At 32.7% G+C, this 72,089-nt stretch overlaps 1 protein-coding gene, 1 long non-coding RNA gene and 1 pseudogene across 4 annotated transcripts; 2 read left to right on the forward strand and 1 right to left on the reverse strand.

Annotated features, from left to right (window-relative positions):
- Window positions 1–22,165: 22,165 nt before the first annotated feature.
- Window positions 22,166–32,019, forward strand: LOC107914988 (uncharacterized). Of its 2 annotated transcripts, XR_001689132.2 has the most exons (5): window positions 22,195–22,334; window positions 23,834–23,881; window positions 30,789–30,859; window positions 30,940–31,275; window positions 31,428–32,019. It is a non-coding gene; the product is annotated as an uncharacterized lncRNA (long non-coding RNA). The 2 variants fall into 2 exon arrangements; XR_001689131.2 differs by having other exon boundaries at window positions 22,166–22,334; window positions 30,940–32,019.
- Window positions 32,020–41,432: 9,413 nt separating this feature from the next.
- Window positions 41,433–44,806, forward strand: LOC107914989 (guanine nucleotide-binding protein subunit gamma 2). 2 transcript variants are annotated; one of them, XM_016844072.2, is made up of 4 exons: window positions 41,452–42,164; window positions 44,241–44,293; window positions 44,391–44,435; window positions 44,549–44,806. In XM_016844072.2, exons 1-4 carry the CDS (start codon window positions 42,027–42,029, stop codon window positions 44,631–44,633), a joined length of 321 nt encoding a protein of 106 aa, XP_016699561.1. In that variant the 5' UTR covers window positions 41,452–42,026; the 3' UTR covers window positions 44,634–44,806. The 2 variants fall into 2 exon arrangements, with proteins under 2 accessions (XP_016699560.1, XP_016699561.1); XM_016844071.2 differs by having other exon boundaries at window positions 41,433–42,164; window positions 44,391–44,806.
- Window positions 44,807–44,839: 33 nt separating this feature from the next.
- On the reverse strand, window positions 44,840–51,834 carry LOC107914991 (ADP-ribosylation factor-like protein 5; annotated as a pseudogene).
- Window positions 51,835–72,089: the final 20,255 nt, after the last annotated feature.

A 72,089-nucleotide genomic window follows, 5' to 3' on the forward strand; every position in this document is an offset into this window, starting at 1 on the left:
TCTCGAATATCCACTTCAGAAAAATTCGAAAGTGGCCAATAGATTCTGGCTACCAGAAAAAATGACCTAATTTCCTTAATCGATCCATTATCACCCAGACAACATTTCTTTTGTTCAGCGAAGTCGACAGGCCAACTACAAAATCCATCACGATTCATTCTCAATTTCACTCAGGAATCAAGATTGGTTGAAGCAAACTAGTGGGAAACTGAGGCTCAGCTTTTATCACTGGTAAGTTAAGAATTAGCAACATACTCGACGATTTCTCTTTTTCATCCCAGGTCACCAATACGATTCTCGTATGTCACGACACACTTTTGCACCACCAAAATGCATAGAAAAAGAGCTGTGAGCTTCATGCAAAATGAATTTCTTTAGTTTAGCATTGTAAAGAACACAAATCTGATTGTGGAATTGAAGACAATTATTCACATCAATGCTAAAATCCTATATGTAATTGTATTTTTTAAATATTGGTTTAATAAAATATCCATCAGTTACAATAAAATCATTTGTATATTATTCTCAACGGTTTTTTCATGCAAAGCAAAATGAAAGAAAATATTGGCTCAAATATTATCTAATCCTTAATTAATACTAAGCGGTATTACGTGGTCGAATCATAACATAGAAAAACAGCTTGTATTAGTGGATTATCTAAACATGTACCTCGTTTAATTAGAAATGAGAAAATTGCTTGAAAGACTAATATGACGTCTATCAAGTCCAATTAGGGAGATGCCTTGTCTTAGGTATCGAAGTGGATGACTACTAGAAGATAGGGACATAGATGTGACTAACTAGATTGACAGTACATCAAAAAGGACCCAAGTAGAATAGATTCTAGATTTGTTTATGCATCTATTCACTTGTAACATTCATAGTGTGTCAGACCTTAATCTTGAGTGGATGATAGACTATGTAGATGTGACTCATATATTTTGATGTAAATGAAAGCCACATTGTAACACCCCTAACCCGTATCCGTCTTTGGATTAGGGTTATAGAGCATTACCATACAATCAAAACATTTAAACTTAATTTCATTCAATATCATAAATATAAAAGAAATCATTCATACATACATACACACATAATCCCTATATTGAGCCCTCGAGGCCCAAGAAACACCTTAGAAACAATTCGAGACTAAATCGAAATCATTTGGAAAGTCAAGGAAAAATTTACAAAAATTTCAATACAGGGGTCACACGACCGCGTGGTAAGGCCGTGTGCCTCACACGGTTGAGACACACGTCTGTGTCTCAGGCCGTGTAACCTTCAAACCAGGGACACACAACCATGTCCCAACCTGTGTCCTCTTTCGTGTAACTCTCTGAGTAAGGTCACATGAACATGTCACATGCCCGTGTGCTAGGCCATGTAACTCACTGACTTGTACCCCAAATAACTCATCAGGTGACACACGGCCGTGTGTCTCACATGTCTGAATCACACACCCGTGTCTCAGGCTGTGTGGACCCAAAATGAACCTTAAACAACAAGTTTACCATTTCAAGCTTAATTGGACTCTAAGTAATCCATTTACCTGCCAGAAGACCTATTCAAAGTAACATGAAACAAGCCAAAAACATGCCAAATCAACGTCCTAAGTGCCTAACCAATGCATCCTCATTGATACCACAAGTATATACAATTATACATCAAAATGAAACATTAGTCGCAACTTATCAATTCACCAAATCTAACACCTAACCAATGTACCTATCATAGGCACCTCAAACACAACATTGTATTAACACATATCATTCATATTTGCATTGAAACATCTTGCCTCATTCACATATATATCATATAAGTTAATTATTTGCACTTAAGGTCATACTTAACATTTTACATATCCAAAACAATAACAATGATGTAACAACCCTAACCCGTATCCATCGCAAGAATAGGGTCACAGAGCATTACCGAAGTTTACAAAATAATCGGACAGAAATTTCAAACATTTCGAAATATATCATTAAACATATTAAAATCAATTAAAAACATACAAATTGTCCTTTATATGAGCTTTCGAGGCCCAAAATATGTATTAGAAATAAGTCAGGGCTAAATCAAAAACTCGGAGAATTTTTTAGAAAACGTCGAAAATTTTCAACACACAGGGGTCACATGGCCGCATGGCCAGGCCTTGTGACTCACATGGCCAAGAAACACACTCGTGTCTCAAGCCATGTGGGCATTTGAAATAGGGACACACAGCCGTGTCCCAACCCGTGTCTGTGCCCATGTAACTCACTGACTTGGGCCACACGGCCAAGCCACAAGCCCGTGTGCCAGGCTGCGTGCTACGTCATGTAACAACCTAACTTGCAACCCTTTGAAAGCTACAAGGGACACACGACTGTGTCACCTAACCATGTGTCACACACGGCTGAGACATACGCCTATGTCTTTACCCGTGTGGACGAAAATAGGTCATTTTACAAGTCATTTTTCTTACCCAATTTGACATGTACCTACAATAAAAAATGCACATATACACAAGCCATAGTAAGGTACCAAAACCATGCATATTCTAGCCTTATATAAATGGTATGATCACATACAACCAATATGCCCTTAGGTCAAATGAAAATATATAAACATGTATAACTATGTATTCAATATGGCCAATTAGTTAACTAATTTATAGGCATGTTTACCTTAATACATAACATATAGTTACCTTACCAAAACATACCAAATGGTACCAATTAAACCACTCAATCACTAGCCTCAAAAATACATATATCTCTTCCAAAACAAAGTACCAATTCACAACAAGTTATAAGACATATATAATATGCACATTCAGCTAACATTAAGCAAATCATCAACCATATTAAGGCTAATATTTACATGCCAAAACTATACCATTTCAACAACAAGATGCCAAGATACAAGCCAAGTTAAATGGCCAAAACCACAACCAAAACACATGGACACATTAGTCATAATAACTTATACATGCGATTATAACCGAAATTAAACATCCGAAAGTACCAAAAGAGCCGATGGATAGTGTGATATAGCTCCGACAAGCTTTCAACCGGAACGAGCTTTCGACTCACTATAAAACACGAAAAAAATACATAGTAAGCATTTAAGCTTAGTAAGTTCTATAACTTAGAATCTAACTTACCATTTAATCAAGTAATAGGTAAGTAACAAAACATATCCCAACGCATTTTGGCCAAATGTCTAAGCACATATACACCAATCAATATTAGTCATGTAAATACATATATAAACTAATACTCATGGATGATCTCAATAATTAATCATGATCCATAAAAAATTATCATCCATTTCATATGTCTATATCTCATGTAACATCATTTCCATGTATTTCATGTTTATACCTATAATTGTAATAGCCCATTTTTCAGTGGTTTCGGGGCCACCAAATTCGACGAGTAAGTTTATAAATATTATCATTTAATATAAAAGTCAAAATTTTTTTAAAAAGGTTTTTTGATATAGTGATTTTTGTTATATTGACGATTAATTAAGTTCAAGTGATAAGACCTTAAGGTCAAATGGTTTTAGAAAATAAGGTATCGGGACATCATTTCTATAAATCGAGCCATAAATATTTTTATAAATATTTATGGAGTGTGATTAAGGTGGTATTAAATTTTTGTTGAAAAATTTTAACATTTCAATAGTTAATTAAGCGAAAAGGACTAAATCGTAAAACTTGAAAAAAGTCAATCGCTATTGTTTAAAGGTGTTAATTGATTAAAGAATCACAATTGGATGGCCTTAATGGGTAAATTACCCATTCTTAAGATGGTGGACTGTTTAAGTTTTAATTTCTTTTATTTTTATAAGTTTTATAAGTTTTTTTATTATTAAAATAAAGAATAAAGGTTAAAAATATAATAATAATAATAATAATAATAAGAAAAGATAAAGTTTTCTTCTTCATTTGGCTTGTTCACCACCGAAATACACCATTTTTATGTTTCAAGGTTCGGCTATGGCTATATCTTTGCATGGTAAGCCACTTTTCATCCATTTCTTTTAATTTTTATGTTTTTGAGAACGTTACAACTAGGTCCAACTAGCCTGTACCTTTGATTTTGAAACTGTTAAAGATTTTGAATGTTTCCATTGATGAACCTTGTGATTTTAGATGTTAAATGATGAATTTGAGATATTAGTTGTTATTTAAAATTATTTTGTTAAGTGATTTTTGATGAATTTTTTGATTAGGGACTAAATTGTTAAAATAGTAAAAGTTTAAGGATTGGATGTAAAATTGTTGCAAATATGGGTTGATATGGGTGCCATGAAAATTCGGCTATTATAAATTGACATTAAAAATGGTTAATTTGCAAGTTTTAGGCTTAGGGACTAAATTGAATAAAAGTAAAACTTTAGGGGCTAAATTGTATCAATGATCAAAGTATGAACATTCATGATTATAAAAAGTATGATTTAAGTGATGCTATCTTTATGTACCCTATCTTACGAAGTGATGATATAGCTAAGTTATGTGTTTAATCACTAACTTGTGACTATGGTTAATGCTATGTTTATGTCTTATGTGTTATGCAAATGAAATGGTAAGTGTTCAATATGAATTAAGATATGTATGTATGAAACTCATTGAAATGGTGATATATGGAAAACGATATGTTATGAGATGGATGGATGATAAATCCAATTAAATCATGCTCAAGTATAATTTTTATCCATGTCAAATTCATATGAATCATGTTTAAATGAACTAACATGTGTTGTTGATGTGCTTAGGCTTATGCCAAGCTTGTGGATATTATTGATGTTTATAATTACGCTCGTACTATGCATATGAAACGGGTAAGAAAAGGAAATGAAATGGTAAGTACGTAATTGGGATGTATTATGATGCTATAAAAGGTCAATGTGATAAATGATGTATTTATATGTGAACAAATTGCTTATGCTATGGATGAATATACATATATCATGGATAAATACACTAAGTTAGGAATTGATAATGTTGTTTAGGCTTATGATAAGCATTGAGAACAGGATGAAAAGAAAGTAAATAGAAAGATATATAATCTTATTGAAAGGTTGATGATTATATATTATGTCTCATGAAATCCTATCATGTTATGAATGGTTAATAATTATGTGACATTAATGAACTTATTCAATTGTGAGTTGATAATTATGGTTGGATAAATATAGAAGCATTAGTATAGGCTTGTATTTAACCTATAAATTTCATTATTGAAATGTAATATTATGCTTATGGTTTATACGAGCTTACTAAGCATTCCTTGTTTACTTAGTTATCTTTCCCTTACTTTATAGATTACCAGAAGCTCATTCGGGTTGGAAGCTAGTCGGAGATCCCTCACACTATCCATCAATTTTATCGGTAGACTTTGATACTTTGGTTGTGGTTATAATGGCATGTATAGGTGGACTATGTCTAATGTTTAATTAATGAGTTTGGTATGTATATGTCATTTTTGGTTGATGATTATGGCATGAAATGTTGCCTTAAATTTGAGGTACTTAAAGTACTATTGATATCTTGTTGGTTGTGGTTAATATGGTCAAATTTATGCATGTTCTGAAATGACCAAAATTGGAATGTGGTAATGTATCTTTAAATAGCCAAAATGGTATGTGATAAATTGATCTAAATTGGTCAGGATATAGTTTACTTTGGAAAGGTTTTGAACTAGATGTGCATGATGTAAATATGGTATATAAATGTCGGTCATTTGGTACAATTTGGAAATGGTTGGTTTATGTCATTTAGGTGGTTACGAAACAATAGAGGAATGGTCCAAATGGTAGGGTTATTTTGATATGGTATGGTTGTTATGTATCAATTGTGATATGTTTTAGCATGGAAACAAAATAGTTGATAAATTGTAAATGTCCACATGTTTAGGTTGATTGATGATTGTGTTTGAGGTGTCTTTTAGCTTATTGGTTGTATGGATAAATGACTTATTGAATTGGTCTTATTATACATATTTTAGGTATGTTTGAAAGCTTGATTGTATGTGTAAATGTCTTGTAGGTGTGAGCTTGAAATGGGTGAAAGGAACGGCTTGAAATTGGCCCATTTCTTGACCACACGGCCTAAGACACGGGCGTGTGTCTCAACTATGTGTGACACACGGCCACGTGACATGACTGTGTGTCCCTTGTAGGTTTTTTGAAGGTTGCATTTCGAGAGTTACACGACCTGGCAAACGGGCATGTGGTTTGACCGCGTGAACCAAGTCAGAAAGTTATACAGGGACAGACACGGGTTGGGACACAGTCGTGTGTCCCTACTTCGAATGCCCACACGGCCGTGTGACCCCTATAGTATGAATTTTTCAATCTTTTTCCATGAAGTTCTTAATATTTTTGATTTAGTGCTAAATTGTTTCTAAAGTGTTTCTAAGGCTTCGAGGGCTCGAAAAAGGGAAGTTATGCATGTTTTTGAATGGAATATGATGTGTTTTATAATTGATTGTAATCGAATTTCTTAAAGTGAAAAGTTTTCAGTATTGCTCCGTAACCCTATTTCGGCGACGGATATGGGTTAGGGGTGTTATAGTAATAGTTCGTATCGAACTCATATCATTTCATAACTGAACATTTCCCGTTGAATCGTTTAAAATACCGTTGGATACCCGGGATAGCTCACACATAATGTGCTTGCTCATATAACTGTAATCTGTCAATTCATGTACATGTATGCTCTTACGAGCTGTGAATCTGTATGCTCATTTGAGCTGAAGATCGGTATGCTCTCACGAGCTATAAATCGGTAACCCTAATGGCATGTCATTAGTATCTTATGGATTCCTAAGGTTCAAACGGGGCTCGATAATCGTCGTACGTCATTGGATATGTACTCGGTAATTCTATATGATAAATCATAACATTTATATATTTCAATTAAAAACATGTAACACAATTTAATTACACGAACTTACCTCGACGAGTATACGTAGATACGGAGACGATTAATCTGAGACTCTCTTTGCCCCGATATAACTCCGTATGAGGTCTAACTAGATCTGTATGGATAAATTTAATTCAATTTAACATATAATTCATTCAATTTAATCCAAAACATATTTTTGGCAAAACTACATTTTACCCTTGTACTTTTAAATTCTTTGTAATTTAGTCCCTAGCTCATAAAATGAAAATCCAGGCAATTCATGCTTAACCCACTATAGCCAAAATTTTATATAGGTCCCTAGCAAATCCTATATTTCATTTATTTCAAAAATTTACCATGTATAATCTCTATTTTTCAATTTAATCCCTATTTGACAATTTCATCAAAAATTAGTTAACAAAAGTTGTTTATCTATTAAAAACTAACCATTTCCTTCCATAAATCATAAAAAATCATACACATTCATTCATGGCAAAACTTTAATAGTTTAACAGTTTCACAAATTAGTCCCTAGGCTAGCTAGATTAAGCTACAACGATCCTGAAAACGTAAAAATTATAAAAAAAGGGGACAAAAACACATACCTAATCAAGCATGCAAGATTGCTGAATGCCAAAACTCAAAAATGGTTTCCCAAGATTTAACATTCGGTTAAAAGTGATGAAAGAAAGATGATAACCTAATTTGTTTTATTTTAATTGAACTTTAATTACTTAATTACTAATTAACCTTTAAAAACATTAAAATTTAAAAAATTGCCAAGCCATGTACATACACTAACACCATTAATTGTCTATTTACCATATAAAGACTTCCACTTTAAAGTTCTATAACTATTTAATACCTTTAGCTATTAGAACTCAACTTTTGCACATTACGCGATTTAGTCCTTTTATCAAATTGAACATGTAAACAGTAAAATTTCTTAACGAAATTTTTATAAGATATTACTATCATGCTATAGACAATATAATAATAAAATAAATTTTTTGACTTTGGATTTGTGGTCTCGAAACCACTATTCTGATTTCACTGAAAACGGGTTGTTACAAATGATACAAAAGCCTATTACATGCCATATAATCCAAAATGAACGTTCCAAAAACTACCGAAATTTATGCATAGTGTGACTTGAGTTTCGATCTGACCATCCAACCTTCATATCTACAAGATCAGAAAATAACACAAGTAAGCTTATTGAAGCTTAGTAAGTTCAACATATTAAAAAGATAAGTCTTACCAAAGTAAGCACAACAAACCAAATAATAATACAACCATATGTGTTCCCTGTCATCCACAATCTCAATCGATGAATCGTAAAATTTAATTCAAAACTAAAATATATGACAAATCCATCAAAATCACTAAACAAGTTACCTTACCAAGATTCACAATCCGATGAACGACTTACGGATAAGAGTACATTAATAATCCAACCAAAACACACCAGTTGCTCATAAGAGCTAAACCATCCGAAACACACCACTGCTCAGAAGAGCTAATACAACTGAAACACACCAATGACTCCGAAAAGCAAGTCCAATCGAAACACACCAAAATAGAGAGTATAACACGAGATTTCGTAACAAATTCTGAATCTTGATTTACTCAGGAAACATCTATATATCACTCTCAAACAATATCCACTCCAATCCACACCATACTCAATTATACTCTATACGGCGTTCAATTCAATCCAAATATTGAATTTCAACAATTTTTCTCAAATAACTTTCATCAATTAATAATCAAATATATCTATTATATGACATTATATCATTAAAAAAATTATATAGATGTTAAATTATAAACTATACGAACTTACCCAGACTGAATTGTAGTAGTTGCAGAAGTTTAGAGACTAATCCACAATTTTTCCTTTTCCAAGAGTATCAACTGGGTCTTGATATGCAAGAGTTAACAATGGCTGAACCTCCAAGTTAAGTTCCCGTGGTATTTTCGGCAAGATGAAGTGAAAATGAAGATGAATTGTTTATTCCTTCTTTAATTTTCTTTAATTTTGCTTAAACTTTCCTTAATTTACATAATTGCCATTGAAAACACATTACTTTATCATTTTCAATTTAATTTTCATCCCACCCAACTAATTAGCGCATAATTGCTACTTACGTCCTACTTCATTTATTAATTAAACCATATGATCACCTAAATGTTATAATTATCATATTTTGGACCTATTACAATTTATTTCTTTTTCTTTAATTAACTATCTAAACGTTAAGATTTCTTAACCAAATTCTTAATACTACTCTAATGACTCTATAAATATTCTAAAATAATATTTCGAGTCAACACAACAGATATTTATGGTCTCAAAACCACTATCTTGTCACCACTGAAAATCGGGTTGCTACAACTCTCCCCCTTAGGAAATTTCGTCCTCGAAATTGTTACTTGGAATAATTCAGATACTGTAGTTTCATTGATTCCTCGGTTTCCCCGGTAGCTTCTTTTGTTCCAAGATGATGCCACAAGACTTTTACTAACGGTACTCGTTTATTTTGCAGTTCTTTAACTGCCTAAACCAAAATTTTCATTGGTTCCTCGGAATACGACAAATCTAGTTGTAATTCAACCTTACTATGAGGAATAACGTGTGAAGGATTAGATATGTACTGTCTCAGCCTTGAAACATTGAACACATTATGGAATTTCTTAAGTTCAGAGGGCAAAGCTAATTTGTATGATACAGGATAGATTCTTTCAACAATCTCGTACGGTCCAATAAATTTCGGACTCAACTTCCCTTTCCTGCTAAAACGTAGCACTTTCTTCTATGGAGAAACTTTTAGAAATACTCGATCGCCAACAAAAAATTCTATATCTTTTCTTTTCAGGTCCATGTACAATTTCTGATGATCAGATGCAGCTTTCAAACAATCTCAAATAATTCAAAATTTGTCTTCAGTTTCTCAGATCAAATCAATTCCCACCATTTTGGATTAGCTCAATTCAAACCAATACAACGGTGTTTTACACTTTCTTCCGTAAAGAGCTTCAAACGGTGCTATTTTTATACTTGACTGATAACTGTTATTATAAGCGAATTTAGCTAACGATAGATACTTTTCCTGGCTACCTTCAAACTTGAGTATATAACATCGCAGCATATTTTCCAGAATCTGTATCACTCGTTCTAATTACCCGTCTGTCTGAAGATAAAATGCTATACTGAAATTGAGTTTGTGCCTAAAGCCTCGTGAAGTGTATCCCAAAATCTCGATGTAAACCTCGAATCACGATCAGAAATTATAGATATCAGAACTCCGTGCTATCTTCCAATCTCTGACACATATAATTCCGCTAGTCTCTCAAGTGAGAAATCTGTTCTGACTGGAATAAAATGTGTTGACTTAGTCAATCTTTCAACAATTACCCAAATACGAAATCCATCATGACTCGCTCTCACCTCCATTCAGGAATCATAATAGGTTGTATAAACCCAATGGTACCTGATGCTCTACTTTTACCTACTAACAAATCAAACATTTATCTACGAATTCACAAATTTCACGTTTCATACCCGGCCACCAGTACATCTATTTCAAATCACAATACATCTTCGTGCTACCGGGATGAATAGAATGCGTACTGCTGTGAGCTTCAGACAAAATATTACGTTTCAGATCTAAATCATTTAGAATAAAAATTCTATCATGATTACGCAATGTATCATCATCAACAACACTGTACTCAGTAGTCAAATTATCTTAAACAAATTTTCGTTTCAATATCAACTTTGGATCATCATTTTGTAAGTCTCGAATTCGTTATAGAAATAGGGGTTTAGTTCTCAATTCTGCTAGTACCGAACCATCTTCATTCAGAGCTAAATGAACGCTCAACGCTCGAAGTGCAAACAATGATGACTTTCGACTGAATGCATCTGCAACCACATTAGTCTTTCCCTGATGGTAATGAATAACTAGATCACAATCTTTCAGCAGCTCTAACCAACGTCTCTGTCTCAAATTAAACTCTTTCTGAGTCATCAAATACTTTAAACTTTTGTGATCAGTAAACACGTGACATTTCTTGTCGTATAAATAATGTCTCCAAATCTTCAAAGTGAATACAATTGTAGCCAATTCGAGATCATGAGTAGGATAATTTCTTTTATGTGGATTTAACTGGCGAAAAGCATAAGCTACTACTTTCCCTGCCTGCATCAGCACACAACCCAAACCGTTCAGAGACACATCGCTATAAACAACATGTGCTACCCTAGACTCAGGCTGCGTCAACAGCGGAGCTTTAGTCAACATGTTTTTCAGCTGATAAAAACTCTGTTGGCACTTATCAGACCAAACAAACTCGACATTTTTCTATAGTAATCTAGTAATTAGTGAAGCAATGATCGAAAAGTTTTTAAGAAAACGACGGTAGTAACCTGCTAAACCTAGGAAACTTCGCACTTCAGAAACATTTTTCAGAATTTTCCAATTCACCACAGTAGTCACTTTACTCGGATCAACTCGAATCCTGTCAGTTGAAACTATGTGACCCAAAAATCCAACCTTGCAAAGCCAAAATTCACATTTACTAAACTTTGCATCCAACTGTTTTTCTCTCAAAGCCTGTAACACGATTATCAACTGTTGAGCATGCTTAGATTCTGTCTTGGATAGATCAATATATCATCGATAAACACAACCACAAATCTATCCAAATGAGGCTGAAAAACTTGATTCATTAAATCCATAAAACCAGCAGGGGAATTAGTCAAACCAAATGGCATTACCAAAAAATCATAATGACCGTAATGAGTTCTGAAATTAGTCTTTGACACATCACAGTCTTTAACCCGCAACTGATAATACTCGGATCTGAGATCTATCTTCGAGAACATTGTGGCATATTTTAATTGGTCAAACCAATTGTCAATACGTGGCAAGGGGTACTTATTTTTTATCGTGACTTTGTTCAACTATCTATAGTCTATACACAATCGTAAAGATTCTTCTTTCATTTTCACAAACAACAAAGGTACACCCTACGGAGATACGCTCGGTGGAATAAACCCTTTGTTTAACAACTCTTGCAATTGTGCTTTCAAGTCTTTTAATTTAGCTGGTGCCATGCGATACAGTTATATCGATATCTGTGCAGTTCCAGGAACCAGATCAATCATAAATTCAACTTCACGGTCCGGAGGCAAACCTGGCAACTCTTCAGGAAATACATCAGTATATTCACTAATAGTCGGTAACTGATCTAGCTTTGATTCTGGATGTCTGACATCAAGAATGTACGCTAGAAATGCTTCACTACCTTTACGTATCAATCTTTAGGTAGATATAGATGAAATGATTCTGACAACGCTATTTGGCCCATCAGATTCAACTGAAATCATTTCCTCCATCTGGTATTTCAAATCAATTTGGTTTTGTCTATAGTTTACCACAACATCATGTAATGATAGCCAATCCATACCCAGAATAACATCAAATTCCTGGAAGGGTAGTAACATCAAATCAGTAGGGAATTTACTGCCTCTAAGTTTCAATGGACATTTACGTTGAGTTAACTATCACACTCTAACCTAGTGGATTAGAAACTTGAATATCATATTCAGTTGATTAAACATGCAGTTTCTTTTGCGTTACTAATGTAGTGCAAATATAAGACTGAGTAGACCCAGCATCTATCAATGCACACACAGTAACATCAAAGAGATAAAATGTACCAGGAATCACATCAGGTGCATCAGCATCCTCTCTGGCTCGGATGGCATGTGTACGAGCAGGTGTTCTATTCTCAGATCAAACAACGATGTCTTTTTCTCCCGTATGAGTAGTCCCAGCAGTACTGTTTTGGCCCGAACATCTACCTTTCTAAGATGTAGACATTTGCCTTTCTTTAACTATTTCAGAAAATTCTAAAGGAAATGATCAGTTGATCCACATTTATAACATGCTCCTAATTGAGCTTTACACTCGCCAGGATGAACTTTTCCACAATGTTTACAACTAGGCTTCGAAGCGTTTCGTACACTTCCTACACTACCAACTGGTTTTGTAGGAGTTTTGAAATAACGCTGAATCGATTTCTTTTTGTTCGGATGCTCAGACACTAAAGTAGCTTAACTTAAATCCTCTATAATCTTCTTTGTCGGTGGTACAGAAAACAACTTGGAAGAACTTCTCTTGTTAAACTCTCGAATCCGCCTGTCCCTTTGTATCTTATAATTGTACACTTCTTCCATTTTATGTACATGATCAGATAAAACAACAAATTCTTGGATTTCATTACCTCCAATCATCATTCATATTTCATCATTTAGGCCATCTTTAAACTAGATACACATCTCTTCTTCAATAGACAAAATCTCCCAAGCATATTTACTAAGATACACAAATTCTCTCGTACTCAGCCATTGACTTATTTCCTTATCGTAACTCAAGAAATTCTTTCTTTTTCTTGTCCATATATAGTTTTCTGACATACTTCTTTTTAAACTCGGTCTGAAAGAAATCCCAATAAATTTTCTCTCTTGGTACCACAGCTACCAACGTTGTCCACCAACTATATGCTTCCTCTTTTAATAATGAAATGACAAATCTAAGAAAATCACCAGGGGGCAAGCCATTTCTTTGAAAACTCGCAAGATGTTCTGAAGTCAATGCTCAAATTTAATCGAATCATCTTTCGATCTACCTCAGAATTCCTCGGCACCACACTTCCTAAGCTTTTCTATCAAAATTCATTCACTAGATTCAGTCACAAGAGGAGGTGGAGGTACAACAGGAGGTATAGCAAGGGTTGAAGGTCGTGGAACCTGAGTATTCATTTGCATAAACTCATTGAACCTCAAGTTCATAAACCCGAAGAACATGTTTTTAAGTTCATGCTCATGTACTTATGGAATCGAGATATTACTACTTGTCCCTTGATCAGAGGTCAGTAAATTACTATTCACCTCATCATTGTCAGCACGATCAGATCTGTTTGACATCTTTACAATCTAAAAGAAAAAATGTTAGATCGGATTAAACACGTCACACTATCACAGGTTATATAGCATGTAATTCTAGACATTTCATATGCTATGTTCAGTCTGATAACCGATTAAATTGTAGCTCTGATACCAATAAATGTAACACCCCTAACTCGTATCTGTTGCCAGATTAGGGCTACAGAGCATTACCGTACAATCAAAACATTTAAAATTAAATTCATTCACTATCATAAACATAACATAAATCATACATACACACATTGTCCCTATATTAAGCCCTCGAGGCCCAAGAAACACCTTAGAAACAATTCGGGACTAAATTGAAATCATTTGGAAAGTTTAGGGAAAAGTTACAAAAATTTGGATATAGGGGTCACACAACCGTGTGCCTCACATGGCTGAGACACACGCCCATGTCTCAAGCCATGTAACCTTCGAACTAGGGATACACTGTCGTGTCCCAGCCTGTGTCCTTACCTGTGTAACTCTCTGAGTAGGGTCACACGACCACGTCACTCGCCCGTGTGCCAGGCCGTGTGCTAGGTCATGTAACTCACTGACTTTCAGCCTAAAGAACTCATTAGGTGACACACGGCTGTGTCGTTAGGCCGTGTGGACCCAATATGAACCTTAAACAAAAAGATTACCATTTCAAGCTTACTTGGACTCTAAGTAATCTATTTACCAGCCAAAAGACCTATTCAAAGTGACATTAAAGAAGCTAAAAACATGCCAAATCAACATCCTAAATTCCTAACCAATGTATCCTCATTGATACCACAAGTATATACAATTATACATCAAAATGAAACATCAATCACAAGTTATCAATTCACCAAATCTAACACCTAACTAATGTACTTATCATAGGCACCTCAAACACAATATTGCATTAACACATATCATTCATATTTGCATTGAAACATCTTACCTCATTCACATATATAGCATATAAGTTAATTAGTTGCACTTAAGGTCATACTTAACATTTTACATATCCAAAACAATAGTAATGACATAAAAGCCTATTACATGCCATATAATCCAAAATGAACGTTCCAAAAACTACAAAATTTAATGGATAGTGTGACTTGAGTGCCGATCCGACCGCCCAACCTTCAAAGTATCTACAAGAATAGAAAATAGCACAAGTAAGATCATTGAAGCTTAGTAAGTTTGACATATTAAAATGATAAATCTTACCTAAGTAAGTACAACAATCAAATAATTATAATACAACCATATGTGTTCCCTGTCATCTAGAATCTCAACTGATAAATCGTAAAATTCAATTCAAAACTCAAATATATGACAAATCCATCAAAATCACTAAACAAGTTACCTTACCGAGATTCACAATCCAATGAACAATTTACAGATAAGACTACATCGATAATCCAACCAAAACACATCAAATGCTCATAAGAGCTAAACCATCTGAAACACACCAATGCTCATAATAGCTAATCCAACTGAAACAAACTAATGGCTCTGAAGAGCTAGTCCAACCGAAACACGCCAAAACAAAGAGTATAACATGAGAATTCGCAAAAAATATCAGTTTACTCAGGAAAAATATATATATTACTCTTCAACAATCTCCACTCCAATCCCTCACAACATACCATATCTCGATTATACTCTATTCGGCATTCAATTCAATCCAAATATTGAATTTCAATTATTTTTCTCAAATAAATTCCATCAATTAATAATCAAATATATCTATTATATCACATTATATCATTAAAAAATTTATATACATGTTAAATTATAAACTGTACGAACTTACCTAGACTGAATTGTAGTAGTTGCAGAAGTTCAGGGACTATTCCATAATTTTTCCTTTTCTAAGAGTATCAACTGGGTCTTGATATACAAGAGTTAACAATGGCCAAACCTCCAAGTTAAGTTCCTATGATGTTTTCAGCAAGACGAAGTGAAAATGAAGATGAATTGTTTATTCCTTCTTTATTTTTCTTTAATTTTGCTTAAACTTTCCTTAATTTACAAATTTGCCATTGAGAACACATTACTTTATCATTTTTAATTTAATTGTCGTCCCACCCAACTAATTAGGGCATAATTGCTACTTAAGTCCTTCCTTATTTAATCACTAAACCATTTGGTCACCTAAATGCTATAATGTAACACCCCTAACCCGTATCCGTCTCTAAAATAGGGTTACGGAGCGTTACAGTAAAATTGTAACATAAAAGCATACATTTCTAATCATTTTATTTTCCATAGCAATGTCCATTCATACACATGCATGGCATCCCTTAATCGAGCCTTCGAGGCCCTAGAAACACTTTAGAAACAATTCGGGACTAAATTGGAAACATTTGAAACATTGAGGAAAAAGTTAGAAAAATTTAAAATGTAGGGGTCACACGGCCGTGTTGCCAGGCTGTGTGACTCACACGGCTGAGACATACGCCTATTTCTTAGGCCGTGTAACATTCAAAATAGGGACACACAGTCGTATCCCAGCCCATGTCCGTTCCAGTGTAACTCTATGACTTGGGTCACACGACCAAGCCATACGCCCGTGTGCCAGGCCTTGTAACCTTCGAAATGGCCTCACACACTCGTGTGCCAGGTCGTGTGCTAGGTCGTGTAACTTTCGAAAAGCAACCTTTGAAACCTACAAGGGACACATGGCCGTGTCACATGGTCGTGTGTCATAGACGGCTAAGACACATGCCCGTGTATTAGGCCGTGTGGACAAGAAATTGGCTAAAATTCAAGCCATTTCTTTCACCCATTCAAGCTTGAACCTACAAACAACTTGCACATATATTTAAGACCTTAAAACATACCTAAGCAAACATAATATGACCAATTCAAATGACCAAATTCCATTAAACCAATATGCCAATTAAGGCACCTCAAAAGCAAGCATTCAACTTAACTACACATATGCATATTTGGTCACATTGCTACCATTTTGAAATATACAATACATGAATTATACCACGTCAATATAACTTACAATTTGAACCATTGTTCTCATGTATCTCAAACACATATACCTAACCTTATACATATTTGATCATAACTCTTCCATATATATATCTAGCTTACTTTCATACGAAGTTATACCATAATTGACCATATTGAACTACACCAACAAATACCCATTTGGTCATTTTTTGTACAAACACATTTAACTAAATTCGATATTCAAGCATAACTTAATTAACCATATTGCAAACATGCCAAACTTACCACTTTGGTCATAAAACCATGCATCAACTTAACCATATTAACACAAACCATCAAGATACCATAAGTATATTAACCATAATGATACTTATACATACCAAAACAACAACTATATTATTTATACACAAATCCACCTATACATGCTATTATAACCTTGATTAAAACATCAAAATCTATCGATAAAGTCTTTGGATAGTGTGATAGATCTCTGACGAGCTTCCAAATTGATTGAGCTTCTGATAATCTGTAAAGTAAGGAAAATAACTACGTAAGCAATGAATGCTTTAGATCTCTGACGAGTTTCCAAATTGATTGAGCTTCTGATAATCTGTAAAGTAAGGAAAATAACTACGTAAGCAATGGATGCTTAGTAAGCTCATATAAACTTTAAACGTAACAATCCATTTCAACAATGAAATTTATAGGTTAAATATAAACCTATATCAATGCCTCAAGATTTACCAACTACATAATCATCAACTCACAAATGAGTAAGTCTATCAACATCAATAGGATCATATAAGGCATTTTACACCATCATTAACCTTTTTATAAAACTATGAACTACTTCTTTTACTTACTTTCTATTCCATTTACTTAGCATAAACTTAAATAACAACATCAATTTATGAATTAGTATATTTATTCATGACATAAGTAAATTCATCCATAGCATATGTAAATTTCTCGCATATAAGCACATCATTCAACTCATCAATTCCTTTTTCATAATATTACATCCCAATTATAAACTTATCCTTTCATTACCTTTTCTTACCTATTTCATTTGTATAATACAAGACATAAGTATAAACATCAACCACATGATGACCCATTTCATTAGGAAACGCATATTTTGATTCATACCACCCTTTCATCAACATAAGTATATTTCCATGTGAACACTCACCAATTCAATCTATAACATTAAGATTAAGCATGATATAATCCAAACTTAAGCTTGGTACAAGCCTAAGCATCATCAACAACTCATATTAGTGCATTAATTCATAACTCACTTCAATTAACATAAGATAAGTCAGTAAACATGAATAACATCACTTGAAATCATCAATTTCTTCAACATAGACATACACTTTCATTGTACCTTTTCTTTTCATTCATTTTCATAGTTTTCATAACATAAGTCATTTGAATACTTACCGTTTCTTCCCTTTTCATGCCCGTTAATCCACTTAGAATAATATTGGATACGCAAGAAAGCTCACACAAAATGTGCTAAACATATGGTCAAAACCATTCCTTTTCATCATTGCTCACTCGAGCCATAAATAGGTCTGCTCACACAAGCTGACGGTCGAAATGTAGCTACACGATGCTACTCACACAAGTTGACGAGTATCTAAAACAAATTTCGAAACTCAACCATCGGTAGGACATTCAGGACCAGCACCCAAAACATGGTAACTTAGGTCTGCTCACACAAGCTAACGGTCGGAATATAATTACACAATGCCGCTCACACAAGCTGACAAGTATTCGCAACATATGCCAGACCTCAGTCATCAGTAGAAAATTGAAGACCAACACCCAAAACATGAAAACCTAATGACATGTCATTTGTATCCTATATATTCCTAAGGTTCAAACAGAACTCGGTAATCGTCGTTGCATTGTTGGATTTACATCGTTTCAGGACATGATAAATTACATAATAACATATATTTTTATTTATATTAGGACAACAAATTAAACATTCAATTTAATTAAATTTATAATGATTATAGTTCATACAAACTTACCTAGCTAAATTGTAGAAATGTCAAAGTACAGGGGTTATTTTGTAATTTTCCCTTTTTCTCGATTTTTCGCTCGTTCTTGATCTAAATTTATAATTTCATTAAATTCATTAATTTAGATAGAAAAATTATTTCATTTTATACAATTTATTCCTTTCTAACATTTTTACACAATTTTCCCCAACATTTTATTTTTATTCAATTTAGTCCTTGAGCCTAAAACATGCAAATTAACTATTTTTTATTGCAAAACCATGCCAACTGAATGTTCATAACTTCCAATAGCCCATATTTATAAAAAATTCACATCAAGTCCTTTCATTTTTACTATTTTATCAATTTAATCCCTAATTGTTAAATTCATCAAAATTACTTAACAAAATACTTATAAATAACAACTAATTTATCATTTAAGATCTAAAATCACAAAGATTCATCAATGGAAACATTCAAAATCTTTAACAGTTTCAAAAACAAAGGTACGGGCTAGCTGAACCTAGTTGCAACGATCTCAAAAACATAAAAATCATGAAAATCGAAGTAAAAATGCACTTACATGCTAGACTTTGGTGTTGGCCGAACCTTGGAGGTTTTTAACAATGGGTTCCCAAGCTAAGCTTTCTAATTTTAGGTGGTGGAAGAAAAATGGAAGATAATGGCCATTTTTTTTTAACTTCCTTATTTTATTAATTTACAACATTAACCTTATTAAAATCTTATAATTTAATAAATTAAAAGACCTTTAACCATCCATTTACAATTAATATGGTCAAATTTCTATATAAGTCCTCCTTCTTTTAATAATTAAACCACTTAATCATTGTAATTCAATAGTGACTATATTTTACACCTTTTACGATTTAGTCCTTTTATTTAATTAACTATCTAAACATTAAAATTTCTTAACGAAACTTTAATACAACCTTAATAACACTCTGTAAATATTTATAAAAAATATTTATGACTTATTTTATAGAAACGAGGTTCTGATACCTCATTTTTTAAAACCACTTGACTTTAAAGTCATACCACTTGAACCTAACTATTTATTCAAATAGCATAACTTGTCAATTCAAAGTTAATTTTAATACCATATATGACTCGTAAATATTAAATAATAATGTTTTCAAACTTACTCGTTAGATTTCTGGCCTTGAACCCACTATTTCCGACACCACTGAAAAACGAATTGTTACATATAATTACCATGTTTTGCATCTTTTACAATTTAGTCATTTTTCTTTAATTAACTATCTAAACGTTAAAATTTCCTAACAAAACTTTTAATACTACACTAATTACTATAAATATTCTAAAATAATATTTACGAGTCGACACGACAGAACTTTGTGGTCTCGAAACCACTATTCTGTCACCACTGAAAATCAGACTGTTACAAAAGTTCAAATAGATAAGGGATTGAAATCTGATACATTGGGTATACGACTTCTGTAGTATGTAGTATCATTCCACAATAGTGGAATTCATTGCCAAACTAAAGGGTAAATAATATCCCTTCATTGACATTACATGATGAATGAAAAATAAAACATAGTCATGGGTCATTTGTCTTTATGATAAATGATATAATTACTATTTAATAGTAATTGACTTTTCATGAAGGAAGATGTAATGGTTACCATGAGATAAAATAGAATCATATTGAGAGAATGGATTTATCCCAAAGAGATTAAGGATATCTTATGAGGGTAAAACACTTATGATAAGGTTATTGGAGAAGCACTCATTAAGTAACTTTCGTAATGGTATATATTAAGGGAGAGCTTAGTCACGATACTTTAGTGGAATGACTTCTTAACTAAATAATGTTATAATTAATAGAAAAAAGATGGAATTTAAGTATAAATAGTTTGATCTCTAATTGTACATGTTCAATTTATCTCTCCGCTAGCTCGAGATAATTGGAAACGATTTGCATGTAGAACCAATGAATAGAATTGAAAGGAAAACGATAAAGTAAGAGAAATAAATTACATGTATCACTATTCACATTGAATGCATTTTCTCGCTAAGTACAAGAAATGACTTGTAATTAGTTTAAATTTCTTTGAATTATTATTTAATTAAAATTAATCCATTATGAATTTATTGAATAAGGAAATTAAATATATTTCCTCATAGATTCTATCACGGTAAAGTTGTTATGGCTTTAACAGAATTAGAATTGAGTCGAGAAAATTATTAAATTGAGAAATTAATTTAATTAATTGATTGAATAATATTTATTGGGTGATAGAAAATAAATATTGGGTTGGATAAATTATAAGCATTTGATCAAAAGTTTAGGAAACACATATAATTGGACTTAATACATGATAGGCTCAAACTAGGCCTTATGTAACATTTGAGGGATGACAACCTTAGTATTATGCAAGGAGATGTCGCCAGCCCCTCAACTCTATTTAGTGTAGAATTGTATATTCTATTTAAATAATATTATTTATTCAGGACATATTCAAGCAAAACTCTTGGACTTTTCTCTATAAATAGGGACCACTAGTTAAGCTATTTACACATCTTTTCATATGACGTTATTCTACCAGAAAGTAGTGGTAATTTATTTCAAAGAATAAATTCTATTTTCCAGAAATATCGAATAATTATTGATTTATAGAGAGAATTTACTTTCCTATTGAAAGTAAATAAATCATTTTCATACTGTGACTTGGTTATTTACTTTCCTATTGAAAGTAAATAAATCATTTTCATACTGTGACTTGGTTTGTGTTGCTTGAGTCCATACTTGAGATAATTTGTGGTTCAAGAATAACGGAGAAGGCCATTTGGTTGAAAGTTAAGATCATTGATTCACCCCCTCTTGGTGTTTATTAATCTTGATACATATCTAAAAATAAAAGAAAAAGATAAAAAATTCTTTAATATATACTACTATTAAGAATTTGACTGAATTGGTGTCACGTAACAATCGAGTCCTAATTCAATTATGAAGTTACCAAATGAGCATTCCTTTTACAAAGCAACAAATATTATTTTGAGGGTATTTATGTCTTTTTATATTTTTTATAAATCTAGAAAAACACATATACATGTTAGGAATTAGAGGTGATCGGACTGCCCGGCCCAACGGCCCGCCCGAAAAATAGGAGGGTTTGGGTAAAAATATAGGCCCGAAATATAGGTTTGGGCAAAACATGAGGCCCGTTTAAAAAACGGGCCGGGACTTAGGCAAAAAACTTTTTGCCCTAGCCCGACCCAAATATATATTAAATATATAATATATTTTATAGTTTTTAAAATATGCTACTTTTAAGTTTTAAGTTAAATGTTTTAAATTTTGTTTCACTTCCGTCTTCTACCAATCTTCCAAAATCCCTAACCTATCGTGCCCTTCTCCCTTTTTTCCCAATTCCAAAATACCGATCCACCTCTACCGATCTACCTCCAATCCTCCACCCAATTTAAGGTAAATGGAGCTCTATTTTGAAAATAATTTTGTCAAAGTAAACCATTCACAATCGTTGTATTTTGCTTAATTTTTGCGTCTGAATCTTTTAAGAAATCATTAACAATGGATCCCTTGATGATTCCCTTCCATTTTCTGTTTGTTTGTTTCTGGTTAATTCGGGTCATTTTATGTTTGGCTGTTTGTTTCTGGTTAATCCGGGTAACTTCATTTTCTTCTTCTTCCATTTTTTGTTTGTTTATGTCTGTATTTTGCTTAATGTTTACTAATTAGTAATTACATTGATCTCTTTTACTGGAATTTGGTGCAAGTACCAGATGCGGGTATTTTGCCGAATTCTTTTTTTAAGTTTCTGTTTCTGTCTGTATTTTTGTGAGTACCATATTTCTAGTTAATGCGAGTACCATATTTCTACTTAATGTTTGTTTCTGACTTTCTGTGTGTTTCTTTTTTTAACATAGACTTCAATAATTAATGAATTTGGCAACATGTGGTAGTGTTTTTCTTATGATGTTGATTTGGTATTTCATTTCCTATATATATAAAATCATTCATTAAGTAAAGAAAATAATTGATAGAAATATGTAGGAAATTCTTATCTAATATTGTTGAAAAAGTAACTTAGTTAATTTCAGAATAAATTGAATAGTTTAATTCTTATACTATTTAAAAAATAAGCAGACAAGAGTGATTGATGATAATGTTAACTATTTGCATTATATGTTAACTATAGCACTATTTAGTTGTTAGAGACTTGTTTGAAAAGTCGTTCCTTTCACACTTTGCATTAATTAATATATAAAATGTGTTGGCCAAAACTTATATACAAAAAATTGTTCTTAATTTTTTTAAGTAAACAAACAATAAAGACTATTTTTTTTAGTGATACACTTAACACCTAGATTTATTTAAGAGTTAATTGGTATAACTTGTTAATCTGGGTAACTACATTTTCATATTCATCTTCTTCTTCTTCTTCCATTTTATGTTTGTTTCTGTCTGTATTTTGCTTAATGTTTACTAATTACATTGATCTCTTTTACTGGAATTTGGTGCGAGTACCAGATACGGATATTTTGCCGAATTCTTTTTTTAAGCTTCTGTCTGTATTTTGCTTAATGTGTTCATGTCTGTTTCTTTTTTTAACATAGACTTCAATAGTGACATTAAGCTAGATCGTTTTAGATGATCTGTTATGTATGTTACTTGTAGTTTCTAGTTATTTTTAATTGAAAAGAGTTTAGTTGAGGAGTAGGAAGTAAGCAGCACTTATTTGATAAGTGGTGTTAAAATACTTGAGTCATATTATGACAGTATACTTGTGCAAGCTCCAATATAGTGGCTGGAGTTGATATTGTCATATCACAATAAAGTTCTCAGAATTTTGAAATTGCATCGGATTCGAGTTTAATGAATTTATTATAATGTTTACTGAGATCACAAGCTTAGTTTCTTCATTTAATCTTATCTTTTTTTCTTTTTGCTTTGTTTTATTGTAGAAACAAGCGACATTGAAATCGATTTGGCGTACCTTAGCTTCCTTTCCCGTAAGCTTTCATTTACATTTTCCTTTTAGAATTTAATTTAATTTGATTTTCTTTTATGTTACTTTGTACAACATTTTGCAATTAAATGCAGCATTAGCAGATTTTCTAGATGATAATTTGTGTCCTTATCTCAAATGATTGGTATGATTATTGATTCCTCTGAAAAAGAAGTGAACTTCCAAAATATTAGAGGGAAAGAAAAATTTTGATTTAATTATGGTAATGTTATGCTAAAATTGTTTATCTACTAGTAGGAAAATAATGGGATTGAGAAAAAAAGATGGTTCTATTTATGAATTTGGATTGGATTTATGCAGTTCAGACTGGAAAATAATTGTTCTTAGCAGATAAATGATCATAGAAATATTTGTTTTTTGATTAAAATTGATTTATTTTTTATAGAGCATGTACTTTGCATTTAATTGAAGTCTAGGTGAAATTGATTTATTTTTTATGTACCACCTTTTATTAAAAAATGCCCATAATATATTTTTATATTTTTATATTTTTTATGTACCACCTTTTATTTAAAAATGGGTCGGGTCGGGCCAGGCTCGAGCTTAGTATTTTTTTCCCTAGGCAGTGCTTGGACAAGATTTTAGGCCCATATTTCGGGCCGGACCCGGGCCTAGAAAGCGGGTCGAAATTTTTTTCTGGGCTAGGCCTGGCCTCGCCCATGAGCACCTCTATTAGGAATCATGGAATTTGAACTAAAATATCATACTTTTTAAGGTAAACTACTAGGATTATCGCTTGAGTTTTAGGGTCACTCAAAATTTTTTATTTCAGTCACTCTTGTTAGATTAATTGCACTTTGTAGTCACTCCACCGTTCAAATTTATTTGACCATCAAATGGAATGGCAGTATAATAACAAATTTTGACCTCAACATTCACATATTTTGTTAATTAGTTCTAATTTATTTTTAAAAATTAACAAATTTAACTGTCAACATTTATACATGTCAAATTTATGCTGATACTAAAAATTCAAAATTTATATAAATAAAGAATTTAAAAATAAATATAAAAAATTGAAAGTTATTAAAATTTATAAAAAATAAAAAAAATATTATAAAATATTCAAATAATCACTAAAATTACATTAAAAGTTTTAAATTTTAATATATTATTTTCAAAATATATAATTCCATTAAAATTTAAGAGATATTTAAAGTATTTTTTTTCATTTTTTACTTTTATTTTTCTTTTTCAATTTTTTAGACAATGTCACTGCTCCTTTCTCATTGTCATTTCACATAATTGCTTCCAACTTGTAATAAGTCCATTAGAGGACTTGCATTTTCTAATGTAGTTTACCCACTTTATGTATATTTCATATTTATTTCTAAATTGTGTTAATTAATTTAATTCTTCATAAATTTTTAGCCGAGATTCCAAAATCACATCAATTAACAATTATTCACTTATTATTTTATCAATTCGTTTAAACATTCTCATATGTATTAATCATTCCATCACTTATAACCAGCGGTATAGCAAGGGGGTTGGTAGGGGGACTGTCCCCCTTAAAATGGAAAATTTTTCATAACCTTTAAATTGTTTAAAATTGTAAATTAGTAAAGGTAAAAATGCACTTTGGCCCCCGTAAAAATGATAAAAATTGATTTAATCCTTTAAAATTTATAAAGATATAGGCTATTAAAATGGTGAAATTGCATTTTTACTATCATAAAAATTACAATTCAATTTTGGCCCCCTAAAAATATTTTATGGCTTCGCCTCTGCTTATAACCATTTCGTAACATTTCAAATTCATCTAATATTTTTTTCTCCTCCTCTCCATTCCACATCCTTTATATATATGTGTTAGAATCATTAGTGTTAAACCAAGCTTTATTTGATAAAATGTTTTGATATAAAAAATTGAAGTGTTTTTGAATAAAAGTTAAAAATGAACAAAATTGACAAAATGATTTGTTAAAATTAAAGCCTAAGAGTTAAAACTTTGAATATCCACTTTGAACTCTTAGAAAAAAATTTAAACATCTTTAAAATCAAATTAAAATGTTTTTCATTAAGTAAAATGACTTTTAACAAATCAAATAATTTTCAAACAAATCAAAATTGCTCCAGGCCAAAAGTATAGATACCTTTTTGGACAAGTATCGATATTTTATGAATTATCGATACCCTTCTTAAAAGCGATACCAAAATGGCGTTCTATTATTCACAAACCCTATTAAGTATCGATATCTTTTAGTCAAGTATCAATATTTTTTGAAATACCGATACACCTTAAAAGCGATACTAAAATAGTATTATGTTTCTTACAAAACTTACAAAGGATTGATAGGTATCGATAGCTTTTTATAAAGTATCAATAAAACTGTTTTGGTATCGATAACAAATCTCCAATGGTCACTGAATTTAGCATTTATTGCGAAAATTATTGATACCCTTTTATATGGTATTGATACTCAATGTTACATGTGAATTAAATGCTCTAGTTTCTACATCCCAACGACTCTATTCATGACACCAACAACCTCAACGGTTGGAAATCAATTAAGGGGTATAAATACCAACTTTTAACGTTCCTACAACAAGAAGAAAGCACTTTCAAGCTAAAATCATCAATTAAACGACCTTTGAGCTTACTATTTCCATATTCTTCTTACATACACTTGTGAGCTTTAGTTCTATTCTTTTTCTCAAGCGTATTTCATTGTATTTGAGCTTGATTTGCAAACACTTTGATCTTGTAAGGGTCATTTCTTTGTTTGCTTATTTGTGCTTCCTTGAGAGGGTTTGTGTCTTAAGATTAAGGATAGAAATCTTAAAGGAGTTGTAAGGTTAAACCTTGTCCTCAAAGGTTATCAAATTAGTGAATTTGGGAAAATCCTTAGTTGTGGAAAGCTAAGGTAGTGGAGTAGGCAATTAGGGTCGAACCACTCTAAATCATGGTGTTCTTCTTTCAATTTTCCTTCTAGCTTTCACAAAATTTTTAAAAATTCAATTCACCCTCTCTTGGCAATTTTTGTTTCATTTATCGAGCTAACAATTGGTATTAGAGCTAGTCTCTAAAAACAGTCTAACAACCAAGAGAAGATCCTCGAGGTAGCTCAAATCTCATCTCTTCAAAATGCACAAGATGACATCTTCTTCCAGCTCCATTTTGGTTGGTGAGTCTCAATCTATCTCCAAACCTCCTTTCAATGGTACAAATTATTCATATTGGAAAACTAGAATGATGTTGTTCATCCAAGCCAAAGATCTTGCCGTGTGGGATGTCATCATTCCTCAAAAGTAAGAAGAAGATAAATTAGTTCCAAAGAGCAAGAATGAATGGAATGAGGAAGATAGGAGAAACGTTCAACTCAACGCAAAGGCCATGCACACTCTCTTTTGTGCACTTGGTTCGGATGAATATAGTTGAGTTACTTCATTTTCCAATGCCAAGGAAATTTAGGACAAATTGAAGGTCACTCATGAGGGTATCGATCAAGTTAAGAAATCAAATGTAGGAATTCTTACTTTCAATTATGAGAATTTCATGATGAAGCCCGTGGAGGACAACAAAGCTATGTTCGATAGATTCACCATCATCATCAATGAACTCAAATCATATGGGAAGACCTATCCCAATGAAGAAGTAATATGGAAGATGCTTAGAAGCTTACCTATGTCTTAAGATGCTAAAGTTACAACTATAGAGGAAGCTAAAAACCTGGAGACTCTTTCATTAGATGAGCTAATTGGTTTCTTGCTCACTCATGAAATTAGACTCAAGGGAATGAAAAAAGGAGAACAAAAAGTTGAAAAGAAGAAGGTTGGTGTTGCTCTCAAGTCCACAATAGTAGAGAGTAATTCTAATGAAGATGTGGATGAGGATGAAGAGATGGTCATGTTTGCAAGAAGATTCAAGAGATTTATGAGGTCCAACAAAGGAAGAATATTTCTAAAGAAGGAATGACTCAAAGTTGAATCAACCAAGGAGAAAGATCACATTATTTGTTATGAGTGCAAGAAATTGGGACACATCAAGTTTGACTGTCGTCAATGGAATAAGAAGGGGTCTAGCAAACAAAAACACAAGGCCAAGGTTGCTATTTGGAGTAATGAGGATTCATCCGATGAAGAAAATCAAGAAGTAGTCAAGCTATGTCTTATGGTCATCAATGATTATAAGGTAACTTCTAACTCATCTATTTCAATTTATTATTCTTTTGATGAGTTGCAAGATGCCTATGATGAATTGGGTTTGGAATTTGAAGTCATGAATTCAAAACATAAGAAAATTATTTCAAAATTGAAAAATGAAAATGATTTGCTTTCCAAAACCAATCATGAACTTGAAGAGAAAGTAAACAAAATGTAAGAAATTGTTAATGATTTTGATAAGAAGAATTTAGATTTATATAATTTACTTTCTAAAGTTCATAATGATGACATACCCTTGTAACCCTAGGTATAAATGTTAATTTTACACAAAATAATCGACTTTTATTCCATTTTTACTTACCCTAGCTGTTCCTCCCCTCCCCTCTCATCTCTTCCTCTCACTCTCTTTGGTTTTACTTTTTTTCCTTTTATCCATTGTTATCGTCGCCTACACCTAGTTTTACCATTTCTTTCTTTTTCTTTTTGCCTCAAGATTTGTTAACATATTCTCCACCATATTGTTGTCATTTTCTTTTTCATGGTTCTTTGCACCATCTTTCATTCAATCATACATAATCATCATAATTTTGATTACTGTTTAATTTAATCACTTATGTTTATGTGTAGATTATATATTCATTTCTTAATCTTAGTACTTTTCACAATACAAATCACATTTTCTCTTACTTACTAATTTAGTGTTTTAATTTTCTATACTTCGTCAAATACTTTTTATTCCTAGTATTTATATTAAAATACATGTTTCATACATCTCATTCACAACATATTTAACTCAATCTATTGAAATACAATTAAGGTTAGTATGGAACTTACCCCTTTTGTCAAGAATTTCTTCATTTCTTCTTCATTTCCCTTCCTTCCTCATCTTCACCACTTTCCTTCCCTTTTCTTCTCATTTTTTTTACTTTCATCTACTATTTTCTTGCTTTTAAATTGATGAACATATTCTCTAGAATTTTTACTTCATCTTTTCTTTTTGGTGTCTAAGGAAAATTTCAAGAATTATTAGTGAAAAAGTGAGTTTTCATGGTAAAGGATTAAATTGTAAGAAAAATAAAACTTTCACTTCTCTAGCTATCTCTCACGTTGGAATGTCAAAAGATGATGGATTCTCTTCATCTTTCCTCTCTTTTTATACCAATAATTTTTATAATATAATATTTATATTATAACATTTATTTAATTATTTAATTTAAAATATCATTAAGGTATCTCTCATGTCATCGCTACACTCCAAAATTCTTTCTCATGCTAATTGACCATTTGACTCTTTATAATCCTTAATTTGTTAAAATTGTGATTTAGTCCATCATAATTATCATTTTATTCAATTTAGTCATTATTCATCCATTTTCCTTATTTTCTAGACTCTTCCACCCTTAATATATTTGCACTATTGAACCTTTAAATTTTCCATATTTATACTTTAACCCCTCACATTTTAGATATTTACACTTGGACCACCTAACTTTTCATATCTTTATGATTTAGTCTCTGGCTCAAATTAATATTTCACAACATACTTATTTAATTTTTCTCTAACATCCCTTATCCTTTACTTTCTTTATATCTTATTTCACTAAGAATCTATCTCATAATATTTTCTACGAAGGGGTTTTTGAGGATGTTACATAATCTCACCACTAAAATCATCCTCTCTTCATTTTCTTTTAAACTACTACATTATATTATTCCAAAATAACCTAAAATTCCATGAAATAGAGTCTAAAGCCGCCACCTTTCCTAGACCCAATCTCCACTACCGATTGTGGGATGGGATAGTTATTGAAAATTGATGTTAATGGTTCCGTAGTGGGTGGTGTCGTAGTGGTTGGTTCTAACCCTAGTGACGGAAGATTTGGAGCATAAAAACAAAATGAAGATGACTATGAGACCTAACAATGGAGGATCTTGTAACGCCCCAAAAAAAATCCCTTGTATATCTATTTTTGTATGTTTGTGACATAAATACATGTCTGCTTCAGTGGTTAAGTGTTTTGGGAAGTGTCTGAGAGGTCCCAAGTTCTAGCCTTAGCTTGGGAAAAATTTGTTTTTAATTGAATAAACCCCTATCATTAGCCAGTAGGCTTATAAATAAATGTTAGTGAAATATGTCAGAATGGGTCTGCTGGTCTAGTGGATAAGTAGAGTGGCAAAGTGTTGGTGGTTTTAAGTTTGAGTACTGGTATGCGCAGAGAGTGTTTTATTTTGCTGCTAGTGTCGTGTGGGTGTTTTAGTCTAACTGAACTACTGAAGAGTTGGAGTGGAATTTGAATTAGGTGGTTGAGGGAGGGGTGGACAGTTTTTGGGGAGTGGATTGAGGGATTTGGGGAGAAAAGTAAGGAGTAGAGGCATTTGAGTTGGGATGTTGAGTGGTTGGAATGGATGTGGTTTAGTGGAGTAAATCAAGGAGTTTGGGGAGTTACCCTTTGATTCCGAAAATCTCTACCGAACTCTCCTCTACCATCTCTCATTTTTTATTTTTTTATTTCGAGTGCTTTCCCTCTACCTGTCGAATTTTTCCCTCTTCACCTTTTCTTTTTCTTTTGTTTTCAGCCAAAATCCCCCATTGCTGCCATTTTCCCCTTCAATTCTCTTTCTTTTTTGTTTTGTTTTGTTGCCGAAATTTCAAGTGTTTCTCCTTATCTTTCATTTCGGTCTATCTGGCTCATTGACTTTTGTTTCCATACGATAATGGTAAGTAGTGTTGTGTTATTTTAGTTTTGGTTTCGAAAGATTTTGATTCTGTTGTTTGTATATAGGGGACGATCGTGAAGTGGTTTTTCTTCCCAACAAAATGATTAGCGCGAGTAGTCGGGGGTGATTACGATAAGTGAGTGCATTTCACTCGTCTTGGTATTTATTAATTTTTGTTTTAGTTGTTAAATTCGAGATTGGGTACACTGTTTGTAGGTTACAGAAGGTTAGGAAGTGCGGTCGACGCCACACCGGCGTGCGGTCACCCGTGTGGTAGGCCGTGTGATCGAACATGGGCGTGTGATCGATGAGGTCAGCCATGCACGATACATGGGCCGAGTTGAATTGGACTCGTGGGCCCTACATGTGCATGTGGTAATATTGGGACAGGTTGTGAGATCCATACGGCCGAAGCCATTTTGGGTCGTGTGGGCCACACATGTGTCTAGGCCCACATGGGCATACAACAAGGGCCTATGGGCCCATTTTCACTGTTTGACTACTAAGGTTGCACGAGTTGCCTAAGTCGACTGTGGACCTACTATAGGGTCGGTAAGTTTACCTGGACCCCTTATTAATTGAAATGACTGAAAGACTGTTATATGCCTATATGAGATAGATATGTATGTCTGTATGTTGAGCATGTTATTCGCACTATACTGATTATACATGATACCATGACATGACTGTATGATGCATTGCAGTGGGTTGGGGATTGATATTTATTAGAGGAAGTGTACTGAAAGGCCTCGAGCCTAACTTACTAGCAACTCAGCTGTAACTACTGCCTAGTGTCGCATTCGGTACTTTTTGGAGTGTAGAGATGGGTGGGTCGATTATATCCCCACTTGGAGTGTAGGGTTGGACGGAGATGGGTGGGCTGGTTAGGTAGGACCTGTATACTGTATAATCTATTACTATACTGATTATTGTTACTGTAATGGGCCAAGGCCCAAACACATGATTGCTTTTGTGCTGAGATGGACTAAAAACCAAACTGATATTGTCTCTGACACTGAAAAGGGCCTAGGCCCAGACCATGATTGCTTTCTGTTTGTTTGCTTTATATGGGATTACATTGAGTTTTCGTAAACTCACCCTTCTGATTTGACTGTACAAGAAATTCCTAAACATAGGCGGATTGGTGCGACGGAGGACTCAGCGGTGGCCACACGACCTATTTAATTCGATTTAGTACTTAATTGTAATTTTAGTTTTATTTTGGGGGTATTTTACTGTAATAATGGTCTTTCTGGATTTTTATGTTTAATTTGGGGTTTCTATTGTTTTGACTTACAATTGCTAGTAGTAGGGATAATCGAGTTTTCAAAACGAAACAAACATTTTAACAAAATACATACAAATTGGCAAACTGTTTTAAAAAGTTTTCGCGATAAATAACGTTTTGAAAATTTATAACGTTTTGAAAGAGAATAACTTATGAATATGAATCACGTTTGAAATTGATCGACACGTCTTGGTATTAAGTAAAAGAGAGTGTAAAGAAGTGATAAAGAAAGGAGGTTTTTAACGACAACTCACTTTACGAAAAACACTTCCATGTGACACTGCCAGATTCAACCATAACGTCTGGGCTGGGTTTGGGTGTTACAAATCTAATTTCAGTATTGTGAAAGCATGTGATGAATTCTTAATAAAAAAACATCTAATTTAAATTTGAATGAGATCTAACTTGAGAAGATTGATTAATTTATTTATACCTAATTTGAATCTAAGAATTGCAAAAAATTAAACCAAAGCCTATAATGATAGAAGAAAATATTATATAAAAGTTCATATGATTCTCATGTAAATATTAATCAAAACTAGGGGTGCTTAGTCAGTTAACCGATCGGTTAACTAACCCAAAATAATATTAACCGAATTAACCGACCTTTCAAAATTTTTAACTGTTAACCGAACTGAATTTTTTTCAAAAAATTAACCGAACTGAAATTTTTTCGGTTAATTCGGTCAGTTAACCGAATTAACCGAAAATTATATTTTTTTATTTTTGGTTAAAAATTAACTAAATTAACTGAATTAACCGAATTGAATCACTACATAATTAAAAACATTACATAAGTCTTTGAATCACTAACATAAGTCTTGAAATTAACACATAATTGAAATGTAAGTCTTTAATGTTCTCCATTTGTATCATTTTCTTCTCTCCAAAAGATCTCTATTTGCATTAAACCTACAAAAAAAACATGTGCAAAAATTTAGCATATAATAGAAATATACACATTTAAAAAAAATCAAATAATATAAACAAACGAATAGATTATAAGTTAACAAGAATAAGATAGTAAGCATATCCTTCAACTCATGAAAGCTCATGAATTTAGGGTAGGCTCTGATGCATTCCAAGAAAAGTCTAAACATTGAATCAATTAAATAAGTAGGAGTGATATGGTAAAAAAATTGAAACTATTAAAATAAAACAATAAATATACCATTTTCAATCTTGTCAAGCTCTTGGATTTGTTCTTTAATCTTTTTGATGTCTTCTTGCAATGATGATTTACGAAACCAATCTTAAGTACACATAAGAGCTTGGACAATTTTAGGAGTTAAATAACTTCTATATTGATCAAGCACACGTCCCCCGGTGCTAAATGCAGACTCTAAAGCAACCGTAAAAATCGGCATAGCTAACACATCTCTGGCCATTTTTGAAAGAGTTGGAAATCTAGGGCTGTTCTGTAACACCTCGAATTTTGGGCCTAGAAGAAATAGGTTTTGACCAGGGGAATAGTTAGGAGATTGCACATAAATATTTAGTTGTGCAAGGAAGAGACATATATGAATGTCTACTTCAGTGGTTAAGTGATTTAGGAGTGTTTGGAAGTGTCTGAGAAGTCAAGAGTTCAAGCTTAGCTTATGCAAAATTTTTATTTTAAGTGAATAAAATCCTTGGATATAGATAGTAGGTTCTTAAATTATTGTGGTTAAAATATGATACAAAGGAGTTGTTGGTCTAGTGGTAAGGGGCGTGTGGAATGTACATGGGGTCTAAGGTTCGAGTGGTGGCGCATCAAAAAGGGAGTATTTATTTTGCTGCCTAATTCGTTTGGGTGGTAGAGTTGGATCGAAATATTGCTAAATAGAGTTTGAACTGGTCATAGAGAGAATTGAGGAGGGATATTTGGAGAGATTTGAGGAGAGAATATTGAGATTTGGGGAGGTTGTTGTTGTGGAAAGATATATATTACATCTCATTTGTTCCTTGTTCTAGAGGGGAGAACGGCAAGGTTTTCAAGGTTTTCGTCGCTTTCTCCAACTTGCATTGCTTCCATTCCTAACTGGTGGTGGTTGAGGTTGATTGGCACATTGCTTGGGAACCAAGGGTGCGGTGATCATTGATTTTCGGAATAAGAGTGTTCAAAACAAAAGGGAATCCGCAAATCGCATCAGGTGTGTAACCACCCTATTGTAACTGTAGAACGACAAAAGTCGAAAAGCCAAAATACGGCGTTGAGACCACATGAGTGTGAGATTGCTCGTGTGGAAAGCCAAACCTGCGAATCATGGGCGATAAACTGTAGAAGCCTCTATGAGCATTTCCATGGGCTTAGGCTGTAATGGGCCACGTTGGGCCGTGTGGGCTCAATGGTCTTGTAGGCCCCCACGAATGAATCCACAATTTGTGGCAAATTCTAGACTGGGCTATGTGGATCCCATAATCGTGGCAAAATCTGGGCTGAACGGGCCGCACGAGCATGTAGGCCCACTTGGGCCGAGTACTGAGCCTTGGGCCCATTTACACTGTTATAACCATTTAGGTTACTTGAGTCGCTCAAGGCAATTGTGGACCTTTCGAGAGGTCAATAAAATGACCGAAATACCCCCATAGGGTAAAATGACCGAAATACCCATATAAGGTAAAATGACTAAAATACCCCCATAGGCTAGAATGACCGAAATACCCTCATAGGGTAAAATGACCAAATACCCCTATTGGGTAAAATGACTATTATACCCCTAGAAGATAAAATGATTGTTATAGCTTTATATTATGTATGACTGATTTGCTCTATGATATGTATGACTATGATTGAGCATGACATTTTGCATACATGTATGATATTATACCACGATATATTACATGGGGATATGTTGTTATATTTAGAGGAAGTGTACCATACTGATAAGGTTGCACGGGTCGCCCAAGACAACTGTGGACCTACTGATGGCTATATGCCGTTTAATTTACCGGCAGCTTTGCTACAATATTGTTTAGTGCCGCAACCGGTGCTAATCTTGGTGTGTCTGGCTGGATGGGTCGATTTTATCCTAACATGGTGTGTTTGGCGGGACGGAGTGGTGTGTAGAGGCTGGATTGGGTAAGATTTCTAACTGCATATCTGCACTGATTAATGATTTTGTACTGTTACCGCATCGATTAATGATATTACATACTGTTCACTACATTACTGATATTTGTTACAGTTATGGGCCAAGGCCCCACTGATAATGTTACTGAAGTTGGGCAAAAGCCCTACTGATTACTGGCATTGTGATGGGCTCAATCTCAATCGTTTACTGTTATGAGAAAGGGCTTAGGCCCACACTGAACTGGACTGTTACTATAACGGGCTCAGGCCCAAACTGCATTTATCTACTACTTAATTGACTGTTTCCTTGTTAGGGGATTACACACTGAGTTTTTGTAAACTTACCCTTTCCTTTTAACTGTACAGGTAGTTTTTAGCCATAAGCGATTTGGTGCTGCGAGGGACTCGATGATGGTTACACAACCATATCAGTTTTTTTCTTTTAGCTTCTGATTTATAAGTAACTGAATTTGGGTATTTTTATGTAAAAAGGCCTCTTTAAAGTTATAAACTTTAAATTGGGGTTTTTATTTATTTAGTTTGATATAAACTGCTAGTTTACCAGAAGACGAATTTTCAAAATAATTATTGTTTTCAAAGACATGAAATTTAAACATTAGAGTTTTCAAAAGCTTCCGCGATTTTAGATCAACCTTTTATAACAATAACAGATAACAAGGTAAACGTTTTTGACTAGATGATTTGTTAAATAATAATAAAGGGGTTTTTAAACCTAGAAACGAATGTTTACAACGAGTTCAATTTTAGCTAAACACCTCAATATGATACCGCCAGATTCGGCCATAACTCCTAGGCCGGGTTTGGGGTGTTACATGTTCACTTTCCACCACAATAAATATCAAAATCTTCAACAAATTCCTTATTAGCCTCAGCTAGATATTTATCCAACTCAGATGTTTTATCCTCACCACAAATTTTCAACTCATGCTTTTTATACAAAGCTTGTATTCGCCTTTTCATTTTTTGTTATGGTTCACCAAGAGAAACATGTGTTGGCACACTCGATTGGCTACAAGTACTATGAAGTGGAGGCTTATACTCATCAAACAATTCATACAAAGATTCCTTCAATTTTTGCATCATTTCACAAGCTTTTTCAGAACTAGACATTTCACTAAGTGCAGATTCAAGATACTTTAGTTTTTGTCTAGGATCTAAAATACAAGCAACAAACATAAGCAAATTCATCTTATCAATATCACCCCAATACTTATCATACTTCTCTTTCATCTTGGTGACCATAATATTGAAATCAGCATTACTATTTAACTGAGCATCTCGTAAAAGAATATCAATTTCAGAAAGCTCATCAAAAAAATTATTGGATGTGATATATGAAGTGCCAGATATACGTAAAGTGACTTCATAAAAGTGTTCCAAGAAATCCCTCAAGTTTCTAACATTATCCCAATCATCCACACTTGGCCAACCCTCTCCCCTTTCAAGTTCAGCCCTAAAGTTTGTATCTTGCTCCTCAAATCTATCAAAAGCTCCCTCAAAGTCCTGAGCAGTGTCCAACATTAAGTAGGTCGAGCTCCACCTAGTACAAACATCAAGACACAACATCTTCTTGCACTCTATCTTTTCCACCACAACACACTCCTTAAACTTTTGTAATCTAGTTGGAGATTGTCTCACATATCTAACAGCCCCCTAACACGTTCAACAGATTTATTCATTCCCTTTAAGCCTTCAACAACAATCAAATTCACAATGTGTGTCATGCATATCATATGAAGATATTTACCATTTTGAACTAAACCTCCTCGAGGGTTAAATTTCTTTCTCAAATAACCAATAGCAACATCATTTGAACTTGCATTATCAACAGTAACAATAAACAACTTATTAAACCCCCAATTCAACAAGCATTTCTCAATCACCATCCCAATGGACTCATCCTTATGACTAGAAATTGGACATAAGTTTAAAATCTTTTTATTCAATTTCCAATCGTTATCAATAAAGTGAGCAGTGATATATAAATAATTAACTCCTTACAACGAAGTTCATGTGTCAGTAATTAAGTAAACTTTAGAACATGAACTTCTCAAAAGTTTTTTATCTTGACCCTTTCATCTAAATATAATTGATAAACATCCCTAGTCACAGTAGTTCGTGAAGGAATATGAAACCTAGGACATGCCACAAACATAAATTTCTTAAAACCTTCACTTTCAACAAACTTGAAAGGTAATTCATTAATCACAGTCATTTGTGCTAATCCTTTCCTACATGCTTCTTGATCAAATCTCCAAGTTGAAAGATTCCCTTCCCCCTTCAACTCCCTTTCTAGGTAAAACTAGTTATCCTTGACTAGTGTCAATAACATTACTAGGATTTTTCTTACATGAACCAATATGATATTTCAATGACCCTGTACCATTTTTTTCATATCACAACAAAATTCCTTTTGACAATAATTACATTTAGCCTTACTTGCACCCTCACAATTAATAATCTTAGTGATGTGAGACCAAATTTCTGACCTTTGAGGAGTGGCTTTTCTTTTCCTGGTAGTCCCCTTTGTTTGGCTTGAAGCTCCAACTCCCGAATTTTCAGAATCTATCAAAGTAGGAGGTGTAACACTACCCTCAATAAATGTTGGTTCGGTTGACATTCTGCAAGAAAAAAGTATATAATAAATTAAAGTACATTTATAATATTAAACATATTTTGATGTTGAGTTTTAGAAAAAAAACATAGTTGAGTTGGATTATGTTAAAAATGTGAGAGATTAATATAATCTTTTGAACCGCCACAATTTGCACACTTTAAAACACAGTTAAACATAATATTTACACATTTTAAACAACATAACATGAGCAATATATGTCATTAATTAAGGCAGTAAATATACTTAAATTTTGGAATGAAATGAAATATCCTTTACAAGTAGCATCCTTAACAATTTTTCAATAGTATAATAATGCTTACTTTGAGACACTGAAGCAACACTTTAATTTAATTTAGGATAGCATAATAATACTCAATTTGAAACATTAAATAGCAACTTAATTTAATTTAAGACAGCATGAAAATGCTCAATTTGAAACATTAAATAACAACTTAATTTAATTTAAGACAGCATGAAAATGCTCAATTTGATAAACTAAAACACCAACTTTAATTCAATTTATGACAGCATGAAAATGCTCAATTTGAAACACTAAAACAACAGCTTGATTCAATTTAAGACAGTATGAAAATGCTCAATTTGAAACACTCAAACAACAACTTTAATTCATTTTATGACAGCATGCAAACAGTAACAACACATAGCATTAAAATCAATAAACAACAACTCAAGGCTTTTTAAACAAGGGAGTATGTATGCTAATTTTCCAGCATTTGGTCAACATATAAACTTTATAAACAGTAGCCAAATTGTAAAAAAAAAAATGTCAACCAAACTTCCCTTCATTTAAAAAAGCAATTTATGGTTTTTAAATCAAGGAATTTATATGCTGAATTTTCAACATTTGGACAACGACTCCTAGCCATAACTATGAGAATCATTTATTTTTTCAATTAAAATATTCAATAAAAATCATTTATTTTTATTTTTTTGGTTTATTAATTATGTTTTTTTGGACAGTTTGTAAATCTCAACCATGCAAGAAAAGAACACTGCTATTACATGAAGCAATCAAAGGGTTATTACATAAAGATGAAACAGGTTCGGGTTCAAGTGCGGAGATGAAAATGAAGCAGTTCGTAAATACAAATACTAGTTGATATCTATTGGGATTATGAATATCGAGCTAGTTTCATTCTTAAAACAGAATTTGTAAAAATGGAGGCTTTAGTTGGTGAAAGTACTCTTGAGCTAGTAAAAGCCTACCACAACTCGCCGGTGATGGATGGTGACCTGGTAGACGCCGGAGTGCCGGACGGAAGGTGGCTAGCCTGGTAGAGATTTTGGGAGTTTTCAATTAGGGATTTGAAGTTGAAGGTTAGGTTTTTTTTTCTGTCATTTGTTCACTGTTGAGTTTAGACTTTTAGACTTTAGTTTTAGTTTTACTTTTACTTTTAGAATTTTATTTTTATTTATTAAATTATTTGTAATTTTTATGATTGGGTTGGGTAATTGAGTTTGGTTGGATACTTGGGTTTGGATTGGGTTTAGGTGAATAGTGGGCCTATTTATATATTACAATTTTATTTATTAGTTTTTTCGGTTAAACTGAAAAAATTCGATTAACCAACCGGTTTCGAACTGAATTAACCGTTAATCGAAAAATCAAAAAATAATTAATCGACCCCAGACCGAAAAAATTTGGTTAACCGACTGATTAACCGAATTCGGTCGATTAACCAAATTTTTTCGGTTTTACCCGAATTTCGCACACCCCTAATCAAAACTACGTTGACATTATATATATTTTAAATTATCTCTTGAATTTTAATGGCATTATGTATTTTAAATAATATATTAAAATTTAAAAATTATGTATTTTTTTGAATTTTTAATAAATTTTAATAACTTTTGAATTTTTATTTAGAATTAGGACCAAATTGATAGAATGTATAAATGCTCAAGGTTAAATTTGCTGAATTTTTAAAAAGGAATAATGATAAATTAGTCCTTAAAGCTTTTATCTTTTGTCAATTTCGCCCTTGTTCTTTTTTGGAGCTAAATTTGATCCTCAATCTTTTACAAAGAGCCGAATTGTTGTTTTTCTTATCATCAAAATTGATTAAAACATTTAATTTTTAAACATGGCAACTCACATGGTAATCCACGTATACTTCATATTATCTTTTTATATTTTTTTGAATTTTAATTTTTTATTCTTTAAATATTTTTATAATTTTTAAATTATTTATTGACGTGACACATATAAAATAAATAATGTCATATTAGCATGAAGTACAAGTAAATTGTCACATGGGTTGCCACATCAATATCATTAAAAATTAATATTTTAGTTAGCATTTTCAAGAAAAAAACAATTTGACTCTTTTTAAAAGGTTAATGGTCAAATTTATTTAAAAATAATAAGGGCCAAATTGAGAAAAGATGCAAACATTGAGAGTTAAAATTGTCATCATGCCTTTTAAAATCTAGACTAAATTAATAAAACTTGTAAAATAAAAGGTTAAATTTATTATAATACCAACATTCCATCCGGTGACCAAAAATCTTTTAACATTGGAGTGAGTACAAGTTGCAATGAGTGATTAAAACAACCAAAAAAATAAAATAACATTGGTGACCAAAAAAAGAATGCCCTAAAACTTCGGTGATTATTGGGTAGTTTACCTTAATCTTTATTATTTTAACTTTACCATTTCAACCAAAGCTATATTTGGATGAAAATGAAAATTTTCATCATTTTAACATTTAAAATGTGTTTCATAATCAATTTAACTTTTTTACTTAATATAAAATCTTCAACAAAAAGTGTTGAATAGGATAAGTAGGTAGCTGGCTACTTGTCACTTAATGTAAAAAATATTAAGTTGATTATATTTTATTAAAAATTTGAAATAAATTATCCTTTTTGTTAAAGAAAAATGAGATATTCAAATTACCATATTTATTTTTCATCCAAAATTATCCAAAATAATATAAAATATTATATTAATAAGAATAAAATTAAAAATAAATAATCTTTTAAAAATTAATATTTACTTTTATCAAATAACATAATTATATTCAATACTTTCTTTTTAATATAAATCCAACACTTATAAAATTTAGCAATAAAAATTTAACATTTAAAATTTCAATTTATCAAACACACCCTAAATTTATATATATATATATTCACCCATAAATAGAGAAATGATTATATGAAACAGAGATATTACTCATTTCCAAATAGTTTAAGGCCACATCAATAATTTCATTGTGAATTTTAATATTTTCATTTGGATTTGATTTTTTTTCAAGTTAAAAATAGTAATGTAACATTAAACTATTGAAAAAAAATACAGATTATGTGAGGTTGTTGTTTCATATAATCATTTCCCATCTAATTAAAATTAAAAGTTTTTAATAGACAATTCATAAATAAGGGATTATTTAATTACAAGACAAGAATAAGCATTTATATAAATATGAAATAGTTTGAGCTTTGACATTTTGACTATTATATTTCAAAATCCTTGTAAGGATGTTACTCTTTTTTAACAAATCAAATGATGAATATTAAATTAGAGCAATGATAAATGACCAAATCAAAGAGGCTGAACATCAGAGTAGATCAGAACATAAATAAATAATACAAGATAAAATCATGAAATTTATAGAGAAATGTTACAAAATTTATATTATATAATTATTTCATGCCTCATTATTTACTTCTTGAAAGAATACTCGCTGAAGAAAATATAAGTGCAAATACTAGTGAAAAGTGAAACCAGGAAACATGGGAAAAAAAAACTTAGATTTTAGAAATTAAAAAAGAAAATGAAAAACAGAAAGTGACAAAAACATACACACAGAAAATGAGAAGGAAATAAAAGAGGAGCAGCTTTTTCCTTTTTCTTTTTTCCAATTTTTCTTCATTTTAGAGCTTAAAAGCCTTCTTTCTTCTAGCTTTCTCCGAATTCCCAGAAATAAATTGCAGTTTGAGAAAAATAACCCCTTTAGCTTAAAAATCCCCTCAGAACAGATCCCTTTGTCTTTGAAAAGAAATTATTGTTTTTGTTTTGTTTTGGAAGAGAGAAGTTCTTGGTTGACTAAAGTTTAAAGCTTTTATGGGGTCCATAAAGATTTCTGGGACATCTTTATTTGCCTCTCTCCCATGTTCTTTTCTCTGATACAACAAGCTAAAAAGCTTCTAGTTTTGGCTCTTCTTTTTTTTCTTTTTTCTTTTTGTTTCTTCAAAGGTTGTATTTTGCTCAAACCCAAATCTTTTGGCGTTTTGTTGTGTTCTAGATTTTCCTTTTCCCTTGTTGCTAGCTGTTTCAATTGGTTTTATTACAAAGGAGATGCAATCGGGTCGGCCACAATCCGTGGTAAGTCCGATTCCCCAGCGGATTCACTCTTTTCAAGCAGCTGATACCAGAGGGAAGCATAGGATACAAGCTGAACTCAAAAGGCTAGAGCAAGAAGCTAGATTCTTAGAGGTTTGTAAAACATCATCGTTTTTAGTTCTTTTAGCTTCTAAAATGTGTCCTTTTCTTGTTTGGAGTGTTGATTTTCATTTGTTTTCAAGGATTGGGTTTGGATTATCTGATTGTCTCTTTGAATTTCAAATTATAAGTCTCCTGAATTTTGGCCCTTGATTTGATGAAGCACCTTGAATTATTTCCACTTTATTTGTTCTAGACAGGCAGGGATACCCTGGATTTAGTTATTAGTTTATTAATGAAGGGTGTTAAATAAATCTGGAAAAACTGGAAGTACTTAGTATTGATTTACATCACCTTCACTGGATAAGGGCTAGTTTTTCCTTTTTTTTTTCTTTTCTTTTCTTTTTGTTCAATGGGACTAAGGTTAGTTTACCGTTGAAGATGAAAAGTGTGCTGTGAAAAAGAGTTTTTAAAAAGTGCTTTTCAAAAGTTTAGACATGATATTGTACTTAAACATGATTATGTAAAGTAGAAGATTTAACGGAGATAAAACGTTTAACTTCATTGAAAAACACTTTTTCAAAAGTTCAAAGCTAAAAATTTGACATTTTAGCTTGGGTTAAAATTGAAAGTATAAAATCAAGGTTTGAGTTGAAAAGTGCTTTTCAACCCCAATTATTAACAAAGCCTAAGTAGGTTGGCATTGTGCTATCAAAAGAATGTCTGTTAACTGCAGTAGCTCTTTTCTTCATTTGCTTCTATTCAACTTGGTCCATTGGCTCTGTATCGACTAATCTGGTCTTGCTATCTTTGGTATTGTCCTCAGCGGCAAAGTCATATGTGTCCTGATGTCTAAAGCATCTTTGTGATGACACCTAATTTGGACTTAAAGAACTTGCTGTTCATCTTTTTTATGCTCACTTTCAATTATTTATTTATACCTCATCCCCTTTCAGATTTTGTTTGTTCTATTCGGATACATGCTGACTGTATCTCATAAATTGTTACATTTGATTTGTCAAAATCTCTTCCATTACAGTGTTTACTTCTTAAGAATTCTTTTTGGACCAAACAATGGTACTGCACGTGTAATCTAATAGGATAAATTATTCATTCAGCTGCAAGCTTACCTCATTGTCGATATTGTAATATGAATGTTATTGTTTCATCTGTGAAGCTTAATAATATATATGCTATTCACCAAAATGGTGGAGAGGCTATTTCCAAAAGTTGTTATCTGTTCACTTGTTAGTTTCTGTCCATTTGCAGGAGGGAGAGAATTTATTTATACTGGGTTAGAATTGGGAATCAAATAGACTACACATCCCATTAAGTGCACATCTTATGATTACTGAAAGATAGAGTGTGTGTTAATGTTGTAATCACAAGTTTAAGTTTAAGTTTGCTTACCAGAAGATTTTGCCATTATAAAGCAGCTCCTGAAAATTGCAGTAGACATTGTTTGGTTGGTTCAAATCCATGGAAACTTGTGTGGTAAAATATTTTCCAAGGAAGCTGCTTCTAAAATATAAAGTTGCTCTCGATTCCTGTCTTTTATATTCCCTATATACAAGTTCTTTGTTTGCCTACTCCTAGCGTGTTGGGAATGAAGTGCAATTGTACTAGTTGTTTTTCATGTTTTGTGTGAACTTAATTAGTTGTAATTTTCCTAGTTTATCGCAAATGTAATCACTCCCACTTCTTTCTATGACTTGTGTTCCTTTAGCTGTACCTCGCATCTCTCCTTCTGCTGTCTATGTGCCTCCTTTTACTTCTGTTGGAAATTGTATGTTCTGTAAGTTGGAGCGAGGACAGAATGATTTTGACTGCAACAAGTGAAACCATCTCTTTCAGTTAGTTTTAACTACTAAATTCTCTGTTTTCATGCTTTATGCGGAGAACCAGTTCCAAAAGCTGCAACTTTATGCAGTCTTGTATGTTGAATACGAAGGTGGGAAATGGTGATGCAGCCATCAATTTGAGAAGGTCCTTCAGTTGATGTCTGATAGATGCTTAAGATTCTAACACAAAATGTTTATTTTTGCCAATGAGCATTTCGTCATTTAATTGAATCTTACTACAGAACTTTGAGTAATTATATTGACCTCTCATAATGTTCCTTTTATGCAGGAAGAACTGGAGCTGATAGAAAGGATGGAGAAGGCATCAGCTGCATGCAAAGAGTAAGTACGAAAAATACATGGTATTCATTTGCTATTTTAGCATGAACATTAAGGGCAAAGCTGATGATTTAGATTTTACTTTTCTTATGCATGGCAGGATGTTTATTAATGTCGAAAGTAGACCCGATCCACTACTTCCCATGTACGTCAGTACACACATTCATGAATACGTACGTGCATGTGTACATGCACACATTCTTTCTTTCAGAATTTTTCTTACAATTCCAAAAAATTGTTTTCATCAATTTTTGACAGCACAAATGGCCCTATAAATCCCATGTGGGATCAATGGTTTGAAGGTCCCCAGGAAGCTCAAGGTTGCAAATGTTGGATACTGTGACAGTTTTTGCTGATTTGAAGATTTAACTGTTATACATCTTTAGTTTGGAGAGGCTTTGATTTACGGAGTTGTTACAAAATATTAGAGCTGTTTTACAGCATTTTTTTCTCACATACTATTTATACCAACACTTTCTTCATTGTCAAATGTTATAAGAAAAGCTTCATTGTGCAGAAAATGTTAATTTCTTAATGCAAATTGAAATGTTAAAACAACCTACAGAATTTAATAGCAGCTGCAGATGGTACAAAAAGAGTAGACTTTGCTTCGGTCATCTGAATCCATAAATACGAAAAAATGACCGATCTTCCTGTCATACCCTTTTCAACTTGTTGTTGGGCAGTCCACCCTAGACCATCGTACAATGTGTATCCGGTAAGTGCACAGCAGGCTTGGATGTGCCAATCATGGGTTTTTATGCAGCGAAGTGAAAGGGCATCAGTGATCTTGGCTGTCTTTGCATCTTTTATGTCTTGTTTATTTGCAAAGACAAGTATAACAAAATGTTGTCGATCCTCGCGTCGAAGCAACCTGAAGAGCTCATCCTTTATAAGGGTAACCCTGGCTCTGTCTGTGCAGTCCATCACCACAATAACAGCATGAGTTCCATGATAGTATGTCTTTCTTGGCCACCAAGATTCCAAACCTAAGGCAATAACAAATATTGACTTAATATCCATACAATGCTGCTTTGACTCTTAATTTTTCTTCTAAGTACTAGTGTTCAGCAGTTATGTTTGGCACATTTTTTGGACACGGGTATTTGGAATATGATAATTTAATCAACACTCACATCCAAATTCAAGTAATAGTCTAATTAAAATTCAGCCAATCAACAGAGTGAACAAAAGCAACGATCTAGTTTATCGTATTTAACATGTCAATATCCCTTTAATATTACACATGACAACATATTCATGTGCCATTTCAATACAATCTGCTTACAACCAAAATGTCAGTTAAAAGAGGCATGCAAAAGGGATAAAATGAGGATTCAACACCTAATTGGTTCATTTCACAAGGTTGGTAAAAATTAATACATAGAAACATAACCAAAAAGTTGCATGCTTTAACCTAATTGATTCAACACCTCACAACTTTTCTTGTAACACCCTAACCCACGTCCGTCACCAGAATAGGTTTCGAAGCATTGCCGAAGCTTATCTGTAACACCCCAAACTCGGCCTAGAAGTTAGGCCCGAATCTGGCGTGCCACATTGAAGTGTCTTTCGAAAACCATGTTTTCATTGAAAACCCTTCTTAATTAAAAACTTGAGTAAAATCCCAATTACATTAGTTTATTCCCAAAATTTCTTTTCAGTTGCAGAAGCTAAGCTTAAAAGTAACTAGTTTACGAAAATGTGATGTTTCAAGATTAAGTTGTCAAAACGTAGTGTTTTGAAAACAGTTATTAACTTGGAAAACCACGATATACTTTTAAGACAGATAGAAAACGAAATAAAATGACAATCCCAATTCAAAATCCAGAAATTAATGGAGGCCTTATTATAACCCAAATCAAAATATAAGTACTTATAAGTAGGCAACTTAAAAAAAAATCGGAATCAATAGCAGTTGTGTGCCCATCTCTGACTCCCTCGCAGCACCGATCCTCCTAATACTGGGGATTACCTGCACAGTTAATAAACGGGGTGAGTTTATGGAAACTTAGTGTGTAATCCCCTTACTAAAGTAACAGTCAATATACAGAAACAGAAACAGTCAGGGCCAGGGCCCTTTTACAGTAACGGTACAGTCTAATTCAGAGCATACGTGGACCAAAACCCACTACAATATCATTTAGGTCATAGCCCATAACAGAATCAATTGGGCCTAGCCCATTCTCAATATCAGTATTAGTTAGGCCTAGCCCAAATCAGTAACAGAACAGAACAATGTGGGCTTTAATCCAATACAGAAACAAGTTGGGCCTTAGCCCAATACAGAAACAGTATGTAGTATGGTGCAAGTATGCAAACCTACCCTAATCTAGCCAGCACACCACCCGTACCAACCCAACACACCATGTGGGGACAAAGTCGACCCACCCAGCCCACACACCATTATTGCAGGATAGTTGCCAGTAATAATAATAATGCAGCAGAGCTGCTAGTACAGTATATGTGGCAAAGCCACCAGTAACAGTATATGTGGCAGAGCCACTCGTAATAGTACTTCCTCCATAACAGAATCCCATGCAATATGTCGTGTATGTCATGCTCAATCATCACACATGTATGCAAAATGGCCATGCACAGTAACAGTCATTTACACACATATTAAAAGCATACCAGTCATACGACCACAATCAAGTCAGTCAAATTCGAAGACCAAGCCAGTCATCTACCCTTAAGGGCAAAACGGTCATTTTAACCTATAAGGGTATTTCGATAATTTCACAAACTAGGGGTATTTCGGTAATTTCACAAATCAGGGGTATTTCAATAATTTTACACACAGAGGGTATTTTAATAAAACTGGGGGTATTTCGATAATTTCACAAATTAGGGGCGTTTCGGTAATTTTACAAATTAGAGGTATTTCAGTAATTTTACACACCGGGAGTATTTCAGTAATTTCACAAATTGGGGGTCTCGATGACCCAACAGAAGGCCTATCGTCGCCTCAAGTAACTTAAGTAACCTAAACAATCACAACGGTGTAAATGGGCCTAAGGTCCATTATTCGGCCTAAGTGGATTAGCCCAGAAATAGCCACAGCTATGCGAATGTCATAATTCAAACAATACTTACCACATCACATACATTTTATCCGTGTGGGCCCTTAAGCCCATTGGGCCCACACGACCCATTTTGGCCCAATGAGGCCCAGAACAGCCAAAGACCACGAGAGCGCTCGTGATGGCCTTTACAGACTAACTCCCATGTTTGTGGGCTCGGTTCACCACACGTACGATCGCACACTCATGTGGCATCATATGCCATATTTCTGGCTTTTCGACATTTTGCTGATCTACAGTCATAGCAGTGTAAACGACACATACTTTTCGGCTTTTCAGTCGATTATCCAACATAGCATACGGTTACACACCTGTTCGCGAAACTAGCTAAGATCCACGCTCTCTGAATCCTATAATCAACCAAAATATCGTATCAGATTTACAACCAATAAGGTTAATAACTGTCCAAGCCCAAAACAACAATCCATACTTACCTTGACTGATCGCTGATCGGTTTATTTCCCTTAGATCACAGGCTAGAGTTGATCACACTCCTCTTTGACGATTAATTGCATTACAAATACAGCCTATCAACTATGATTGTCTAAAGCCATGGCTTAGCACACATTAGTCTAGAGGAATTACACGCAACCCTTTCCCCCAAAATTCGACCAACCACTTGAGAAATTACAAGCCTTCAACTTTACCTTTAATCGCGAGATGGGCAAACGATTTGCACTCATTGTGGAATTCTATAAACCGAAAGCACTACCAAGCATAAGGGAGGAAGAAAATCAGCCAACAGAAAACATAAAAGAAAAGAGCATATGTTTAAGAAATAAGTTTGAACATATCAAAGGAATATAAAAAAAAAAACAAGAAGAAATCTAGTAACTCACCGTTTGCTAAAGCCCTTCCCAAACTAGAACTGATCAAAGAAGAAGATAGAAATCGGTAACAGAATCAAGACACTGGAGGGGAGGAGAGATCAAAACAACCGATCAAGAAAATCATTAACTAAAAGCCGACAAACAAAATGGCGATATGAGAGAAACAGAAAAGGTTTGGCAAGAAGGGAAGAAGAAGATCGACAGACCAAAACCGCAAAAGAAGAGGGGAGAAAGAGAATGATATATTCGGCAATAAAGGACAATTACCCAAATGATTAATTACCCCAACCCAAAATAGTGCACTAAGACCCCTAATCCCGAAATTCTGAGTAGTTCCCACTCAAATTCGGCACAATACACCCATTACACACCAAATTCCTTCTTTTTCTCCCCAAAATCCCCAACTAGCAACCCCCTTATCCAAATCCCCCAAAACCCTCCTAAAAGCACTCCATAAATCCCTTTGCACCCCATGTGATTCGAACTCAAGATCCCCTTGCCACTAATATGACGCCACTACCACTGGATCATCAACCTTTCTTGTGTCATGATTTCCCTAACAATATTCTTAAAGCCCACTTACTTACATCCAAGGTTTTATCCACCTAGAACCAAAATTTTTGCTAAAGCCTAGGTTTGAACCCAAGACTTCTCCAACACTCCCAAACACTCCTAAATCACTTAACCACTGACGCAGACATTCATTTATGCACAGTTTCCTAACTGTTCCCTTACTCAAGGTCCAATACTTCTAGGCCCAAATTTCGAGGCGTTACATTATCGATCAAACAAACATAAATTTAAATATTGATAACATATAATATTCAGATCAAAAACTAATTAAATTCATACATAATGTCCCTTATTTTAGCCCTCTAGCCTAAAAGACGTGTTAGAAACAAATCGGGACTAATTCAAAAACTCAGAGAATTTTTCAAAAAATAATAAAAATTTTCAAAGCTGCAGGGCTCACACGGCCATGTGGCCAAAATATACCTTAAATAACAAGTTTACCATTCCCTGCAAGCTTGGACATTAAACAATTCAAAAATCATTCATTTAACTTATTCAAAACACGATTAAACACATCCAAAACATGTCAAAACAACTATCCTAGGTGTCTAACCAATGTACCCTCATAGGTACCACAATTATATCATCAAAACATATAAATAAAACATCATTCAAATCCAATTTGTAAACATGCCAATTTCAATTTATTTTACCTATTTCATGTTCATTTAAACATAAACTTAAATTTTCCATAATATGACCTCAAACATAAACACATATTTATATGTATATAACCATCCAATATTAACTTATAATATTATTTACAATTAATCTGCAAAATGATTAATATTTAGACACCTTAGGTACATGTCGACACAAAAGGAAAAACATCACCACGTTTGAGGTCGGGATCGTTGTTGGATGCTGAATCGACAATCAAAATTAAGTACCTAACTTGTGCACGGAAAACAAAACTGTACGCTGAGTAAAAACTCAGTGGTATTTCTACAATCCGAATATTTAAAAATAAGAAATTACAAATATTCAATTGAAATATAAACACATATTAAAATTTAAATATTACAACAGCCATATTATATTTCATTTGTTTCATAAATATCTCAATTCTCATACTTGCTATATAAATAGCTTTTCACAATTTATTTCACATTTCATTATACAATTGCATTATCCACTCCATATACATTTCATGAGTATATAACTCATATATTCCATATATTTGCAACATATTCCACATTCTATTTTCAATTCACTATTTCACTTTCATTTCTCATACCATGCCATTTCAATATCAATTATAAAATTTTATTATTCATTTACCTCTATTAACACGAGTCGGACTCAGACGGATACACGGATCCAACCAAAACACACCAGTTTGACACCCAGTGCCTCATCGAATAATTCGAAGTAATAATTTGACACCAGTGTCTCATCGGCTAAACCGAAGTAAATTGGCACTCAGTGCCTCATCGAATTAATCCGAAGTAGTAAATTGACACCTAGTGTCTTATCGACTCGAAGTTGAAGAAATCCCTGAACTCTTCCAATAGGGTTTAATTTCACATTTCAGATATAATCAATATCCAATACTGATTTTTCATATAATCACATAATTACACATATAGTCATTTCAATTCAAAAATCAATTCAATCAACTTTAAATCAATTCAATAAATCAAAGTGCCATATCCTCACCTTAACCACTTACCATATACATTAATTTAAAATATAACAATTAACAACTAGGTTTGGATTATAGAAATACAAACTAGAAATTTCGAGCTATTCCTCGTCGACTTTATCTTTCCCCTTTTTAGTCAAGGGTTCCGGTACGACATTAGCTACGTAATTAAAACAATTAAAATTCATCAATACAATACAATTCAATCTCATATTTAATATTTTAATTTTTACTCAATATTTACATGAATTCCAATTTATTCCCTAAACCGAGACTAACTTTATTTCTTTACAATTAACCTTATATTTTTACACAAATTTCACTTTCAACTAAATTTAACTCCCTAATTTGACTTAAATCCCTAAATTTTGAATTTTTCACAATTTAGTCTCTATTACTCAAAATTTACAATTTATTCTACAATTCAATCATTTTTCATTTCTAGCTTAAAAATCTATCAATTTAATCCCTAATACTAAAATTATTCAACATAGACAATACTTAAAAACTCAATAATTTCTAAAATTTTGACATGGGTAGGGTAGTATTTAATACCGGGATTCCAAAAATATAAAAATTAGAAGAAAATGGACTAAATTGACTCACCAATTGAGCTTTGAACTTTGAAACCCTAATTTCTCCTTTCTTTCTTTCTCTTTCTCTTTTTCTTTCTTTCCCTTTCTATTTTCGTTTCTATCTCTGTTTCTTTTTCTATTTTCTTTATCTATTTATTCTTTATTTTTTATTATATATTATTATATTATTATAATATATATACTTAAATGTTAAGTAAATATATTTTATTATAATAGATATTAAATTTTACACTTGTTTTAATATTATGCCGCCTCAGCTAATGGCATAATTGCTTCTGTAGTCCATTTAATTTTTCTTTAATCCATAATTCAACTTTCACCCTTTATGCAATTTAGTTCTTTATACCTAATTACTCTTATTTCATGCAAATTCACCTAACCAAAACCTAATTAACTATAAAAATATTTACGAGTTTGTTTTTCAAAAATAGAGTCTCGAAAATACACTTTCTGACACCCGTGACTATCGGGTCGCTACATTTCCTAACTACCAAAGAGGTATCAAAAATTTTCAAACCATTGAACTAGTTTCAACACTAGAAAAGCCTGGAATAAACTAAAAGAAATAATAATAATAATAATAATAATAATAATAATAAAATGAATAGCAGAAATTAAATCATTGAGGAATTGGGAAAAAAAATAAGAAAAGTACCTCGAAGTGAATGTTTTTATAAACAAGCCCTTCAACATTACTACCAATAGGAGGATGGGTAGTAATAACATCACCAAGGTGAAGCTTGTAAAGCGACTTCGTTTTGCCTGTATTATCCAACCCCACTACCACAATCTTATATTCCTTTACCGAAAATAACATGAACTAACTTGAAATTGATAATTCTAGGTGAACACATACATACGTGAGACCGAAAGGAAACTTTATCGCGTATAGATTTGATTGTCCTTATTTATTCTAAGTGAGATTGAGAGATTAATTGGACTAAATCGTAATTGGATGATTTATTGACTAAGAGGTAAAAAATAAGCTAATTAGGTTCAATCCAATTCCTTAATCCGAGAATTAAATTTTAACATGGATGCTAATCAGCTACTATTGTCTTTGTTATCTTTATTACAAGTTTGGAATTTTTACAGTTTAGTACTTTAACTATTACTGTAGTTCAATATTCAAATTTATGATTTGTTGTACTATATCTTGTTAGACATTAGCTAGTTTGACTTTGTAGTTTGCATGCTTGTTGCTAGTAATTCATTTTTATCAACCTATCTCTTGTGTTCTATTGTACACTAAAAAAATATTATAACTAGATCTATCAAACTTGCGGAAAACCGCATGTTTTATTCTTTGTTTGCAATTTTCTCTGCTTGGTGTACGTACGTCGAGGTGCAATAATCAATCTTTCGATCGTAAGCCCATAACACCTTGATCCACTTTTTGAAGGTCTACAATCCTTGTATGTCATTCTTTTGTTAAAAATTGTTTGTGTTTAATTTTCTTTTATGCTATCGTATGAAATTTGTAGTTTTACTCGTTTATTTTGTTTATTATTTTTATTATTTTATTGTGTTCATTGGTTTTGGACGTGGTAGTTGTGGATAGCTAGGATTGCTAGTTGTGATAATTAGGACTATATGTGTGCATCGTGCTTTATTTACTTGTAGGATAACATTTTTACTTGATGCAATGTTGTTTGACCGAAACTGGTTGCGCTCCAGAATTACGATGCCACAGAGTAGTATTTCGTATTTCGTATTTCAAGCTCAACCTTTCATTGGTAACATGGATAGCTTCTAATTTATAATTTAGTGAAGCCGAAGCTAAAGACCTAGTGGGATTTATTTATCAGTTCGAGTATATATGTAATACCTTAGTCTATATGGGATTTCTAAATGAGGAAATACATTTGTTACTGATTCTATTCGCTTTAGGATGAAAAGTGAAGGAATGGTTTGTAACACCCTAAACCCGACTTAGACGTTGTGGCCAAATCTGGAGATGTCACATGGAATGGGATTTGAAGACAAGATTTTCGAGTTAAAACCGTTTCAGTTAGTTAGCTTTTATTTAATTAAAAAAATAAGTACTAGTTGATTTGCTTTAAAACTTGTCTCTTAGCGGAAGCTTTTGTAACCAATTAATTTAGGAAAAATTATTTCTATTTATGAAAACCTTAGTTTTTAGAAAAACCGTGTTTTGTGAAGTAGCAGTTTTTTAAAAAATCCATAAAAAATAGTATAAAGTCCAAAATTTAAAGCCAACTAGTCCATAGTCCAGAAGATACATCAAAAACCCCAAATAAGTAATCAATTCTAGGCATTAACAAAAAATAGTCTAAAATTTACGTGTGGCCACTGTCGAGTCCTCCGCTGCACCGACCCGTCAAGTCTGGGGATTACCTATACAGATTAAACAGAGAAAGGGTGAGTTTTTGCAAACTTAGTGTGTAATCCCCACAGAAAACATGCATAAAAATAATCAACAGAATTCAGTTAGATACAGTCTGGGGCCTGTGCCCATTACAGAATCAGTTTGGCCCTTAGCCTATTCAGATACAGTCTTAGAAATACATTAAGGCCTTGGCCCATATTAGATACAGTGTAACGACCCGATTTCGACCCTAATTGGATATAGTGGTTTCGGGACCACAAATCTGAGTCAAAAAATATTTTAATATTATTTTGTGTGTTTATTATGTGTGAATTTGATTATGTAAAATTTTTGTATTTAAATTTTATCGTTTGAATGACCGATTAAATAAAATGACTTAAACACGTAAAATGAAAATTTAGGGGTCAGATCTAAAAGCACCTAATTGTTGTTGTCTTTTAAAATGAGAGATTTAAATGTGCAATAAGACAAAAACTAAGATAGTGGGTGGCAATAGTCAACATTACCCTTATATTATATGTTTATTAAATTAATTAATAAATGTTAAATAAGTAAAACAACAAATAAATAATATATGTTAAATTAAAACATAAAAAAATGGCCATTTCATCACCTTCCTTAGTCAAAATCAACAAAGAAGAAAACCATTAAACCTTATTAGGGTTCAACACTTTACTAGCTTGATTAAGGTATGAAATTGCTTTGATTTTTGATAATTTTTACGTTTTTGAGATCGTTGCTTCGAATATTATCCGATCCATGTTTGAATTTTTGATTTTGATGAATATTTTGAGTTGTGCCATTGATGAAAATTTGTGTTATGTGATGTTTGATGATGAATAATGAAATATATGTTTTATATTAATATGTTTTGTATTGGAATTTTTGATGAAATTGAGTAAATAGGGTTAAATTGCAAAAATAATATTTTGAGGGGTTAAAATGTGAAATAAATGAAATGTGTGGACTTTTATAAAGACAAGGAACAATCTGCCCTAGCATAGTGTGTGTAAATTTTGTGTATTTTGTGTTTTATGCAATAGGGACTAAATTGCTAAAAGTGTAAAATATCAGGTACAAAATGGTAATTTTCCCATTTATGTGTTTTTGGACCAAATTGAATGGAATAATATTTAAACTAGTTTATTTTGAATATTTAGATCAAGAACAAAAGAAATCGGAGTTGGATCAAGGATAAACCAAAATCATCGATTAACCGCCCTAATCCGATTTTCACCGTCCAAGGTAAGTCTAATTGCAAATACACATCATTAAATTAGTATATATATATATGTTCTATAAGAAAAAATATAATGGTATGAGTTGTATATAAATGTTAGCCGATTATGTATATATGTGTTTTAAATTCTATAAGTTGAAATAAAATGTATGAATTGTATATATATATGTGTTAGCCAATGTATGTTTTGAGTTCTATAAATTGAAACAAATTGTATAAATTATATATATTTAGCCGAATATATGTGTTGAGTTTCATAGGTTGAATGTAATTATATGAATTATATATCTGTTAGTCGAATGTACGTTTGCTACGAATATTTGTGTATGAATTTGATTCTTTGCTGAGATACAATATTTGAGAAGCTTTATACAAATCTTAAAGAACATTTAGAAATTTCTTATAAAGAATTATGTGAGAGATCAACTTCGTATCCGAGATATTCAGGCTCTGTGCCTAGCAGGCTTAATGCCGGTGAAATATTTCAGACTTTATGTCTAGCAGGCTTCATGCCGGTGTATTGAATCAGGCTTTTGGCCTAGCAGGCTTCGTGCCAGTGTATCATTTCAAGATATGTGCTTAGTAAGATCTATGTCAATGTGATATCAAATGGGATTACGAAGTTATAATAATCAGTTATGTGATATGTCATATTTATTTGATGATTAGGTAAGAACATTGGTCGATTATTTATAACAAAAAGATACTTATGCGTGCATATGTATAAGGTAAGTATATTCGACCTTATGCTAATGATAAGTATAAGTTTGGAAGTATATAATGTTAATTAGTTATGACTAAAATGTCTTGAGATTAATGAATGTTCTGGTGATGTTGTGTAATGCATATTCGGTTTTAATAAAAAATTACCTAAGGAATTAAATGATTCAAACATATATATGTGTTTTGCTAATGACTTACTAAGCTAAGTTAGCTTACTTTGTGTTTTTACTTGTCTTTGTTTTATAGATTTTTTTAGAGGTTGTTACGTGCTCGGGGATCGTCAGCAACCCTATCACACTATCGATTGTTTTCTTAGGTATTTTACTAAGTTGAGTTTTGAGCTTATGGCATGTATAGTCTAGATGAAATAATTGATTTGGGACTTGTATATATATAGCCATGCGAAAAATGGCTTGTCTTTGATCATTAGTATTTGTTTCGGTTTTTGTTTTATGGGTTCTTGATCAAGTTTTTGATTTTATAATTTCGGCTATGGCTTATTTATATGTAGTATACGGTAGCTATGTTTTGTTGATAAGGTGGTGAATGAGTTGATATATATAATATGTGTGGAATGTATGGATTTGGTAATTAATTGAGTTGAATGATTATAGTTTTGGAAGTGTAGGTTAAGTTGATTCAGGTTGTATTGATAATATATTTGGGTGTATCTTGGTTATACAGGTTCGGTTTGGTTTAAGAATGAGTTGTCCATGATCATTTTGTTTAAGTTGAGTTTATGTGATTTTGAATGGATGTTTGATGTGCCTAATTTTTATGTTTGAATTCGATTATATTGGAGCATGAATTGATCTTGCAATCGAATGAAATATTAAAGTTACACGTATATGACATTTTTGGTTTAAGCTAGGTATTAAAATCTTGAGACATGAGTTGAATATTAAGGTGGTATTTAATTATGAGTTTCAGCAATAAGATTAATATGGATGTTAGTTGAATTTTAATTATGCTATGTAATAATTAGGTATTTAGAAATATCGTATATTCAAGTGGTGCATTTAAAATATGTTTGATTTGAAAATATAAGTGATTATATGATTCGGTTTTGGTGCTCATATTTATATTGGTAAGTATTTGAATTGATGAATGTCAATAAAGTATAAATATGTTATGGGTATTGTGTTATAATGACCGAACATGTATTACTTAGCTTGGTAATGATATTGAAATATGGTTATTTTGAAATGGCTCATTAGGAGTTCATGCGTAAGCTTGAAATAGGTAAATAAGCATGTTATGGTCTTATATAATGATGTATATTTGTCTTCTAAATGAGCATAAGGTTAGTAAGTAATGTACTTGATAAATTTAGGTAATGTTAATTAATTAGAAGATGCATGATTTAGACCTAACTTTATATACTTAAATAGGTTAGTCGAATTGAGTACATGGTAACTGGCAAGGTATGAGTATAAATTGATATGAATAGCTATGCATAAGGATTTTAATTACTCAGGGATTTTTTGATTGAATTGATGTGATAATACATAATTCTTGCTCAATATTTTTAATGTACATTTTCTTTGTATGGCTTTGTGACATGTTTGTTTAAATATAATTATGATTATATGCAAGTGAAATGTATGTATTTTTTTTATGATTAATAATGTATGTTAAATTTTAATCCGTCATTAGTTTTATTTATGCAAATATGACATATATGCATTCAGAATTGTTTGAAAGTTGTATCTTATTTGGTAATGTATCGTAACCCTAATCCGACGATGGATACGGGTTAGAGGTGTTACATACAGAATGCAGATACGGTAAATCAGAATCCTACCCACCAGCCTCTACACACCATCTCCGTCCAAACCTACACACAATGTGGGGATTAAATCAACCCACCCATCCCTACACACCATGCTATACCAAAATGCGGCACATAATCAAAAGGTTGCAGCTAAGCTGCTAGATAACAGGCTTAATAGCCTTTCAGACACCTCCTCCAAATATCATCAACCCACCCCGATGCAATGCAACATACAAAATATGTCATGCCATTATGCAATTAATAGTACATACATTCAAATATCATAAGTCATGCTTGGTTTAGAAATCAGACAGACAGATCACACATATAGGGGTCTAAGTAAAGCTTATCGACCCTACAGTAGTCCACAGTTGACTTGGGCGACCCGTGCAACCTTACAGAAATTTTTAGAAAAATGGGCTCACATGAACATGTGGCCCACCCGGCCTAAATTGGCCTTGGCCACGTGATCCATTTTAATGTAACCCATGCTAGTTAATTACTCATATATATTTTCACTATTTACTTATATGTTCCTTCAAAGCTGTCTACTTGAGTTACTATTACTAAATTATTTATACCTTGAGCTACAGAATTTTGAATTAAGATTCACTTGATGTATTTGAAACTAGGCTCAAATACCTTTCTACCATAAAATTTTTAGAATTTTTGGTTCATCCAATAAGTACAGTAAAATCTTCAAACTTACCCCTGTTCTGCTGTCTGACAGCTTCGTCCCTTCTTTGCTAAAAATAAATTATCTCTTAGTAAAAAATTTGGATGATGTTTCAATTTGTTTTTATTGAAAATAGATTCATTAATAATTTAAACATGTAAATTTTAACCCCTGATTATTTTTCTCCAATTTTTGATGATTTTCCAAAGTCAGAGCAGGGGAACTCGAATTCATTCTGACCTTGTCTCACAAAGTTTATTATTCCTTACGATTTACAATTCCATTACTTACATCATTTCTTCTATGAGAAACTAGACTCAATAAGCTTTAATTCAATATTTTATTAATCCTCTAATTTTATTTACACAATTAATGGCGATTTTTCAAAGTTAGCCTGCTGTTGCTGTCTAAACAACAAGTAATTTCGGCTTTTCGCCGAATCCTGTTTTTTTTTGTGTTACGGGCACACACCTTGTTTTGTTTGATGCTAAAACAGTCCCCGAGCACTCCAAAGCCTATAATCAAGATACTCAACATCAATTTAATGGATCTACAAGCGAATTGATAACCAAGAATGAATAGAAACCCAACTTACCACTAACGATAACCCTCCGTTTAACTATTGTTAAGACGAGAACACTGAATTCACCAGTCCGAGCCTCCCCCTATGCCCAAATTGCAAAGAAAAAAATTACCACTTCAGTTGTTAAGAGATTAATGACAGAAACAAAGAGAAACACCTACCGAAACTAAGCGAGCACTAACCGCGTGCGAAAACGAAGGAAATTAAATGGATTGGGGAAAAATCAAGAAGAAGAAAAAAAAGAGAAAGATGGAAAAACTAAGAGAATTTGGAAAGAGGAGAGGGAGAAGAATAGACGGCAGATTTTTTTTTGGAAAAGAGAGTCAAACTTTGATTATGGGAAAAAAATAAAATAAAATCCCTTAATCTTCTCCCCTAATTCCCACTACACATCCACTACTCAGAATCCCCCTATTACACAACTCTATCTCAAAATTTAAGCAAAAAAATAATACCCTTGCCTGTATAAGGATTCAAATACAAGACCTCCACCCATAATAACACACCATTTAACCACCAGACCAGCAGGTCTATTCTGATGTCATTTACCCAACAATCAAATAAAAGCCTATTAACAAGAGTAAGACCTAATTCATTCAAAATACCAAAATTTGCCGAAGTGAAGGTTTGAGTTGGGATCTCCCAAACATGGTTAGATTGTTGGAACAAATATGGTTCAAAAATAGTTTTCTTGCATAACAAAAAAATAAAATTTTGAAAATCGAGTTGGTTTATGATATTTATAGCAATAAACTTTTTCCCGGAATATACCTATGCTTTGAGCAAGATGGATCCTTGATGTTCCTGACTTTGAATTGAACAACCTTCTCCATTATTCTTGTACCACGACCTGCTTCAAGTGTGGGCTTGAAGAATTACGATTCAAACACAGAACTGGAAATAAATTTCTTACGTTCAGTAGGAAAGTAAATTTCTCTCTCACTCTCTCTTATTAAAATCGATAGAATTTTTTTTCTTGGAAAATATATTTTATACTTAAAAAATAAATTCATACTATTTTCGGGAAAAATAATAATATCTCAAAGTTGTGTAAAACTTATTGTGTTTTTAGCCCTACCGATGCCATCTATTTATAGGGAGAAGAAGTGAAACTTTTTTTGAATTAGTAGAAGTCTATTTAATAGAAAAATAACTTCCTAGTTGAACTAGGAGAGAGAAGGGGCAATAGGGTGTGCTTCTCCTCATATGTATTATGATGGGGATTCGAACCATTCTTGTATTGGGTTCAATTATATGTGTTTCTTGAACTTTTAACCCAACACTTTATACTTTAATCCAGCCTAGTACATGTTTTTCTATTTATTATTTGTTAATTTAAATAAATTAATTTTTCAATTAAATAATTTTCTAAACCCAATTCTAATTCCGTTAAAATCATGACAACTTTTGTAATGCCCCAAACCCGACCTGATTCACTGGGTCTGAATTTCAAGTGTTACTACGCAAAACTTAATCAATAAAAAAAATAATTTCCTATTTATTTAAACATGTTCTTTAGCATTCTAAATTAAAAAAAATATTACAAGAAAACAAGGGAATTATTTAAAATACATTTGGTTACATCAATCTTGATACAAATCTTTACAAGTTAAAATTTTATTCCATACAAACTCAAAAGGCGAATTCCAAGACTACACCACATATTCACTAGATGCAGAATAGCCCACTCCGCCACCGCCTTGGCATTAACAAGTCTTGTAAGTACATGGGGTACTTATTGAGCTCATTAACTAAACCTTGATGGATACTTTTCAATCTTGCTCGAATTACTATGCAACCAACGTTTTGCATCATTTAGTCCAGCGGATACCACCACAGTTTCTCATTCTCTTATACACCAGTTGTCATGCTCTTATCATACTAAATCTTCCTTATCTATCTAACTGAGGAATCCTTCCAATCATTTTATAAACCTCTTTCCTATAATAATTTCTCAACAGTACATACCCTCATAAACCACTTATAATAATCCTTGCCTTAACTCATACTCTTATCTCAAAGAGTTGTTCACTGATATTTATCATGGGTGGTACATATATATATTTGGTGAATACTTACGTAGAATATAATACTATCAATTCATTCTCAGTCATATCCTGATTTAGTAACACACATATCCATATTGAAAAATCATTGCATAGACCACTTTGACGAATTTCATGTCGGTATATATCAGAATCCCATAAATCAAGATAACAACACCCCTCACTTTTCATATTTATAGATCATCATAATGAATACCCTTCTTGAGATAAAAATACACATATCTTTTTCATGGAAAACCCTTAAGACTTAGTCCCTCATAACCCAAAACATATCAATACTTCACCTTAGACTTTGTAACAACTCGTTTTTAGTGAAATCGGAACAGTAGTTTTGGGACAACAAATCTGACTAGAAAATTTTTATTTTATTATTATTTAATGTCTATGGAATATTAGAAAGGTCTTTTAAAAATTTTGTTAAGAAATTTTGACGTTTGCATGCTTAATTAAGTAAAAAGGACTAAATCGTAAAAGGTAAAAAAGTAGATTTCTATAAGTTAAAGGTATCAATTAGCTATGAAATTTTAAAGTAAGGGGACTTAGATGGTGATTCGACCATTTATCATGTTAGTGGACTTTTATGGACACAAATTAAGTTAATTGTAAGTTAAAATGAAAGGTTAATAAAGTAAATTAATAAATAAGTTAAAGAAAAAAAAAGAAACAAAAGGTATCATCTTCCAAAAACATTTCTCCCCACCGAAAATTAGAGAGAAAGGACCCTGCTATTGCACCTTGAACATTCGGCTAGCTCCCTCCTTGCTTGTAAGTGTTATTGTGTCCCATTTTTTATAATTTTTTTTGTTTTCGGGATCATTGTAGCTTAGTCTAAGTAGCCCAAGGATTAAATTTCAAAAATTTGAAAGATTTACAATTTTTCCATGAATATAATTGTATGGTTTTTAATGTTTGATGGAATATTATGAGTCTTTGTTGTTAAATAAACAAGTTTTGTAAAGGGATTTTTGAGGAAATTGTCATTTGGGGACTTATTTATAAAACGAGTAAAATTCTATGGTAAAATTGTAAAATTATAATTTTTATGGGTTAGTGTAGGTCCCTAGTGAATTCGGCAAGCATGAAATGCAGATGAAATTGCTCAAATTTCAATTTACGAGCCTAAGGACTGAATTGTAAAGAAGTTAAATATTAGAGGTAAAATTGTAATTTTGCAAAAAGATGAATTTTGGACTAAATTGAACAGTTTAAGTATTAAATGGATTGAATTTGCCTATTTAGATCAAGATAGAGCTTGTACGAATCTAGATCAAGGAAAAGCTAAAGCCTCAAATTAGTTGATCTCGTTTCTACGTCTTTGTCATCGAGGTAAGTTCATATGATTAAATAACGTTTTAATTTTATATTGATCTATATATTCATGTATTATTGCAATGAAATTAAATGGCGGAAATCCAATGATGTTACGATGATTATCGAGTTCCGTTTGAACCGAATACGTAGGATACAAATAACATGTCATTAGAGCTACCATGTTTTGGGTGCTAGTCTTGAATGTCCTACCGATGGCTGAGGTCCTACATTTGTTGCGGATACTCCTTAGCTTGTGTGAGTAGTATTGTGTAGCTTACATTCTGACTGATAGCTCGTGTGAGCGGACCCATTTCACAGCTCGTGTGAGCAACGAGGTAAAAGAAAAGGAAATGTTACGATTATATGTTTAGCGCACTTCGTGTGAGCTTTCTCGCGTAACCGGTGTTATTCTAAATGGTTCAATGGGCATGAAAAAGAAAGGAACGGTAATTGTTCAAATGAATTTTGACATGAATCTATGAAAAGGAAATGTTCAATGAAAGTATATTGATGTTTATGAAAATGATGATATTAAATGAAGTTGGTCATGTATAATGACTTACCTTATTTTAATTCAAGTGAATTATGAGTTGATGCACTAACATGTGTTGTTGTTAATGATGCTTAGGCTTTTGCCAAGCTTATGATTGGACTGTATCATGCTTAATTTTAATGTTATGCATTGAAATGGTAAGTTATGTTCATGTTTTACAAACTTACTAAGCATTATATGCTTACGTAGTTTTCTTTCCTATGTTTTATAGATAATCGGGAGCTCGATCGGTTTGGAAGTTCATTGGAGATCTATCACACTATCCATCGATTACATCGATAGTTTTTGATGTTATGGCCAAGGTTATAATGGCATGTATAGGTGGACTTATGTTTAATGTTTAGTTGAATGCTTACATGTTGATTTTGGTATGTATATATGTTGGCTGTTTGGTACCATTTTGATAATGGTTAAATTCTGTCATTTAAGTGCTTGTGATGCATGAGAGAAATGGTTCAAATGGTAAGTTTATGTTGATATGGTATAGGTCAAGTTATGGTATATTTTGAGATGGTAAAAATGTGATCAAGTATATGCATGTTTGGTAAGTTTATATGTTTGCTTTTGAGGTGCCTTACATGGCATATTGGTTGAATAATTATAGACTATTGAATTGGTCATGTTATGTTGGTTTTGATCATGTTATAATGCCTCGATCATATGTACTAAAATGCTTGTAGGTACATATTTGGGCTGGTGATTGAAATGGCTTGATTTTGGCCTCTTTCATGTCCACACGACCTAAGACATAGGTGTGTGTCTCAGCTGTGTGTGACACACAGCCATGCGATACGACTGTGTGTCCCCTATAGGTTTCAATGTTTACAAGTTAGGTAGTTACACGGCCTAGCACACTGTCTGGCACAAGGGTGTGTGAGGCCATTTCGAGAGTTACACGGCTTGGCACACGGGCGTGTGGCTTGGCTGTGTGACCCAACTTAAAAAGTTACACGGGCTGCAACATGGCTATGTGTCTCTATTTCGAATGTTACACAGCCCGAGACACGGGTGTGTGTCTCATCCGTGTGACCTCTGCAGTTCAAAGTTTCTAAATTTTTCCTTAACTTTTCGAATGATTCCCATTTAGTCCCGAATTATTTCTAAAGTATTTCTAGGGCTCCGAAGGCTCAGTTAAGGGACAATATGCATGTGTATGAACTGATTATGCAATGTTTATATTGAGGTATGAAATGCATGTTTTTATGTTACGTTTATACGGTAATGTTCCGTAACCTTATTCTGGCGACGGATACGGGTTAGGGGTATTACAGAATCAGTTAGTATAAAACTAATAGAACTTACTCATATCTTACCATAATGACAAACTTTCAGTTTCAACTATTATCATACATTTCTAATAGTTCATGCCATAAAGGTCTAACAGAACACACTATACAAGTAGTCATACAGAGTCTCGCTTTTTACTATCTCGGTGAACTTCACCTGTAACACCCTTGACCGGACCCAATCTACTAGATTCGAATCTCAGGTGTTACGTCCTTCTTACATATGTAACTTCAAACTTTTTCTTTCTCATTCATTGATGTAAACGTCTATCTATGATTATAACAGAATCTTTTATGGCGTACTATACTTAACATCTCTTTACTTTATATATCCTTTCTTAAATCTTATCTTATTATCAGACTTAATATCTTTTTCCATACTTACTAGTCTTATCATTTTCTTCGAGCGAGGTAGACTACCCCAATACTTAACTCAAAATTCGCTCAGATCTTACTTACTTCAGTGCACTCTCTATACATACTTTCAACACATAGCTTTGCCCTGTCACGTACTCTGGCGCACACTAGTCTAGTCCCTTGTAACTATACTGGGTTCGTTGATCACCTCCAGACGTACCAACATACATAGTAGAAATCTTTCACAAAAGATGTGAAAAAGTAGTATCTGCAAGTATACGGGCCAGGTTGTAATATAGTTACAACGGAGTAGATGAGTACTTCGAGGATTATACCCAAGGGAGACGAACACTAAATTAATTCTAATTTAAGCATAAATAGATCTAACTTGTACTTTAATCGAATTATAGTATGAAGAATTAAAAGAAAGGTTTTTGATAAATTATAAAAAATAATAAGAAAGGAAATAAATGAAAATTAAATAAATGCAAAATAAGAAATAAAATAATTGAATATGTATCAAATCTGGGCATGGGTGATTAGCTTTCTTTGGTATTCATAATCAACTGTCACTTCGGGTTTTATTATTCAATCAACTTGTCAATACTCTAGCACGATCTTCTGATACGTCCATTGAAAAACTAAGTTGGCAAGAACTACTTATCTTTCGACCTTACAGTCCATACCAGTTCAAGGTTAAGGTGTTCATGGATAGACAATACCAAATTTGGGTTAATTCTCACCTGGATTACTTTTTAGGGTTGTCATACATTCACTCGCTAATCCCCCACAAGAGGATTAGTTCCTCATGGATCTAATAAACAATATAAAATTGAATGAAAGAATGAACATCAAGAACAATTCAAGAGGAGAGTTTAGAAGAAGGCTGATTTGAATTAAGCGTAGAATCCTTACAGAGTTTGGCAGTAATTCTAGAATATGATTTCTTCTCAAAAGTAAATAACAACAAAATAAATCTAAAACCTAAGAAAAGAGAAAATCTAAAGAGCAAAATGTACATTATCAGAAAGTGTTTGTTGTTGGAAAAATGGTTTGGAAAATGCAATGGAAATTAAATTTAGGGAAAAACCAAAATTTTAAAAACAATTTCAAAATAAGATCTTGGTTGTGATATCTAAAGTAATAAACACTTAATCAAAATTGTACCTTTTCGATTCGTCTAGGATGAATGCTTCGACCGAGTAGCCTTCTTCTCTATCCTCAAGCTCACGTCTGCCGAGTGTGGCCTCGCTTCGAATCAGAAAATTTTTCACAAAAATTACCAGTGGGGTAGTTTTACAATTTCTCTAAACTTTTGAGTCAAGTTGTAAATCAGAAAAATATCTTTAGAAATTTTCTGGAATGATCTCTTTAGGGAATTTTCTCTCTACAACTTTGTCTTGAATTCAAGTGTGTGTAAATAATGACTTAAGGCTCTCTTTATATAGGAAGAGTTTAGAGAGTTCAACTATGATTAAACTTAATCACTTTAATTGTAACACCCCTAACCCGTATCCGTCGACAAAACAAGGTTACAGAGCATTATCAAAATTTACAGATAAAAAATAGAGATTCCAAACATTTCATATCATATCAATATTCATATCAAAATTAAAAAAAATTATACATACTATACCTTATACAAGCCCTCGAGGCCCTAAATACATGTTAGAAACAAGTCGGAACTAAATCAGAAACTCAGAATTTTTTAAAAAACATTGAAAATTTTCAAAGTTGCAGGGGTCACACGACCGTGTGACTCACACGGCCAAGAGACATGCCCGTGTCTTAGGCCATGTGGGCATTCAAAATAGGGACACACAGTTGTGTCCCAGCCAGTGTCCATGCCCGTGTAACTCATTGACTTGGGCCACATGATCAAGCCATATGCCCATGTGCTAGGCCATGTAACAGGCTGACTTGTAACCCTTTAAAACTACAGGGGACACACGGTCATGTCACCTGGCCGTGTGTCACACATGGCTAAGACACACGCCCGTGTCTCTACCCGTGTGGACGAAAATAGGCAATTTTACAAGCCATATTTCTCACCCAAATTGGCATCCACCTACACCCAAAAATGCACACATACATAAGCTATAATCAAGCATCCAAAACAAGCATGAACAAGCTTTAAACATGTGGTATAATCACATACAACCAATATGCCCTTAGGTACCTCAAATGACAAGTATAAATATGTGCAACCATGTGATCCATGTAACCAAGTAATCAACCAACTTTTATGTATAATTGCATCAATATACAACATGTAAATCATTTACCAAAACTTACCAATTGTACCACTTATTCAATAGCATCAAATACATATATGCTTACCATAGCATAGCACCAAATCACACCAAGTTATAAAACATACCTCATATATATATATTCAACTACTATTTTACCTTTCATCATTCAAATCACAAATCCATCCACACATCAACGTTATAGGGCAAATTATGCACATACCAAAAAATAAGTGGCTAATCTAAAAAAAAAAGCACATATAGGCCAACATTTAGCCAAAATAACCTATACATGCCATTACAACCAAAATGTAACCAACTAAAAGTACCAAAAGAGTCAATGGATAGTGTGATATAGCTCCGACAAGCTTCCAACCCGAATGAGCTTCTGAACCAATATAAAACACGAAAAATAACACAGAGTAAGCATTTAAGCTTAGTAAGTTTGTATGACATAGAATTTAACTTACCATTTATTCACAATTTAGGTAAGTAAACATAGCATATCCCAACTCAATTTGGCCAAATGCCTAAGCACATATTCATCAACATGTTAGTCATGTGAAACAGATATAATAGCCAATATACATGGATGAATTCAACAAACATTCAAGTTCCATGAACATGTATCATCCATTTCATATATCAATGTATCATGTAACATCATTTCCATATACTTCATGTAAATACCAATAGTAATTTGTATCGAACTCATATAATCACATAACAGAACCATTTAGAATATCGTTGGATACTCGGGTAGCACACACGAGGTGTACTAAACTGTAATCTGTTAATTCCTTTACATGTATGCTCATACGAGCTCTAAATCGGTATGCTCTTACGACCTGTAATCGGTAAGATCATACGAGCTAAATAATAGTAAGCTCATGCTAGCTGAATAACGGTAAGCTCGTACGAGCTGAGAATCTGTAAGCTCTCACGATCTGAAGTCGGTAACCCTAATGACATGTCATTTGTATCGTACGTATTCTTAAGGTTCAAATGAGGCTCGATAGTCGTATGTAATTGGATATGCAACTGTGTATACATGTAGCAAATTTATAATTCATACATACTTCAAAATAAAATATATAATCACAATTTAATCACACGAACTTACCTCGATGAGTATATGTAGATACAGGGGAAATTATTTTGAGACTTTCTCTTTGCCCCGATCTAACTTCGTACGAGGTCTAGTTGGAACTATACTGATAAATATAACTTATTTCAATATATAATTCATTCAATTAAATCCAAAACATATTTTTGAAAAATTACCATTTTACCCCTATACTTTTATTTTTTGTGCAATTTAGTCCCTAGGCTCGGAAAATAAAATTCATGCAAATTTCCCTTACCCAAGCCTAGCTAATTTCTATACATACTAATAGCAGCCCATATATTTCACAAATTCACAAATTTACCACATAGTATTTTCTATTTTTCAACTTAGTCCCTATTTGACAATTCCAATAAAAGAATTTTTTTATCTAACCACAACCATTTATTTTATACCATTAAACTTCAAAAATCAAGCATACTCATCAATGGAAAAACCCTAATAGTTTAACAATTTTACAAATTAGTCCCCGGGCTAGCTAGGTTAAGCTACAACGATCCCGGAAATGTAGAAATCATTAAAAACGGGACAAAAATCATACCTAATTGGGAAATATAAGCTTGGCCGAATGTTTCTCAACAAAAATGGCTTCTTTACTTAAGAAAAATTGGTGGCAAAATATGATAGAAAATGATGATATATTTGTTTTGTTTTAATTTATCATTTATTACCTATTTACTAAATTAACATTAAAAACTAATCAAAATTTCAATAATAACAAACCATGATCATCCACTAACAACCTTAATGGGGTAAGTGCCATATAATGACATCCACTTTAAAGTTCTATAGCTAGTTAATACCTTTAGCTAATAAAACACAACTTTTGCACTTTACGCGATTTAGTCATTTTATCAAATTAAGCATGTAAACGGTAAAATTTCTTAACGAAATTTTTATACAGTATTTCTATCAGGTTGTAGATTATGAAATAATAATAAAATAAAATTTTCAACCTCGAATTTGTGGCCCCAAAACCATTGTTTCGATTTCACTAAAAACGAGCTGTTACATTAATATTAAATTAATATATATTTATCAAGAAAAATATTATATTAAATTTAATATTAAATATTATTAAAATAATAGAATGTTTATCTACAAGATAAACATTAAATTAAATTTAATATTAAGATAATCACTTTAATGTTAAATTAATAAAATACTATTTAAAAAATATTAAATTAAATTTAATATTAAACTATTAAAATAATATTATTTTTGGAATAATTAATCTGAAATAAAATTCTCTGGTGGAATTCCAGTAGGAATATAACTCTTCCACTACTCAACCACCAATGACCAACTGCCGGTGGCCACCAGGACGTTACCGTCGCATCTACCGGTACTATCGTGTCTAGTGATACAGGTGCGACACCCTTATGGCACCCGAGTCGGTTCTTCTGTTGCCGGTTCGATCCAGGTCAGTGACGACCTGGTTGTTCGGTCTAGCCACTAGTTGGACCATCTACTTGGTTTCACATACCAGGCCTGGTTTGACCAGTTTTTAGGTATTGGTCTCGATTTTGGTCTTCCGGGCCCAATTTACGATCTCAGGTCTAATTTTCAAGTTCATTACCCATTGGACCAATTGTCTGACTTGAAAATTAACTTTTAAAAATATCATATTAATTTTAATTGATTTGATTAATTGAATTTTGCTTGACCAGAATTTATATTTCCAAAAATCACTTAGATTTTCCAAATTATTTTTTCAAGAAATTTATTTAATCAAATTCTCTAGTTGAACAATTCTTACGACCATCTAATTTAATTCCTCATTGAATAAATCAACTCAATTAAATTATTCCCAAAGTCGTAGAATTTTCTTCTAATTCAAATGCAGTCTGATCGAGCGTTTGTTGAGCTTGCAGAGGGACTAATCTGACATATACAATTAGGCTCTAGTGATTGCAATTATGTCCAGAAGCATCGTTCCAATTATTCGCAATTACTTAATGATGGAGTCAGTCCACAAGAAGTACTATGATTGAATCTACTTATTGTATACTCTTGCGAAAGTAATTCATCCGTCCAATGACCTCGTCATGTGTGTGTTACCCTTATATGATATCCTTAATTCCTTTTAGTTAAATCCATTCACTCAATACAATTCTATTTTATCTCATTGTCACCATTTTGTCTTCGTAATGATTAATATGATCACTTTCAACAAATAACTGTGATGAATTACTCGTTCAAGAACAAGCAACCCTTGCCCACATTCCATATTTATCAATCCACTCAATGCCAATGAGAGGATATCATTAACTCTTTAATTGAGCAATGAATTCCACTGTTGCTAGTAAAGCCATGACATACACAAGTCACGTAGCCAACATACCGACTATGGGCTCGATAATCTTTAGAGCATAAGCCTCCACTTATATCAAAGTACATGAGTTGCATATGCATGGTTAATGACTAACTCAGGATTTAGGTAAATCACACCATAAATGTCACAAGTGAATTAATTCACAAACAGATTCAGAATTAATTCATCTTGGGCCCAATCCAATTGGAATTGTAGATGACATAATAATCCATTTCAGTATTTTAATAAAATGGTCACTTTGATTCTTTTATGGGATTACAAACTCATTTAGATTATCTACTAAAGTAAGTCATCTTTCTCACAATGTAAATGTTCTTTACAATGCCACTTATCTTCAGTTTAAACTTTAGACGATCAATGAACTAAAATTTGCTTGTCACAATTTCACTATGTATGCAAAATATAAAATACATAAAGATAAAATATGTAATAGTGAAATGTGAAATTAACTTTATTTATTTATTCATCATTCAAGTAAATAGAAAATAGTTACATGCTTACTACAATATGGACACATTTCCCAACAATTTCCCACTTGCGCTATGAAGTAAATGTGTCATGTTTCACATTCCCATATCCTCGATGTGTTTGTTAAAACTCCTAATTACAAGAGTCTTAGTAAATGGATCTGTAAGGTTATTTTCAGAAGCTACTTTCATCACATCTACAATTCCTTCTACTACTGCCTCTTGTATCAAGTGATACTTCTGATCAATGTGTTTCGTCCTCTTGTGACTTCTCATTTCCTTGGTATTTGCTATTGCAACACTGCTATCACAATACAGTGTTGTAGCTTTTTCCATACCAGGAATAACTTCAATTTCGGTTAAGAATTTTCAAAGCCATATTACTTCTTTCGTTGTCTCAAAAGCAGCCACATACTCGGCCTCCATAGTAGAGTCAGCAGTGCAAGTTTGTTTTCCACTACTTCATATTATAGCTCCACGGCCTAGAACGAATACATTTCTTGACATAATTTCATTGAATCTTTACAGGTTTGGAAATCTGAGTCTCTGTATCCAACAGGAGTAAGGTCCTCCCTAGAATACACAAGCATATAATCCCTAGTTCTTTTAAGATACCTTAATATATGCTTTACAGCTTGCCAATGCCTAAGACCTGGATTCGCTTGATATCGGCTAACCATTCCTACTGCAAAATAGATATCTGGACGTGTGCAAAGCACTATATACATGATGCTTCCAATTACCGAAGCATATGGAACCTTACTCATGTCCTCTCTTTCTTTCGCTGTCTTAGGACAGTCATCTAAAGAAGAAAACCTGATGTAATCGGTTGAATGCTTGGCTTTGTATCGGTCCTTGTAAAACATTCCAATACCTTATCAATGTATGGTATGACTGTAATTAGTTCCTTTGGGGATAGTGTGGTAATGAATATAGTTTATCGTAGATGCCCCCTTACGATTCAAGGGCACGTTTTCTTTATTGATCTTATGAAATTACCGTTCTATTTTTTTGATGTGATTCTTGGTATACACTAGTTGACTAAACATAGGGCTAAGGTAGATTTTGAAACGAAGCGAATTACATTGATGAATAGTGATGGGTTGGAAATTATTGTTATATGTGAAAGATTAGGATTTTTGTCTAATATGGTTTCGACCATGAAGGTTGAGAAGATGGTAGGGAAAGGTTGTGAAACTTATTTAGCTTATGTGATGAATTCAATTAGTAAGGAGTTGAAAGTTCAGGATATTCACACTATTAGGGATTTTCCTAATTGTTTCTTAAAGAGTTACCGGGTTTGTCACCGAATCATGAAGTTGAGTTTTGTATTGAGCTCTATCCTGGTACTATATCGGTGTCCATTGCACCCTATCGTATGGCACCAAAAGAGATCAAAGATTTAAAGATTTAGTTGCAAGAGTTACTTGACAGAGGGTTCATTTAACTGAGTGTATCCCCGAGGGGTGCACTAGTTTTGTTTGCAAAGAAGAAAGATTGTACATTGAGGATGTGTATTGATTATAGGCAGTTGAATAAGTTGACTACTAAGAACAAGTATCCTTTGCCTCGAATTGATGACTTGTTTGATCAGTTCCATGGTGTAATAGTGTTTTTAAAGATTGATTTAAGATTTGGGTATTATTAATTGAAGGTGAAGGAATTTGATGTGTTGAAAACTGCTTTTAGGACTCGGTATGGGCATTATGAGTTTTTGGTCATGTCGTTTGGTTTAATTAATTCCCCTGCCGCGTTCATGGATTTGATGAACTGAGTATTAAATTCGTACTTAGATCAATTTGTGGTTGTCTTTATAGATGACATTTTAGTGTATTCTCATTTTAAGGAGGATCACGATGAGCATTTAAAATTTGTTTTGCGAATTCTTTGAGATAAACAGTTGTATGCGAAGTTGAGTAAGTGTGAAATTGGACTTAAAAAAGTGGTGTTTTTAGGTCATATTGTGTGGGCAA

This window comes from Gossypium hirsutum, chromosome D10 (genome assembly GCF_007990345.1).
Source record: "Gossypium hirsutum isolate 1008001.06 chromosome D10, Gossypium_hirsutum_v2.1, whole genome shotgun sequence".
Taxonomy (NCBI): domain Eukaryota; kingdom Viridiplantae; phylum Streptophyta; class Magnoliopsida; order Malvales; family Malvaceae; genus Gossypium; species Gossypium hirsutum.

Excerpts from the sequence above, each read along its gene's own strand:
- LOC107914989 (XM_016844071.2), top strand. The coding sequence starts at position 42,027 with ATGCAATCGGGTCGGCCACAATCCGTGGTAAGTCCGATTCCCCAGCGG. Across the intron at positions 42,165-44,240 it reads AAGAAGCTAGATTCTTAGAG|GAAGAACTGGAGCTGATAGA; the intron begins GTTTGTAAAACA and ends CCTTTTATGCAG. Across the intron at positions 44,294-44,390 it reads GCATCAGCTGCATGCAAAGA|GATGTTTATTAATGTCGAAA; the intron begins GTAAGTACGAAA and ends TATGCATGGCAG.